Genomic DNA, 55,000 nt, shown 5'->3' with positions numbered 1-55,000 from the left:
GGCACAGCCACGTGGTGAGAATAGACGTGACGTGCAGTATGTGTGTAAGAAGAATGACTGAGATGGAGGTGGAGGGAACGAAAGGGACAGGAAGACCGAAATGAAGGTGAATGAACTACACGAGGAACGATTTAACAGAGAAAATAAACTGTCAGAAGACGACATGTATGACCGGGTTGGTTGACTGGAGGAAGGCTGTTTGAAATATCGGCTCAACAAAGTGAGAAAATGAGTATAAACTAAATATATGCATATACATATGTATATGCATATACATATACTGTATATATATATATATATACATATATATATATATATGTATGTATATGTATATATGTACTATATATACATATATAAGTATACGTTTATGTATATGTATATGTGTATGTACAGTATATGTATACGCATATGTATATGTATATGCGTATGTATTTGTACATTGTTGTAGTTATGAGTTGTAGTTTGCTAGCGTTTCTATCCTTGAGGACAATCTCACGCCCTTGTCGTGCATTTTCTAATATATGATACGTTGGCTTAGTCCTGCTTTCTGTAGAAAGATGTGGGGAGATGATAGGTTGAAGTGCTTTGACGCCCAGGAATTGGTGTACTCTTTGAGAGGGTAGATGACAGGGTAAGTACAGTAGTTGTTGCAGGGCGTTGCGTAAATTGGGCACTCTACCAGTATGTGGTGTGTTAATGTGAGGGGAACGTTGCTTTGGCAAATGGGAAGACCGTTTCCTGTCATGAGGTAGCCAAGTGTGAGACAAGAATGTACTCTCTCTCTCTCTCTCTCTCTCTCTCTCTCTCTCTCTCTCTCTCTCTCTCTCTCTCTCTCTCTCTCTCTCTCTCTCTCTCTCTCTCTTTCTCTCTCTCTCTCTCTCTCTCTCTCTCTCTGTGTGTGTGTGTGTGTGTGTGTGTGTGTGTGTGTGTGTGTGTGTGTGTGTGTGTGTGTGTGTGTGTGTGTGTGTGTGTGTGTGATTCACCAGTCTTGGAATACGTGTTGGACTCGTGATCCACAGCTATTACCACTACCGGTTGAGATCTTAAAGTTCATATATGATCCCACCTATGGGCAATGTTGTGTGTGTGTGTGTGTGTGTGTGTGTGTGTGTGTGTGTGTGTGTGTGTGTGTGTGTGTGTGTGTGTGTGTGTGTGTGTGTGTGTGTGTGTGTGTGTGTGTGATTCACCACCATGGTCTTGGATCACGTGTTGGACTCGTCATCGAAAGCTATTTCCCTCTCGGAAGAGAGCTCAGAGTTCATATATGACCGATCTATGGGTAATACTGTGACCTTACACGCACACACACACCCGTTCCCCCGTCCACGAGAGTTGGAGTAACGACTCGCAGCGCAGCGATACTGAAACTATTATAGGCCTGGGTGGGATTCGAACCCGGACCTCTATAGTGGCAGCCGGAAACTCTAACCACCACATCGAGTCGTGTGTGTGTGTGTGTGTGTGTGTGTGTGTGTGTGTGTGTGTGTGTGTGTGTGTGTGTGTGTGTGTGTGTGTGTGTGTGTGTGTGTGTGTGTGAACACAGATCACTCCCTAAACACTTTTCCCTCCCTACATTTTGATTTCAAAGAATAACAAAAAATACCCAAAAAGAAGTGCAGCAAGAGAGCTGCTCGACCCTGAATGGGAAATCCAAAGACCGATGCAGATCGACGTCAAGTGTCGATGTTTTGGAGGAAGACATGCTGAAGGTCTTGTTTACCTCATAACTAAGTTTGGCAGTGTATATCAGTCACCAACCTCCCCTCCCTCCGCACCCTTACACACACGTCCATCTTCCCCATCACACACTTGTAGTTATATATTCATATGTATGCAGGTTTGTACACTTGTGTGCATGCGTGTGTTTGTTTGTTTGTGTGTGTGTGTGTGATTCACCATGGTCTTTGGATCACGTGTTGGACTCGTGATCGACAGCTATTTCTCTCCTGGAAGAGAGCTCCGAGCTCGTATGACCGATCTGTGGGTAATGATATGACCTTACACGCACACACACACCCAACTCCCCGCCCACGAGAGTTGGAGTAACGACTTGAAGCGCAGCGATACTGAAATAATTTCAGCCCTGGGCAGGATTCGAACCAGGTACCGCCGGCACCGCCGAACTGACAGTCTGGGACTCTACCAACCGCGCCACCGAGTGTGTGTGTGTGTGTGTGTGTGTGTGTGTGTGTGTGTGTGTGTGTGTGTGTGTGTGTGTGTGTGTGAGCATTTTCTTATTTACTGTAGTTGACTGGTGCTTCTATTCTTATGGACTGCCTCACGCCGTTGTTTGTTGCACGGTGTCTTATATTTAATCTATTGGTCTAGTTAGTCAACTGTGCTTATAGTCTACCTAAGAATTCTGTTTTTGTTTTTTGCGACGCATATATGTATGGATAGATGGATCTGTGTATTCAATGTCTGAATACACTGTGGTTTCCCCCCCCCCATGGTCTCACAACACCCTCCTGTATAACATGTGTGAACAAATGTATTTGTGTATGTATGCAGGTCGAGCGAGAGGGTACGGGAAGTGAGCGGCGGAGGAAAGGGGGAGAAGCGAGGACGCGGAGGAGGATGAAGAGGAGGAGGAGGAAGAGGAGGAGGAGGAAGTGAAGGAGGAGGAGGAGGAAGAGAAGGAGGAGGAGGAAGAGGAAATGAAGGAAGTGAAGGAATAGAAGGGGAGGAGGAGGAGGAAGTGAAGGAGGAGGAGGAAGAGAAGGAGGAGGAGGAGGAGGAAGAGGAAGTGAAGGAAATGAAGGAAGAGGAGAAGGGGGAGGAGGAGGAGGAGGAGGAGGAGGAGGAGGATAAGAAGGAGGATGGGGAGGGAGAAGAGAACCACAGGTGTTGTCGTCTAGACTCAAGGCCTCAAGAACGACCGTGGTACTTGAGCACATCGCGGCAAACGGCGGAGCTAAGTTTAGACACATGAACACGCTTTGGCTTGTCAACGTGCAGCAGCAGCAGCAGCAGCAGCAGCCAGAAGCCGCCCGCCGCCGACCGCCACGCCCCTCAGCGGCGGCTAATAAAAGTTACTTCTCAGTCTCTCCCCGCCATCTCTTCGACGCGCGCGCGCACACACACACACACACACACACACACACACACACACACACACACACACACACACACACACACACACACACACACGACTCGATGGCGCAGTGGTTTGATTTCCCGGCAGCCACTATGGCGGTCCAGGTTCATAATACCGCACAGGGCTGAAACAATTTCAGTATCGCTGCGCTGCGAGTCGTTACTCCAACTCTCGTGGGCAGGGAGTTGGGTGTGTGTGTGCGTGTAAAGGTCACAACATTACCCATAGGTCGGTCATATATGAGCTATGAGCTTTCATTCGGGAGGGGAATAGCTGTCGATCACGCGTCCAACACGTGATCCAAGACCATGGTGAATCACACACACACACACACACACACACACACACACACACACACACACACACACACACATACACACACACACACACACATTCAAGTTGAGGTGTACGTGTGTTGTGTAAGGTCACAGCATTATCCATGTATCGGGCAATATATCAGCTCTGAGCTCTCATCCGAGAGGGTAATAGCTGTCTATCACGCGTCCAACACGTTATCCAATATTATGGTGAATCACACACACACACATACATACAACAATTTTCTTCATACATTCTTGTCTTTTGTGTTCTCCCTTCTTTTGCCAAAAAAAAAAAAAAAAAAAAAAAAAAATTGCGTCCAAAACTCCTTTCACTATCCATCTCATTCTCGGTTTAATCGTAATATACAGAGGTGCAACGCTCGTGGGGACCCGTCTATTTTCCTCCATAGATTGTAGTTATCCTCAAGTTTGTATATATGTGTGTTGACACATCTACATGGAAATGTGTTCCATAATATCCTTCATCTTCTACACGTATTTCATCTTTATCATTACTATTATTATTCTATTAGTTTATATATTCATCCATGTAATTATTTATTCATTTATTATTTTACTTCTTCGTTTATTTCTTCCCATGATCGCACAACATCCTCCTGCCATTTTTGTAATTATTGTTTGATTCTTTATTTATCTGAATACAGCGATCGTGTCCTTGCTTGCTCTCTCTTTTTCTCTTTATTTCTCTCTATTTATTTAATTGTAGTATACAGGAAAGGAGCAATGCTCGTGAGGCCCCGTCTCCTACTCTCACGTTGATCACACGCAGCTTCAAATTCATGCAGGGTTCCCACTCGGGTTATATACTTATTTTCCAATTGCCACACTTACATTTAAACTTTTGTATTGTTCCAGTTTTTACTGTATCACCTTCTAAACCATTCACGGTGTGTGTGTGTGTGTGTGTGTGTGTGTGTGTGTGTGTGTGTGTGTGTGTGTGTGTGTGTGTGTGTGTGTGTGTATGTGTGTGTGTATTTAACTAGTTGTATGTACCTAGTTGTATTTTACGGGACGGAAGCTATGCTCGTTGTGACCCGTTTTCGTATCTCTCCACGTCCAGTTTAGTTTCAAACTCGTGTATAGTTCTGGTATTTACACGAGTTTAAAACTAAACTGGACGTAGATGCACACACACACACGCACACACACACACACACACACACACACACACACACACACACACACACACACACACACACACACACACACACACACACACACACACACATGCACACACATACACACACGTTTTGTCATTATGTTCACGTGTTCATTCATTCTACCCAAGTCTGAGTTCTTTTCATAGCTCCCACGTTGTGGGCGTAGAGCACCACAAATGTTTAAGTTCGTTAGGTACAGCGTTGTATTAGTGCCTCTGATAAGTGTGTATCTATACAAGGAAGGGATCTTTTAAATGTCGTAATCTGTCTTGTATTATGTGTTTGAAGTATGGGAGTGAGACTGGGAGACTGGTGAAGTAAATACGGAAAAAGAAGAAATGCTGAAAAGGACGAAACATTACGGAACAGAAGCTCAAATTGAAACTCTTATAAGATATATACTCGTTTATGATAAATACCCTTTCACTCATATCAGGTAAATGGTTGGTTTAATATCACACATAGTATTATCAATATGTAAATAAATGTAAAAAGACATGTCTTCAGCCAGGTACAGTTGTGAGAAGTGTAGTACAACAACATTGTTCTAGTAATGCTACTTTAGGAGTCTTTCTGTTTTAATTTTAGATTGCGAGTCGACTGTCTCCATTCAACGACATTCCGTTCCTTGTCGTGTCGTACTACAATATAAACAAAAGAAATCTCATACTTACGGCGACGAAGTACTTCGTATTTACAAAAAGGAGATTAGATGTCTTAGGTCTAAGTGAGGACAGTTGCGAGTTTATCTGAGAGGAAAGAAGCCCTGGTATACACAAGAACCAACCAACCAACCTAAAGATGACGGCACACTAGGAATTTCTCGTTAGCATTCTACTTGCTTTTCTTATTTCGTCTGAGTAAAAACTAATTCGGTAACGGGTTTTTTTTTGTTCTTCAAATTTACAAATGTTAAATTATTCTTGCGTCGTGTAGTGAGAAACTGAATGACGAATCAAGATAATTTAAACCCATACGAATGCTACACTCATTATTGAGGTATTCTTACGGAACTCTAGAATACTGTAACCGAGGTCGTTTCTACTCAAACGAGGTAACAAAAGCAAATAGCATGTGTGCCGCCACCGCAAGGGCCACATCTGTTGCACCGCGTCACTTGCAAGGAATGTGCAGCGCGTTCAGTCACAAAACAAGGTCACTGTCCTATTTGCAATCCCACTAACCACACCCAACAATATAATTAATATAAGTTGATGAAATAATAGCATGGAGCTTATATGTATATGTACATACACATATAACCACGGTGTATAGATCAACACATTCACGTAAGCACACACACAAACTCACACATACACATATTAGTTACTTAAGCACACACACGTACTCACACATACACGTATTAGTTACTTTCCTGTTTTTCTTAATTAGGTAAATGAAAGTAGGTAACTAAACACACATATACACACGCGCGCGCGCACACACACACACACAATATCATCCGGGAGGACAATGAATGTTGAAGACGAGTCCAGCACGTGATCCAAGACCATGATAAATCACATATGTACACACACACACACACACACACACACACACACACACACACACACACACAGAGCTCTCATCTGGGAGGACAATGAATATTGAAGACGAAGTCTAGTACATGATCCAAGACCATGGTAGACCACACATATGCGTGCGCGTGCACACGCACACACACACACACACACACACACACACACACACACACACACACACACACACACACACACATAAATACTGTTCTTCTCCAATTACTCTGTTCCCGTCCTTATCCTCAAAATTAACACCCTACCATATACCTTTATAACTACACTTAACAAGCATCCCTCTAAAGCTGTTGTTTTAATTTTTGTCCGCTTTTCCTTTGCAGAGTAGAACTATACATGCACTCCTCCGTTCCTCTGGCACATTCCCCTCTCTTAGGTACACATTAAACAACCTCACTAGCTAATCCACTGTCACTGCTCCTCGTTTTCGATTATTTTTTTTATCTTATATTTTCCTATAAATATTATTTTCATCTCTCATCGAGGTCATTTTCCTGGCATCTTCCATTGCCACAATCAAACCCTCTCTAACCTCTCCACATTTAATAAATTCTTGAAATACTCTGCCCATCTTCCCTTTACTGCCTCCACTTCCAAAAGCACCTGTCCGTCTGCACCGCTTACCTTTTTCCTCTTTTCTAGACTCAACCCCTTTACTCTTTTCGTTTCCTTCCAAAACATAATTATATTCTCTTTACAATTATCTGTGTATGTGTGTGTGTGCATAGTTGGGGCACATGTAAGAGTAAAAGGGAATATATAGACAGTATATTTGTAAGAAGGAAGATGTGTGTTCGCGTTAAATGAAACTAAGTTGAAAGGGAGAGGTGATTTTGAGTTTAGGGGTGTGGTGGGGAGATAGCCGGGAGTGAAGAGGGGTGAGGAAGTGAAGGAGTAGATATGTTGCTAAGTGATGGGATAGAAAAGCGCATGGTGGAGTGGAGGGAGATGTCTCCAAGCTCAATGCGATCGAAGGTGAAACTGGGATGAGAAATGTGTGTTTTTGTAAGCGCATATGGACCTGGTAATGAGAGGAGCGACTTTTTTTTTTTATAAATATAAATGAGTGTTTAGAAAGTTTTGAAAGGAATATCAATGTAGTTGTGTTGGGAGATTTCAATGCTAGAGTAAGGGGTGAAACAATAGATGGAGTAGTAAGGTTTGGAATGTCGGGTAAAACTTTAAAAGGAGAGTTGTTGGAAATGTGTTTCGAGAGTTGATGATGGCAAACACAATGTTGAAGAGAGTTAAACATAAGTATATATGGGAAAGGATGGTGGATGGAAATGTGATTCATAAGGCATTAATGGACTATGTGTTTTAATCCAAAGGAAGGACAGGAAGAGTTCTGGATGTCCATGTTCTTAAGTGAAAGAGTGGGGGAGTGCCAGATACTTTTTAGTAGAAGGGAACTTGAGAGTGGAGGATACGTGGAAAAAGAAGAAAAGGGTGGGAGGTAGAGAGGTGCTTAGAGTAAATAATTTGAATGAGAAGGAAAAGGAAAATGAATACCAGGAGAAGCCGAGGAAAGTGTGGGAGGTGGTGAGGGATATAGCAGAGGTAGAAGTAGAAGAAGAATGGGGTTGTTTCAAGGAGGAAGTAACAAGGAATGGAACGATGGTGTGTGGAACAAGGGGGATGGGAGGGATTATAGGGAAGGGTAGTGAGTGGTGGGATGATGAAGTGAAGATGGTTAAAGAAGAACGGAAGCGACCATGGTTGCAAAGCAGGACTTGGGAAACATATGAGAAGTACAAGAAAAAGGAGAGATGCAAAACGTAAGATAAAGGAGGCAACGAGGAGAGCAGATATAAAATGTGGTAGGAGTATGACAATTTTTTGAAAATAATAAAAAATATGTTTTTGGAAGGAAGCGAAGAGAGTGAGGGGGTGAGTAAGGTAGAGAGGCTGAATGGGTTGACTGAAAAAGGGAGGTACAGCTATGATAGATTGGCTACTGAGGTTGTTTAATGTGTGTCTAAGGGAGGGGGTACCGGAGGACTGGAAGAGTGTTTGTATAGTTCCAGTTTACAAAGGAAAATGGGGGCAAATGCGAATGTAGTAGTTTTAGAGGAATCGGTTTGTTGAGTGTAGTTAGAAAGGCATATGAGGGGGTTTTCACTGAGAGGATTAGGAGAGGAACGTAGATGATAAATGGTGAGGAGCAGTGTGGATTTAGGAAAGGAAGTGGGTGCGTGTTTTTTTTTTTTTTTTTTTTTTTAGAGGCATATTTGGAAGAATTATATGCATATTGTAAGGATGTCCTTTGGGTTTTTATGTATTTAAAGAAGGTTTATGACAGGGTAGACAGGAAGACACTGTGGGAGGTGTCGCAGATATATGAGATTGAGGGAAAACTGTGGCAGTCTAAGAGTTTTTGCGAGAGTAGTGGAACTTATTCTAGGATTGGAAATTGAGAGAGCGAGTGGTTTGAGTTGAAGGTGGAGCTGTCACGTTACCATGGTTGTTCAATATCTACGCAGACGGAGTGGTGCAGGAAGCAAATGTGAGGGTGATAGGCAGGGTATTGGAGATGGTTACAGATAGCGGAGGGAAGTACGAGGTGAGCCAGTTGTTGTTTGCAGATAGCACTACATTTGTGGCAAGGTCAGAAGAGCGTCCAAGGCAATTAGTGATGGAGTCTGGGAAGGTATGCGATAAGAGAAATTGAAGGTAAATGTAGGTAAAACTAAGGTGATGAGATGTACAAGGGGAGAGGATGACAGTGAGTTGGAAGTAAGTTTTTGGGAGAAAGAGGCTGGGGGAAGTGGATAGTTTTAAGTATTTAGGGTCACACGTAGCAGGAAATGGAGGCGTTGGGGTGGAGGTAGGCTGTAGAGTGAGAGAAGCAAGTAAATGTCTTGGAGGATTGAAAAGTGTCCTAGGCATTTGAGAATGGATATAAAGAAAATATTATATAAAGGGAAGCTTGTGTGTACGGCAGTGTATGGGGCGGAGACTTGAAATGTAAGAGGGGAAGAAAGCAGTTTAAATGTGTCTGAGATGAAGTGTTTGAGAAATACGGCGAGAAATGGGGAAATGAGGAGGACAGCGGGAGTAGAAAGGGACTTGGCAAATAGGGCTGGTGAAAAATTGTTGGAGTGGTTTGGGCACATGAAAAGAATGAGTGAAGAAAAATTAAGAAAAAAAATAGTGTGGAAAGCAGAGGCAGATAATGAACTTGAGAGGAAGACCAAAAATGAGATAGATGGATAGAATGAAGGGGGGTTTGAGCAAGAGGGTGTCTGTTGATCAAAGAAGGGAGAGGGCAGGGGGTAGGGGTGAGTAGAGAATGGTTGTGTATGATAATTTGACCAGCCTTCAGTCCTATTATAATTATTTTTATATATTAATTTCATTTGAAAAAAGTAAGTCATACTATCGAAATATTAATTACTTTGGGAGTCACTGACTCGCATAATCTAGTTATCACAATCTTTTACATCTTATGAGATTACGGAAGGAAGCGCTGAGCTATACCCTAACTTTAACCTTTGCCCTATGTGGACGGCTAGGGCTAGTAACGGTAACCTTTGAGAACTAACCGGTACCTACAGTACAGAATTCAAAATTCTCCACATTACATTCAAATTTCCCGCGCTGTGTACGGCAACGATCCCCCCCCCCCCAGATATCACACTTATCTTGATTTTTTCGTTTGCTACCTATGTGTCAGTTCATTCAATCGTGGAGATTGTAAACATGCGGAGAGAAAGCAGGAGGAGGGGTGAGGGGAGGGGGAGAAGAATCAATGGTCGCCAACATAGTTGCGTCGTGCTCAGGTCCCGCGCAAACGCACTACACCAAATATAAACATGTTGGGGTTGGGGTTTTAGTAGGCATGAGAGAATGGAGGTAAAAGGACAAAATATTGTGTAAATCGGACATTCATAGGCTAGAAAAGACGAACCTAATGGATTTATGCGTAATTTATTCGTAATTGTGCCAGTTTAATTTCTATTTCTATTTGATATTGATTTTTTCATATTAATATTTGAGACATTTCATACAAAACATCCTATGGTTCGACTGTTGAGTGTTGACAGATAAACAGACGCGGTTGTCTAGATCGATCTGACTGATGACATACATGTATTTACCTAGTTGTATTTTACGGGAAGGGGAGCTATGCTCGTGATGTCCCGTGTAGGTGTTATATGCCCTTGTGAGCATGTTAGATTTGCACTGCATTCTCTTTCGTGCGACGGTAAGAGTTGTCAAGAATTAGCTACCAGCTATGGTTTTTTAATCTGTATTTATTCATTTATTGTCTTTCTTATCCAGTTAGTACTCAGCCGTGGGTGGCTTTACTCAGGAGCATTCCTGCAGGCACGGGGAATAATTTTTAACTTTTCATAGGGGCAAATTAATTGTAAATCTCCATCTGGAATCGAATGTACTAGACTCGTAAACGGAACGACACAATTTCCTACTTGCGGCCACCGTTGCCACGCTTCCTGTTTGAGCTAAAAAGTTTAGGACATACGACTGTATTCACAGTAATTTGATTCCCGTATGTGTGTGTGTATTCACCTCGGATCTGCTGCAGTCTCTGTCGAGACAGCCAGACACCACCCTACGGCAGTGAGCTCAGAGCTCATTATTTGCCGATCTCTGGGTAGGTCTGAGACCACTCACACACCACACACCGGGACAGCAAGGTCACAACTCCTTGACTAACGTCCCGTACCTACTCACTGCTAGGTGAACAGGGGTTACACGTGAAAGGAGACAAACCCAACTTATCTCCGCCCGGCCGGGGAATCGAACCCCGGTTCTCTGGCTTGTGAGGCCAGTGCTGTGTGTGTGTGTATATATATATATATATATATATATATATATATATATGTGTGTGTATATAATATATATATATATATATATATATAGTTTTGAGGAAGGAGGAAGAGAAAGACACGGGTCTAGGGCTGAGTTTATTCCTGACCGGTTTCACTTACAGTTTCATCAATCCTCTGAAGAAGCTGTAAGCGAAACCGGTCAGGAATGAACTCGGCCCTAGACCCGTGTCTCTCTCTTCCTCCTTCCTCAAACCTGTCACAATGTCTCAATATATATATATATATATATATATATATATATATATATGTATATATATATATATATATATATATATATATATATATATATATATATATATATATATATATAGCTGTATCTATACCAGTGGCGGATCCAGGTTCAAAATTGGGTGAGGGGCTAATCTGAAATTTGTAAATGTAGATGACACTTGTGAGGGGAACCTGAATTTTGTAAATATAGATGACGCTTTGAGAGATATACTCTGTAGCACGAATGTGATGATTTTGAATATAAATTGAAGTATATATTCTCATTTTATTTTCAGAATATTGGGCGAAAGTAATACGTAATCTTACATTTTAAATTTCTACTCTCAATGTGTTGACTATATACTTCTGCCACTGTAATGCTGGTTTCCTCCATGTACCGGTGTACACAGGGCAGGTGTCCCGACCTCTACAATGAGGTAATGAAAGAACAAGTTTGGGGGAGGGGGGCTTCAGCCCTTCTGAATCCGCCAATGTGTGTGTATATACATATATATATATATATATATATATAATATATATATATATATATATATTACACACAAGTATAATATATATGATATATATATATATATATATATATATATGTATGTATATATTATACACATAAGTAAACACCCATTTGCTTATGTTGATGCTGTTGATGTCGCCGTTAGGGAAAAGGAGATCCTGCGCAATGTAGAGACCAAAGCGCAGACGGAGTTGCGCACTCCACCATCACCATTCACCTCACCCCTTGACACAGAATCCAACGGCACGGGGAGGATGAACCCGCATCTTCACATGTTGCAGCATCATGCCAGACCCATCCCATCGGATTCCGCCAACCCACGCGGTGATGCAACGCGGGATTATTTGGTTAAGACCGCCCACACTCGCCTGACAACTTCTTTTTATGAGATTATAGGGGGTATTTATCAACATTTGTCTAAATGTTGTCGGCACCGAGGCCTCCCCAACTCTGTTACAGAGATGTTTGTCCACGACTACGTAGGTCTCGTTCACACTAGCGGTTTGAGCCGCGCGGAAACTGTAGCGGTACCGCATAGTCAAGGATAAACCGCTCGGTTGTGTGTGAACCCCTCCATTGACTTATATTGCACCTGAATCGCGGTGGTTGAAACCGCTACTGTGAACAGAGCCTTATTCACTACTAGAGCTTATTTGCAGCTAGACTATTGGTATGTCCACCCAATATCCACAGCCCCGAAACGGGCAGGATGCCCAAAAGGCTTATAAAGGAGGTAGTCAACTAAATTGTGTACACACTTTTTTTTCCCCTATTACCTCAACCCCGTCTACTCTTTTTCTGCATGAGGGGACCGAGCGTGGGGGGGTTGCCGATTAAATGAAGCGGCCTTGCTGTGTATGTGCTATGTCTTGCTACATTGCATCTGACCCAGGGCAGTGGGCGAGATGCAGGGATGTCCCGTTATCCAGAAGGAGCCAAGACAAGAGGGAGGGAAGGGGTGAATGGGAGTGGAGTATGTGGGGATGGAATGGGTGGGAGTGGATCATAAGACTGATCTTTGGCTACCTCCCTTGTAAGGGGGGAAAATGTCATTGGTTAGGTATGTAACTGAACTCCTTTTGGATGAAGGGTCTTCCCTGTATCCCGCCAACTGCCCTGGGTCAAAGGCAAAGCAGTAAGGCACAGTACACCCACATCAGGGCACCACAACTTCGTTTCCATGGCAACCCTCCTCCCTCTTCCCTTTATATGAAAATAAAGACAAGGAGAAGTCAACTTATAGTCCATTCATATTTATCCAGTCCGATCTCTTGTTCCTTCTTTTCTGGTCAACAAATATCTCCCCCTTTTGGTTAGGGGTCAGAAGCAACGCAGTCAGAGCCCTTAGATGCCTAAGTCCTGCCCCGGAGCAAAGTTCTCAGTATTGCCCCCCTTCCCCCCCCCCCCCCCCCATCTCCACCATTCCTTACTGCTTATTATAGCTACTGGCTTGCAAAATAAACTTATTTCAATGATGTTATTTAATGTCCCTATTGCAGAAAGGATAAAGGAAAAAATATTTCATATTCTGTTGATTCTAATGCAAAATTCGTACATTACGGTAATTCAGGGCTCCTTTGACCTTTTTCTTGTTGGAATTATTTTGTCGGCCTTCTGGGTGGCATGTCCAGACTAGAATTGCTGCCTCAGGGCATATGCACCCTCCCCCCATGTGAGAGCCATGAATGCAGTAAGGCACAGCAGGGTCCCACTGCTATATTTATATGTCAACCCTCCCTCTGTCACCTTTTGTGAAAATATATGGTTTAACGTCACAAACTCCCCCCTATTGGAAGGCTAGGACGGTGCCCCTCACAGAGGGCTTTGTAGCGTGGAATTTAATGAACCACACCCATGGTTCAACTTCGCTGGTGGCAGGATCTGAACCGCCATCCCCTCGACCTTCGCCGCAAGTAAAGGTGCCCTAACCCTCTCAGCCAGTGAAAATATAGATGGAGAAAAAATTTTGAGCAGTGCAAATTTATAATCCATTCACAGCTACCTCTTGCCTTCTCCCTTCCCTGCTCAACAGACATACCCCTTTACCCCATCTCATTCTGTCTTCCCATCAATTTCACTCCATCCAGCTGTGTATTTACTTAATTGTAGTAAACAAGCAAAGGGGCAACACTTGTGGGGTCCTATCTGTGTGCCAGTGTGTAACTTATGGTTTCAATGTTTTAATGGATTAATGAATTGTGAGAGATGATTGCCCAGGAAATAAGACTGTACACTGTCCATCCAGGAAATCTAGTTTTAAATTAATTTATATCTCTATGGTTACGAGTTTAGGTTACATCATCTGGGGTCTTTCATTTCATGAGTCGATGCATCTGTCCTGAAAAGTTTTTTTGACAAACTTTTAGGTATGTGGTCTTTTTCAATTTGTTCCCAACTGTCTGGGGAGAAGTCATCTTTCAAAAATCACCATCTCGTTCCCCCCTTTCGTTGCCTGAGGATTTATCTTTGTTGGAAAATAAAAGTCACTTATTTTCATGGGCAACACTGACTAAACATACGGTCCGTTTCCACTGCTTCCTCATTCTTGGCATTACCCATAGGCACCACTTTGAGGTGATGCAATAGCAGTTTGTTTTCCTTCCATTTTTTAATCTTACCCGAGATCTCTCCTCCCTCTATGGTAGGAGATTGGATGGAGAAGGCTATAAGACTTTTAAATGAAATTCATGGCAGGTAAGGAAAAACTATTCCCCGGCCAATGATGGGTAACTGCTAGTGGTAGTCATCAGCGGTGGTGCCAGGAATTTTTAGTTGGGGAGGCTAATAGTACATACATACATATACCAAGGCTTTTTCCCCTTCCAAGGGAGGTAGCCATAAAGGGAAAGGCATAAAAACACTCCCACCCATTTCATCCCTAAATACACTCCACACCCCTCCCACCCTTCCTCTCATCTGAGCACCTCCTGGATGACGGGTCAACCCAGCACCCCGCCCACCGCTAATAGTAATATGATAATACACATATATTATCCTCATTTCAGAAGGGAAGGGGGTTAATGGTAGGGCTAGCACTGATGGCTGACAAATCTTTAGCCCTGGCAATTAAAAATTCCACTTAATAAAATGATTTCAATGAGTGTTTTAAATTTTCAATTTGCTCATTTCAGTTGGGGGGGCTAATGGGGGGGCTGGCCCCCCACTGGCGCCGCCACTGGTAGTCATACAAGATGTACACCAAAGAGAACCATTCCCCTTCTACAGTGAGACCTCTCATCAACGGACGTTAATTAGCTGTGTTTGCGGTGTTTTTGCTGTGTTTTCGAGTGGTTTTTGTGTGGCATAGTGATTGTGCACACTAAACAACTGCACCAAAAACACCGCAAACACAGCTAGTTAACGTCCGTTAATGAGAGGTCTCACTGTATTTCCAAAACCCATCAATAATCCCTCACCTTCACTTGGAGGCAGTCCCAAGGGACTGGCACTTTGAAGACTGGAACCAAAATAGTTAATTTCAATTGTATTTCCTCTCCATCTTACCCAAGGACAGCTAACAACTGGTCCCCTCGTACTACCACCACCACTTGGTGACAAAGAAACAATTCCACACTAATGCAACACAGACAAGAGTCTAAAGTTGCTTTCGAGAGAGATCTATGTAGGGGCCCAAGGATTGTCACTGTGTGACTATCTCCTTTTAGTGGAACCTGAAGCAGCAATTATTACTACTGAGCACACAAAAAGAAACAAACTTCCTACTTAGGAATTGTCATGTGTAAAATAAGATGATTGTCATAAAAATCAAAGTTTATTGATCAGCAGATAAATGACTGGTTTTCATAAAACAAGCGAGAACTCGAGTACCTGATATACATGGAATCAAATGAACCCTCCTTTCCTGCCTTACACACATTATTTTGGACAGTAATGTCCACTATGAAAATGGATGTGATGTTTATATTGACAGAAAAACTGAATGCACAAAAGCTCCATTACAAAAATGCACAAGCCAACAACAAAATTTGGGAAAATATTTCGTTAAATCAAAATAAAGGATGAAATACAACACATTAGCTATGGATCATGTAATCTAGCTTTTTAAGCTCTTATAGACAAACAAAAAAACCATACAAGAATATATAGTTATGCATTTTTATACAAGGTGGTGCTAAATCAAATACACCTTTTAGCTGAATAAACTTTTAATATCCGTAGTAGTTCATTACGATTAAATACCTTGTTAGAATAAATACATTATCTGGAATATTTGAGAATTAACACCAAAACGTTGCCATTTCTGCCCTTTTCTGTGTCCAAACTCCTATTGCTTCTTCCATGCAATATGCCCTTTTCGTTCCAATTATATATATGAAGACTTCTATGAATCATGCCTTAAAAGCATCATAGTTTCTTGTTTGAGGAAGACGTTGTCCTCTAAAGATGGATCTTGAATGGACGGGTCCCAAGAAAAGTTGAGCAGCACTGCAGGTACCAATCGTAATTCCACCAAAGATTGCTCCTCCTCATCAATCTGTTGACATTCAGTGATTGGAAGGTTTAATCTTCTGGATTAATCTAAATGAAAATATATTACTGCCAATGAATGCAGAGAAAGATAGAAGTAAATCAATTGTCTTAATAATCAATTCTAAATCCATCAAAGCTGATATAAATTTCAAATTTACAACTGCATGAGGAGCCAGCTTAAATGAAAAGTGGCGACTGTGTCTCCATACCACCTCGTGCGAAAATGGTGGAGAAATCTCTTTACGCAGTGTCAATTTTTAGTCCATTCACAACCTCCACTTACCCCCTCCCTTCTCTGGTCAATAGATATTCCCCTTTTACACAAGGCCTCCCCTCCACCCCATCCATCCATCTCAGGCTTCCTTTTAAGTTGACTCCGTCCACCTCTGCCTTCCACACTATTTTTGTTAGTCTTTCCTCATTCTTTCCATATGCTCAAGCTATCCTAGAATAAACAAAAATACCTTACCTTTCCTCCACCACTGAGATTTAAAATAAAAGGCCGCCAATCTTGAACCAGGTTCTCTCTTATGAAAAGCAGCACATTTCCAAACTTTTCATACACATAAAAGGTTCCCTGAAGAATCAACCCATCAGGAAAGCGGATCCTACAAATGAAAATAAACATTTTAATTTAAACCTCTTAATCTTGCACTACAATATAAAACTAACATTTGAACATGACATATCCACAACAAACACCATTTTAAAATATTCACCTGATCAGGGCAAATCTATACTTTCTCATTTCCCGAAGCTCTTCCCGTTCCCTCATTGCTTTAGTCCTCAACATCATATTGCGCTCAACTGCATCAGTCCTACGAGCAAAAATTATACAACCATCATTACTTAGTTCTAATACTTTGAGATACATGCCCAAGTCGTAACATAATACATGCATACATACCAGTCTTTTCTCCCTAACATGGAGAAGCCAAATGCAGTACGACATGGAGCCTCCAAAGCAGGGCATGGCAGCCAAAACTGGTTTACATTCACTGTTTCATTATATCGTGACTCCCTTCACACTCTTCCACAAATATTTACTTAAAACTTTCCACTTCCTCCAACCTCTCACCCTCAAAATATCTCTATCACTTTTATGACAACACCTCTATGGTGTGATTTTATCCCTAAAGACAAAAGTGCAGACAAAATACAATCCTTCAAATTCACATCCAACCCATCTCCATTACTCCTTGTACATCTCGTCACCTTACCCTCTTTTCTCACACATACATACATACATACATATACCAAGGCTTTTTCCCCCTTACAAGGGAGGTAGCCAAAAGGGGAAAGGCATAAAATCATTTCCACCCATTCCATCCCTGAATACACTCCACACCCCTCCACACTCCCTCTTATTCTCACACACCCTTTCAAATTTCACCAACTCTGAATCAGTCAAGATCAGTCATTTACAAACCCAATAGTTTTGTTTTAGACCCACTATAAAGTAGAATCTATATACACATGTAGCTATGTCAGGAAGACGAACATTATGAAATGCAGACACCTGCAAGGATCAAAAGAAGGCAGGCCCTGCTCCACCTTCACCATCAAATCACCCACTTTCCCCATTCCTTACCCCAAGATATGCTCTATTATTCATGTAAAATGGAAGGATGAAGTGAAGGCAGTTGTTAAGATGATGAAAGCAGGTAAGGCACCTGGTCTGGATGGATGCCATGCAAAATGTCTAAAAAAAGGAGGTACAGTGATGGTGGACTGGCTGGTGAGGTTATTTAATGTTTGCTGGAGAGAAGGTAGAGTGCCGGAGGACTGGAGGAGTGCCTGTATAGTTCCATTTTACAAGGGAAAAGGGGACAAGTGTGAATGTAGTAGTTTCAGAGGGATTAGCTTGTTAAGCGTAGTTGGGAAGGCTTATGGGAGGATCTTGATTGAGAGGATTAGGAGAGGAACAGGGAGTAATTGGTGAGGAAGAGTGTGGATTTAGGATGGGTAGAGGTTGTGTAGATCAGATCTTTGTGGTAAGACAAATATGCGAGAAAGCTATAGGAAAGGGGAAGGATATTTTTTGGGCTTTTATGGATCTGGAAAAGGCTTATGACAGTGTAGACAGAAAGGCACTGTGGGAGGTTTTGTGGATATACTGGATAGGAGGAAAGCTTCTAGGAGCTGTCAAGAGTTTTTATGAGGGTAGTAGAGCTTGTGTCAGGATTAGAAATGGAGAGAGTGAGTGGTTCAAGTTAAAGGTGGGACTTCGTCAAGGATGCGTTATGTCGCCCTGGCTGTTCAACTTATACATGGATGGGGTAGTGCGAGAGGTAAATGCAAGGGTAGTGGGTCAGGGATTGGAGATGGTTAAAGAAAATGGAGAAAAGTGGGAGGTGAGCCAGCTGTTGTTTGCGGACGACACTGCGCTTGTGGCAGGATTGGAGGAGGGATTGAGGAAGTTGGTGACAGAGTTTGGGAGAGTGTGTGATAGAAGAAAGCTGAAGATAAATGTCTGTAAAAGTAAGGTGATGAGATGTACAAGGGGTGAAAGTGGTAGTAGAATGGAAGTGAGCATTAAGGGAGAGCGACTGGAGGAAGTGGATAGTTTTAGATACTTGGGTGCAAATGTGGCAGGAAAAGGTGGAGTGAAGGTGGAGTGAAGGTGGAGGTAGAATGTAGATTGAGAGAAGCGAGTAAATGCCTTGGTGGATTGAAGAGTGTAATGAGGAATAGACATTTGGGAATGGATGCTAAGAGGAGACTGTATGAAGGAGTGATTGTGCCAACAGCACTGTATGGGGCAGAAACATTACAAAGGATTACAAAGGTGGAGCATGCCGACAGGAGACCTTTTGATCCATATCTAGGTCGGATGCGAAAAAAAATCATATTAATAATGAAATAATAAATAAAAACTATGATAATGTAAATAACAAATAAAATACATAAATAAATGCATAGGTATAGTTAGATAATAAACAAACAGGTAAATAGTAAATAATAAATTGACATATAACTAATAATAAATAAAAATCAGACAGACAAATGATAACAAAACAAAAACAAATAATATAAGATAAATTATAATCATTACAGCATCTTACTTAGGTATTTATCTAAATGATTCTTAAAGCTTCGAACTGAACTACATTGCACTACCTGTGCAGGAAGTTTATTCCATTCATTAACTACACGGTTGGCAAAGTTGTTTCTACCTACTTCCAAATTGAATCTATTTCCGGAGAGTTTAAGACCATTGTTTCTTGATTCGATGTAAAAATTTGGTCACTTTTGATGTCAATTCCCTTTAGAATTTTAAAGACCTGTATCAAGTCACCTCCGAGTCAACGCTTTTTTTAGGGAAAACAGATTTATATGTTTTAGTCGATTTTCGTATGATTTATTTTTTATATTTGGAATCAGTTTTGTGGCTCGCCGTTGTACTCTTTCCAATCTGTCAATGTCTTTAATGAGATTCGGTGACCATACCGAAACAGCATATTCCAAATGTGGACGAACTAACGATTTATATAGCTTGTTAACGAGTGATGGACTTTTGAAATCAAAAGATCGCACAATCAGTCCTAGAATCTTATTTGCTTTCTCAGAGGCTGAAATACACTGCTTGGATGATTTGAGGTCGTTACTGATGATTACGCCGAGATCTTTTTCACTATCCACTTTTGTTAACGAATTTCCAAATAACTTGTAATCGTACTTACTGTTATTTTTACCTATGTGCATTACCTTGCATTTACTTGTGTTAAATTTCATTAGCCACTTTTCAGACCATTGCTGTAATTTATCTAAATCTTCTTGAATATCTAATTGGTTTGAGTGATCATTTGCCACTCCGCACAGTTTTGTATCATCAGCAAATTTGGAAACCGTAGATTTTAGTCCATGGTCTATATCATTTATATATACTATGAATAGAAGTGGCCCAAGAACGGAACCCTGAGGAACTCCACTTGCAACACTTTTCCATCCAGAAGTTTTTCCATTTAAAACAACTCTCTGTTTTCGATCATTCAACCAATTACTAGTCCAACCTAATAGGCTACCACTTATTCCATGCAAAGCTAATTTAGTAAGTAGTCTTTCGTGTGGGACGGTATCAAAAGCTTTTGCAAAGTCTAGATATATTAAATCTATATTGTTTCTTTTGTCATAATTCGAGATAACTGTGTTGTAGAATTCGAGTAAGTTAGTCACGCAAGAACGTTTCCGTCTGAAACCATGCTGGCTATCATTTATCAAACAGTTACTTTCTAAATGATGTTCGATAGCATCTCTGATGATAGTTTCCATTATTTTTCCTACGATTGAAGTCAAACTTATAGGCCTACAGTTATTTGGTTTCTTTTTGTCACCTTTTTTGAATATGGGAGTAACGTTAGCAAGCTTCCATTCTCTTGGGACATCTCCGGATATGATGGATTTCTTGAAAATAATTTCTAATGGAACAACAATCTCATTTTTCATTTCCTTTAAGATTCTTGGATGCCAACTGTCAGGCCCTGGTGTTTTATTAACTTTGAGTTTGTCTATACACCTTTTAATTTTTTCTTTTGTTATATTTACCGTACCGAGTAAGTTTACCCTAGACTTTTCACAGGTTTCAGTTTGGAATTCACCTTGAGGTGTTTCGTTTACAAATACCGAGCTAAAATAATTGTTTAAGATATTACACATTCCTTCATTTGAATATTCAAGTTGACCGTCAGCAGATAATAGTGGACTAATGTGATTCCTAACAACCTTTTTATCTCTAATATAACTATAGAATTCTTTGGGATTCTCTTTGGATTTCTCAGCGATGTTCATTTCGTATTGTTGTTTTCTTTTTCTTATTGTCTTTTTTAAATTTCTCTGTATTGATACATAACTTTCATAGTCATTAGATGCACCCGAGCACTTATATTTCTTATAAGCCTGTCTCTTTTTAGCAATACTTTTTTCAGTTTCTTTGTCGAGCCACTTTGGGCGAGCCTGATTTGGGGGACGTCTGTCCTTAAAAGGAATGTAAGTTTGGAACATAAGAGAGGAAGAGAGAAGGAGTTTGAATGTGTTTGAGATGAGGTGTCTGATAAGTATGATGGGGATTACTAGGCTAGATAGAGTGAGAAATGAGGAGGTGAGGAGAAGAACGGGGGTGGAAAGGGAGTTGTTGTTGTTGTTGTCATTCCCTAGACTGTCTGTCCGAGCAGTCCCGTGGAAAGGGAGTTGGGAGATAGGGTTGATGAAAGAGTATTTGGATGGTTTGGACACATGGAAAGAATGAGTGAAGAAAGACTAGTAAAAGAGGTATGGAAGGCAGATGTGGAGGAAGTGAACATGAGGGGACGTCCTGGGATGAGGTGGATGGATGGGGTGAAGGGGGCTTTGGGGAAGAGGGGAATGTCTGTTGAGGAAGGACAGAAGACAGGGGTGAATGGAAAATGGTTGTATATGGATGATGTTGTGATGCACGAGGTGAAATGGGCGGGGGGATGGGGGCTGAGGTAGTATGTGTGAGCAAAATTTGACGCAGCCTGAAGGGATTTCTCCCCGTCTTCTCCCTTTATGCATGGGAGGACGGAGAGGGGGGGGGGGGTCGCTGATTTAATGAAGCGGCCTTGTTGTGGATGCGCTGTGTCTTGCGACACTGCTTCTGACCCATCATCCAGGAGGTGCTAAGATAAGAGGGTGGGTGGAGGGGTGTGGAGTGTATTCAGGGATGGAATGGGTGGGAATGATTTTATGCCTTTTCCTTTTTGGCTACCTCCCTTGTAAGGGGGAAAAAGCCTTGGTATATGTATGTATGTATGTATGGGTGCAAATGTGGCAGGAAAAGGTGGAGTGAAGGTGGGAGGTAGAATGTAGATTGAGAGAAGCGAGTAAATGCCTTGGTGGATTAAAAAGTGTAATGAGGAATAGACATTTGGGAATGGATGCTAAGAGGAGACTGTATGAAGGAGTGATTGTGCCAACAGCACTGTATGGGGCTGAAACATGGAACATAAGAGAGGAAGAGAGAAGGAGTTTGAATGTGTTTGAGATGAGGTGTCTGAGAAGTATGATGGGGGTTACTAGGCTAGATAGATTGAGAAATGAGGAGGTGAGGAAAAGAACAGGGGTGGAAAGGGAGTTGGGAGATAGGGTTGATGAAAGAGTATTTGGATGGTTTGGACACATGGAAAGAATGAGTGAAGAAAGACTAGTAAAAGAGGTATGGAAGGCAGATGTGGAGGGAGTGAACATGAGGGGACGTCCTAGGATGAGGTGGATGGATGGGGTGAAGGGGAATTTGGGGAAGAGGGGAATGTCTGTTGAGGAAGGACGGGAGAGGACAGAAGACAGGGGTGAATGGAGAATGGTTGTATATGGATGTTGTGATTGCATGAGGTGGAATGGGCAGGGGGATGGGGGGTGAGGTAGTATGTGTGAGCAAAATCTGACGCAGCCTGAAGGGATTTCTGCCCGTCTTCTCCTTTTATGCAATGGGGGGACAGAGAGGGGGGGGGGTTGCCAATTTAATTAAGTGGCCTTGCTGTGTATGTGCTGTGTCTTGCGACACTGCTTCTGACCCAGGGCAGTGGACAAGGTGCAGGGATGACCAGTCATCCAGGAGGTGCTAAGATAAGAGGGAGGGTGGAGGGGTGTGGAGTGTATTCAGGGATGGAATGGGTGGGAATGATTTTATGCCTTTTCCTTTTTGGCTACCTCCCTTGTAAGGGGGAAAAAGTCTTGGTATATGTATGTATGTAGTCTTGTCAGGTCATCCCCCCCCCAAGGAAATCACTAAGAGTCATAAAAAAATATTGCACAAACAAGTATATAAACCAAACTATATCATTAAATAAATTCCATTGTCTTTCTCCAACCTGAACCTGGTCAGTCGTACACCCATCCAAGGTACCTCACCTCAGTTGCTGCTCCTTCTTCAGCTCCTCGACTGTCAAGTTGAAGAATTCTGGGGGAAGGTCTGTGTACTTGGCTGCCTCTGCTGGGAGCAGCACCTGGGTACTTCTGTCCAACTGTGGTTTTATAGGCTCTGCACTGACAAGGGCATCCCTAAGTTGCTCAAGGGCATTTAGTTGTTCTTCACTAGCATCAGAGAATACCTGGGAAGACAGATATACAATATCAGACTAACTAATGAGTAAAAGCTTCAATGGCTGCAACAGCACTGTAGGAGAGAGGCCAAACGCAGAGTATGGGATCCAATATATTTGATGTTTCAGCCAGCAGGGCTTCTTCAGTTTCTGAAGAAGCCCTGCTGGGCAAAACGTCAAATATATTGGATCCCATTCTCTGTGTTTAGCCTATCTCCTACATCAGACTAACTATATACCAACATGTTTCTTTCCCCTTATAAGGGAGATAGCCAGTCAAAGCATGCATTCATCCCCATCCATGCCACTCCCATACATCACCCATTTCCCTTTTATCTTAGCTTCTGCAGTGTAATTCCCAACAATCATGTAAATAAAGACACCTACGCACTATGTGAAATAAAGCAACGAGAATAATAACTGGAGGGACCAAAACTATCCCAATAAAACATCTGTATGCAAAAGCCAATATTAGGTACAGAAGATCACATGGTCATTCTAGGTAAAATCATACTCATCCATTACATCAAAGCACACCCAACTTACCACAACAGAATACCACACCAACAACACACTACTCAAACATCTACAACCTTCCATTTGCACCACAACACATCCACTCAAAAATACAGTGACAGATCACTAAAGAAGGACCAACTGCTCTACTCTCTATTCTATCAAATTCCTGCAGACATTAGCCTCCCCTCACAAAAATCCCTCCCAAGAGAAGCAATAATCACAAATATGTGATTACATTCACGATGTCTGTGTTCAGGCCACCATAGTACCACCACAATTAGCCTATCCAAAGAATCTAATTCCCCTAGATGCAATCATCACACATTGAATACTAAACACTTCATCCTACACTGCCCCATATCACCTCTCCAGATAGCAGCACAATATATTTTCTGTGACACATAGTCCAGACTGGACAATTGTGCCGGTTAACTGGAGGACTTGCATCTCCTACAAGTGACCTGGGGCAATGGAATGATAAATTACTTTCCCTTACTCTATAATTCACCAATTCTCCATTCACTTCGCCATGTGATCCTAAATACTTAAAGCTCTCCACTTCCTCTAGCCTTTCATCCTCCAACCGGCTGCCACCAACACACTTTGTACATCTCGTTACCTGGCTTGCCATTTCTCTCCACTCCTACTCTATTTATACTCCAAGGGTTTTTTCCTCTAATAAGGGAGGTAACCAAGTCAATAGGCACATACCCACTCCCACCTATTCCATTCTCATCCACCACCCTTTTTTCCCTCTCATCTTAGCCCCTCATGGATGAAAGGTCATCCCTGTCTCCCGCCCACTGCCCTGGGTCAGAACCAATGCAGCAAGATACAGCACAGCTCCACTAATGTAGAAACTTTTGGCAGCTTTCACCAAACTTCCTGCTATTCCATACATCAATAACATGGGAATGGGTGGGAATGATTTTATGCCTTTTCCTTTTTGGCTATCTCCCTAGTAAGGGGGAAAAAGCCTTGGTATATGAAAATGACATGAATGAAAATGAAATCAATAACATATTCCATAACACCTCTCTGTCAACCTTGTCATATGCCTTCTCTTAATCCATGATAGCCCAAATCATAAAATTTCATATCACCATACATTAATTTCTATAAAAAGTAAAGAACGATTCCACAAATCTGACATGCATACTTACCCAAAAACTTTCTGTCGTGTCATTAAAGGGAAGCTCATTGATGGTAAACCCTGCTGCTTGAAGGAATTGTTGGGTTCCCTCAATGGGTGCTACTCTCTCTTGAAAGGCCTTGTTGCTTAATCTTATCTTCTGGAATTTCTCCTCAGTAGGATTGGAGACTATATTTTCTATGTACTTACATAAAGTTTCTACACATACTTTAACCTGAAATACACAATTGCGTGTCAAATATACAACTTATTGGGAAAATGGTAAAATATTTCAGAGATTTGCTGAATGTGCAGGTTTAGAGAGTGTTTGAGGCAGTGGGATGTACTAGGATAATGGTGACTGATGGGAGAAGAAAACTACAGGGTAATAGGAAAAGATAAGATACAAGTAGCATTGAAACTGCTGAAAGTGGGTAAGGTGCCTGGGTTGGATGGATGCCATGTGGAATGTCTGACAAGGGCAGATAATGTTCCAGTAGACTGGCTAGTAAGGTTGTTAACTGTATATCTGAGGGAGGAGAATGTGCCAGGAAACTGAAGGAGCTTGTATAGTTCCACTTTACAAAGGATAATGAGACCAATACAAGTAGCATTTTTAGAGGGACAAATGTTCTCATTCTATCTTCATAACATCCACCATACTACTTAAAGAGTTACTTTTCAAATATTTAAATTCCTCTTCAGTTTTCATTAAATTCCAGGTCACTGCTCCATACAATGCTGTAGGATTAATCACCCCTTCACATAGAATTCTCTTAGTGTCCCCAGATCTCTCACGAATTTTAATTTTCACGACATTTACTAGTTTCCCCTCACTTTATAGTTTATTTCCATTTCATATTCCTCCATTCCAGGCTACATGTGGCTTCAAACACTCAACTCTTCACTTCCTTCAGCCTCTCTCCTTGCTTTCCAGAAATTCCTCTAGCATCCAATGACATCTTTACCCTATCCATTCATCTTTCTTTGTCTTCCTCTTAATTTTCACCCAAGTACCTTATCCAGATAATACATTACATAGCTTAAACACATCCCCAATTCTAAAAGTAACATGGTAGGAGAAAAGAAAATAATACCTTCTCCTTGTTTTTATTGCATGTATGTATCATTAGGCATGCTGATATTCCTAGGTCTTCGTCCATTTGATTGTATAGGAATTCTTGAATTCTCATCTTAGTTTCTTCATATGTACCTAGTTCTGGACCTGTTTGGATGGCAAAGAGACACATTGTATACTGCAGAATAAGTGTGAAATAGGTATAGATAAACAACTAGAAATATACCAAATAATTTTTGTACGAATCTCTTTACAGCCCAATTCTCCAACTCTCCTCCTCATTTACCATTATTTATCCTTATAACCTCCACCATTTTTCTAAGACTTCTCAAAAACATTTAGTATCCTACTTTCTGTCTCCCTTAAAATCAAAGTTTCTAATACATGCAGTATCATAGGAACCATCATCCCTTTGTAGTCTTCTTTTTGCATTCTTTCCCAGATACCCGTTTCTCATGATACTTAATCCCCCCCCAGCCATTTAGTTAAACATCCACACCTAGATCACCAGATTCTTCAAGAAAGATCATTGAACTCTATACTCCAACAACCCCTAGGAAAATCCATGTTCAGGACAAAGAGTGGGCCTAACAACAAAACTAAACTGCTTCTGATGCAACTCCCCCACAAAGAAGACAGATCACCTCCCTAAACTAGGATATTTTTTTTCTCCTGAGTGATAACATAAGAACATAAGAATGAAGGCGACTGCAAGAGACCATAAGGCCTACACTAGGCCTTATGGTCTTATGATATAATGATATACTGTATCTGCCCATCTGATGGCCAGAGCCAGCTGTCTAGGGGCTGTGGATCTCTTGACAGAGACCAGGGTTTCTCAACCTTTTACCCTTGCATAACCTTTAAAATAAATTGCACGTCTCAAGGAACCCCTGCACATACCTTTATTCTATTTTCATTGTAATAATAGGTTAGATAGGATGATGTTTATATGTCCTGCATCTCGTACACTGCCCTGGGTCAGAGGCAGTGTCACAAGACACAGTACATCCACAGCAAGGCCGCTTCATTAAATTGGCAACCCTCCCTCTCCATCCCCTCATGCAGAAAAGGAGAAGATGGGGGGAAATCCCTTCGGGCTACATCAAATTTTTCTCACACATACTACCTCACTTCCCCATCCCCCCCCACCCATTCAACCTCATGCATCACAACATCATCCATATACAACCATTCTCTATTCACCTGTCTTCTGTCCTCTCCCGTCCTTCCTCAACAGACATTCCCCTCTTCCCTAAAGCCCCTTTCACCCCATCCATCCACCTCATCCTAGGTCCTCTCATGTTCACTTCCTCCACATCTGCCTTCTATACCTCTTTTACTGGTCTTTCTTCACTCATTCTTTCCATGTGTCCAAACCATCCCAAAACTCTTTCATTCACTATCTCCCAACCCCCTTACCACCCCTGTTCTCTTCCTCACCTCCTCATTTCTCATTCTATCTAGCCTAGTAACCCCCATCATACGTCTCGGACACTTCATCTAAAACACATTCAAACTCCTCTCTTATGTTCCATGTTTCTGCCCCATACAGTGCTGTTGGCACAATCATTTCTTCATACAATCTCCTCTTAGCATCCATCCCCAAATATCTATTCCTCATTACACTTTTTAATCCACCAAGGCATTTACTCGCTTCTCTCAATCTACATTCTACCTCCACTCCACCCTTTCCTGACACATTCGCACCCAAGTATCTAAAACTATCCACTTCCTCCAGTCACTCTGCCTTAATGCTCACTTCCAGTCTGCTGCCACTTTCACCCCTTGTACACCTCATCACCTTACATTTACCTTCAACTTTCTTCTTTTACACACTCTCCCAAACTCTGTCACCAACTTCCTCAATCCCTCCTCTGATCCTGCTACAAACGCAATGTCGGCTTCAAACAACAGCCCACTTTTCTCCATTTTCTTTAACCATCTCTAATCCCTGACCCACCACACTTGCATTTACCTCTTGCACCACCCCACCCATGTCTAAGTTGAACAGCCAGGGTGACATCACACATCCCTGATGAAGTCCTACCTTTACCTCGAACCACTCACTCTCTCTATTTCTAATCCTGACACATGCTCTACTACTCTCGTAAAAACTCTTAACAGCTCCGAGAAGCTTTCTTCCTATCCTATATATCTGCAAAACCTCCCACAGTGCCTTCCTGTCTACCCTGTCATAAGTCTTTTCCAGATCCATAAAAGCCCAAAAAACATCCTTACCTTTTCCTATAGCTTTCTCACACATCTGTCTTACCACAAAAATTTGATCTACGCAACCTCTACCTGTCCTAAATCCACACTGTTCCTCACCAATTATTCCCTCTGTTCCTCTTCTAATCCTCTCAATCAAGATCCTCCCATAAGCCTTCCCAACTACACTTAACAAGCTAATCCCTCTGAAACTACTACACTCACGCTTGTCACCTTTTCCCTTGTAAAGTCTATACAGGCACCACTCCTGTTCTTCAGCACTATACCCTCTCTCCAACAAACAATAAATAACCTCACCAGCCAGTCCACCATCACTGTACCTTTTTTTTTTTTTTTTAGACATTCTGCATCCCATCTATCCAGACCAGGTGCCTTACCTGCTGTCATCATAACAACTGCCTTCACTTTATCCTTCCTTATTTCTCCTCCATTTTTCTCACTCATCACGGTCATTTTGTTATTTTCTTAGCACTTCCCATTGCATCTATCTTTTCCTCCCTATCCTCCTTCACATTTAGCAACTCCCTAAGATACTCAGCCCATCTTCCTCTTACTGCCTTCTCTTCCATTATCATCTCTCCATCTGCACCTTTTACCTTTCCTTCTCTACTTGTTTCACCTCTTCTTCCTCTCTTAATTCCTTTCCAAAACATCTTTTTATTACTTTCAAAATTTTCCATCATACTCTTACTCCATTTCACATCTGCTCTCCTCTTTGCCTCCTTTACCTTGTGCTTTACTTTTCTTCTCTTTTCTTTGTACCTCTCATATGACTCCCTTGTCCTATTTTGTAACCAATCTGTGAAAGCTCACTTCTTCTCTTCTACAACCTTCTTTGTTTCCTCATCCCACCATTCACTACCTTCCTTCTTGTTCCACACACCATCTTTGCATACTTTGTGACTCCCTCTTTGAAACATCCCCATTCCTCCTCCACTACTAGCTCTACTCTATCCTTCACTCCCTCCCACTCCTCTCTCAGCTTCTTTACTCCTTTTCCTTTCCATTTAAAGAGTTCACTCTAAGCATCTCCCTATCTTTTGTCCTTTTCCTCTTTCTCCATCTATCCTCCACTCTCAACTTCCCATCCACCAAAAAATTATCTGATATTCCCTACTCTCTCCCCTTAGATTATGTACATCCTTTACTCTTCCTATTCTATTCTTATCTACCACTACATAGTCCAATAACGCTCTACCACCCTTCCCCATGTGTACTTATGCTTGACTTTCTTCTGAAACACTGTATTGGCTATCATCAGCTCTCTTTCTAGACGCATCTCCACCAGCAACTCTCCACTACAATTCTTTCCTGGAACTCCACATTTCCCAACCACTCCATCAATTGGTTCGTTTTCTACCATAGCATTAAGGTCTCCCAATACTACTACATTGATGTTCCTCCCTAATCCCTCTATGCACTCATTCAAATCTATCCAAAAAGCCTCCCTTTCTTCTACACTCTTCTCACTACCAGGCCCATATGCACTTACAAAAACCCACATCTCCTTTCCCAGTTTCACCTTCATCCACATTAGCCTTGAAGAAACCTCCTTCCACTCCACTACCCGTTTACCTATCTCTTCACTTACTAGTATAGCCACCCCTACACTACATAGTCCATTAATTCCTGATCAACCATCCTCCCATCCACTACCCTTTCCCACACATACTTGTCTCTTCTTAACCCCTTCCATACGGTGCCGACACGTAGGCGTCATGGACTTAGATCTCGGTGGCAGCAGCCAATGCCAGCCGTACGACGTGTTGTAATAATACTCGCATCATAAAATATAGTCACCGCTCATATCGATCGTTCTCTCTTCACCCGTGAATTTTTATAACCATAGAAAATGCGATTACAAAAGAATTAGAAAGAATGTCATTATGGAGGGGCGACTACAATAAATATAATCAAGACGCCGATATGGCAGCCTCGCGAATACACTCGCTCCCCATGACGCCTACGTGTGCGGCACCGTATGGAAGGGGTTAAACACTGTTTACCATCAACTCCCTTCACCTCACTATTTGGCAAATAACATCTTTCCTGACCCCTACAAGTTCCATTACTTTAATATTTTTATAACCTCTACCAGACTTCCCCCTAACTCATACATCTGCAACATATTCCCTTACACTCGTCAACTTTGTTGTATGGCTTCTCCAAATCAACGTAATCCCATTCTTACCCTTTGCCAAAAACTTTTCATATTTCATACTATGCAATCTTTCCCTTTCCTAAACCCACACTGCTCTGTTACTCCTTTCTTTGTGTGATTACAGTTTCCGGTAATAAAAATCAGATGCAACAATGACAAAGACCTCATGACACCTTTAATAACTTTTGTTCTGGCATACATTTTCTAACAGAGTGGTTGTTCTCAGCCTACAAATGTTAAATATATACAACTGACCAATGAGAGGACAACTGAAGTACACTTCTCGGACAGCAAGCATTGGTGCAGCATCTTGAGTCACTGTCGTAGGTTGCCTTTCACCCGCTCCACCATCTTCGGGAGTGTCTCCAAGCTTTAACTGAGCCAAGGCTTTCTGTTCTGCTTCCAGTTGCCGCCTCGCCTTGGCTTTAATGGCCTGTAGAGACCTAAAGAACAAGGATGTCCATCAACATCTAGACATGTAGGGCTGAGGAAACAAATTTGACAGTTAACAATGAATGACTAACCCAACTCTGAGGAAACGCTGTAACTCAAAGTGATATTCTCATTTGCTTTCTTGATTTCTTGAGTGGATGAAGTAGGTAAGCAGTTAGGTGTGTTTGTGCATGTATCTACCTAATTGTAGTGTATAGGAAAGGAGCAATGTTCAATGGGTCCTGTCTCCTAATCTATTTTCTAACACAGACTCAAATTCATGTAGTTCCAATTATATTTAGATTTGAACTCTTGTATTGTTTGAGCTAGGGCTATATCAACTAAGCTATTTCCCATATTTATGCATCTATATGGAAAACTATTTCTTCACATCCTTTCGACATGTGGTCTTTCTTAATTCACTTCCATGACCTCTTAAATCCCTCCCATCATTAATCAGGAGATCTTTTCTGTCAATACAATCCACCCCCTTCAGTGACCTGAATACCGTAATCACATCACCTTTTTCTTTTCCATCTTTCAAAGTTGGCAGACCCAGTACTTTTAGTCTTTCCTCGTATGGTTTGTCAGGCTGGGGACCTGTTTGATTGCTGCCCTTTGTATTTTCTCAATCTTGCTTATATCCTCCACTCTGTGTGGTGACCATACTACTGACAAATATTCCTGTCTTGGATGTTTCAGGCTTTTGATGAATTTTTTCATTATCTCTGCAACCATAAAGTGTAATGCCATTTTAATCTTCTGCAATATTCTGTATATCTCTCCCATAATTCTACTGATACATCTGTCTGGTGACAACACTCCCAAGTCTTTCTCCTCTTTTGCCTTTGTAATGGAACTTCCCTAGGAACAGTTTAAGAATGGCCTTTTGCCGATATTGCCCATTTTCAGTACTTTGCATTTATAGCACTGAACTTTATTTTCCATTCTTGCCTCCATTGTGCATGTGTGAATCACCATACAATGAAGTGGTAACCAGCTACAGCTTTTGGAAACTGTTGTGCAAGTGCTGCCTCTTGGTGCATTGTCACCCTTCATCCATGAGGTACTAGAATAGGAAGGGCAACAAATGGGTTCTTGGATGGGTGTGGGGAGTGTATACTTCAACTTGTCCATCCTCTTTGGAAGCAGGAAAAGAAGGACTTTTAGTACAAGAATAATGATTTACTTCAGTTTCATCAGTGGAATGGTCCTCTAGGAAGAGACTTGGACTATTGTCTGTGTTGTATTCGTGTGGGACTATTTCCATGTCACCAGCTGGAAGTAGTATGGAGGGAACCACTTGCCGGTCATTAGCTCTCAATGTGTGAAAAAGTGCAAGAAATACAGTTGAAGTCTATAGACCTTATGGTCAGTCAGGAAATGTAGTGTCAACCCCTCAGATCTGCATCTCCTGATGGAGTTGAGAGGATTAACAGGTTTTGAAAATGGGCAGCTCCAAGCTCCATCTTTCAGGACAATCACAAGCAGGTACTGATAATTACTTCCTGTCTTGGTATGTGTAACATTACACCCATCCCAACCAATTTGTCGTCCCTTCTATCTTAACTGGGTCAGGCAATACAGCAAGACATTATTTCCACAGTAGGGCCAGACAATTGAAGGTGGTTTCCTCCCACCATAATTAAGCAATGGGGGTAAACAAGATTCAGTTGTTGGGTCTTTTTTTGTAAATGCTGTGCTTTGTTACACTACCTCTGACCTGAGCAGTGGGCTAAGACAGGGATACCCTTCATCCTCAAGGAGGTAAGACGAGACCACAAACGAGTCTTGAATGTGTGTTGGATGGGTGAAGGATAGGTGTATGCTCCGACTGACACCCCTCTTATAAGGGGTAATGGACTTTAGATAAATGTATGGGATTCACCACGGTCATCACACGATGGATTCGTGATTGCCAGCTATTACCTCCTGGGCAAGAGCTCAGAGCTCATATATGGCCATCTTTGGGTAATGCTATGTCCTCACACACACCTTCAATTCCTTGCCTACCAGTTGTAGTGCTGACTCAAAGTGCAGTGATGCTGAAATTTTCAGCCATGGGCAGGACTCAAACTCAGGTTGCTGGGTTAGCAGTTGAGAACAGTCCACTGCACCATTGTGCTCTGAGTGTATGAACAAATTAATGTACAGTGTGTATATATGTAATACCACTCATCAACTAAGCACACAAAGTACCATAGTAAAACTACTTGTTAGAATCTTCTGGCCATTTTGTTTATTCCACTCACCAATTGACTTCAGTTGGTTTACTGCTTTCAACTCTTGCCAAAGCTGCGGCTCCTGCCCTGCGTGCCTCATAGGAAGGATCCTGCCGATGGTGTCTATCTTGACTCGAGAAGCGCCGCTGTCCCGACTGCATAGCATGACTGGAACTTTCTAATCTGACATGTAAAACATACTTTTGTAATGTTGGCAGATCACCATAAATAAGAGTAATAACTCCAGGTCTTGTGATTATGTGTACTATACATATACATATGATATAGTACATATCATATATGAGGAGGTGAGGAGGAGAACAGGGGTGGAAAGGGAGTTGGGAGATAGGGTTGATGAAAGAGTATTTGGATGGTTTGGACACATGGAAAGAATGAGTGAAGAAAGACTAGTAAAATAGGTATGGAAGGCAGATGTGGAGGGAGTGAACATGAGGGGACGTCCTAGGATGAGGTGGATGGATGGGGTGAAGGGGGCTTTGGGGAAGAGGGGAATGTCTGTTGAGGAAGGACGGGAGAGGACAGAAGACGGGTGAATGGAGAATGGTTGTATATGGATGATGTTGTGATGCATGAGGTGGAATGGGCAGGGGGATGGGGGGTGAGGTAGTATGTGTGAGCAAAATTTGACACAGCCTGAAGGGATTTCTCCCCATCTTCTCCTTTTCTGCAATGGGGGGACGGAGAGGGGGGGTCGCCGATTTAATGAAGCGGCTTTGCTGTGGATGTGCTGTGTCTTGCGACACTGCTTCTGACCCAGGGCAGTGGACAAGGTGCAGGGATGACCTGTCATCCAGGAGGTGCTAAGATAAGAGGGAGGGTGGAGGGGTGTGGATTGTATTCAGGTATGGAATGGGTGGGAATGATTTTATGCTTTTTCCTTTTTGGCTACCTCCCTTGTAAGGGGGAAAAAGCCTTGGTATATGTATGTACATATACTCGTATATATATATATATATATATATATATATATATAAATATATATATATATCAAGGGTTCTTTCCCTTTACAAGAGAGGTAGCCAAGTCAAAAGGCTCCTAACCACCACCCTTTCCTATATGTGATCTGAGCTCCTCCTCCCGCCCACTGCCTTGGGTCAGAAGCAATGCAGCAAGACACAGATGAAAGCAGCAAGAAAGATTTTCTTTTTCTTTTTGGTGGGGTGGGTGGGTGGGAGAATGTTATCTACTGTATGTTTGTTGGACATAAATGCCCTTGTCACTATCTTAGCATTTAAGAAAACGTGTCCTTACTGCCATTACCTATTGACTAAACCTCAAAACTATCATTCATTGGGATTCTTGCCTCCAGTGCTCTACCTTATTTAGCTACCACACTCCCCATCACTATTCATACTTGAAGGGAAGACTGAGAATGATGTGAACAAATGGGTTGAAGGGAGTTCCTCATGGATGATGGGTCATCTCTGCATCCCACCCACTGCCCTGGGTCAGAAGCAATGCAGCAGGATGCACCACATCCACAGTAAGGCCACCCCACTCAATCAACAACCCCAACTCTCCATCCCATCATGCATAAAAAGAGAAGACAGGGATAAATCTCTTTGGGCTGCATCAAAATATTACACACACGTAACCTTCCCAACCCCAACCCTCCTTTTCCTGCATCAAAGCACCATCTATACACAGCCACCCTCCACCCCCATCACACCCACATGCTTGATGGTCCCCTAACCCATCCATCCATCTCATCCTCAGTCATCCCCCATATCCCCCCCCCCCTCACCTCGGTCTTCCACATCTCCCCCACCAATCTCTCATCACTAATTCCCTCCAGCGTCCAAATCACCTCAGCACTTCCCCCCTTGCCAAGTGTGCGTGGATAAACTAACTTCGACTGTTGAGATCAGCTGTGGTGAGATGCATCTTGCTGGATTGCTTTGGACTTGAGCAGTGGGTGGAGTATAGGGATGAACATTCATCCACAAAAAGCTAATATCAAAGGGGAAAACAAATGGGATTTGTATGGGTGGTATGCCCTGGCTATATCAACCCTCCTTATAAGAGGGAGAGGACTTTTTGGTACATACAGTATCTTTATGTATTAAAATCACACCTATAAAATATCCATTCACAGAAGCCATAAATCATTCTTATAAAGCAGCAGATGGAAATCATAGGCAAACAGTACCAATGTCACTGAATCAAACTGCCACAGGTGCGACCACCATACAGCAAACACCAAACCAACAATCCCTACAAAATAATACAATTTCTTTTTCCCGAGTGACCTATGGGCCCACCCGGCAGCTACTGCTGGTTACCTGGGAATCATGGGTCTCCTGCAAGAGAGACCTGGGGCAACAGACTGAATGACCGATTTGTGACTGAACTTAACTTCTAGCACAGAACATCCGTGTACATTACAAAACAAATGTCTTTACCTTCGACCTTCCCCAGCAACCTTAAACTTGGTATCAGCTTTCTTCTTCTCAAAGAACTTCTTGATAGCATCCATTTCACCAGTTCTTTACAAATTGAAGTTCCTGTAATGCATTTATATAGTTACAATTTGTAACACGTTTATAGAAAAAAAAAAAAAAAAATACAATCATGGTTAATATTCTAAATTCTTACCAAGATAATTCATTACTGTCTGTATATTTAACTTATTGCATCAGAGGACTGTACATTGACAGTCTTATTGATAAACTAATTGCTGTCTTTCTGAGGTTACCCCCATGTGTAACAGTGTCTTTTCACCATAGAAGCTACTCATTGTGGATTGGCCATCTTTAATCCTTACTACTTTTACTTACTATGCCCAAGTGGGTGATGAACAAGGATGACCTTTCATCTCACAAGGAGCAGAGATAGAAGGACCAACTTGGGTGTGCTGGAGGGGTATGGGATGGGTGAAGGGTGGGTGTATAGCTTGACTATGCCACCTCCCCTTTTAAATGGGAGAGAGATGTTTTGAAATGATTAGAAATGTAAAGTTACCAAGAATGCCTTAGGGATCTATATGCGAGGTGTCGTCTCCTTAGTAAGTTTAAGCGAGGTGCTTTTCTTCAGAACTTCTTCTACACGCAACAAACTATCTGTAAATCAGAATAAAAGATAATTCATTTCTAAAGGTTAATGAACAATAAATAAAAAATCAACAAATGCAAGATATCATATTCCACAAACCACTTCTCTCTGTGATACAAACACACCTACAATGATAATCTGTCTACTGAACAATTCTGATTTTGGTTACCAATGACCGTTTACATTTTTACTTATCATGATATACACTACCATAGGTGTTCTCTAAATCATTCTACAATGACATACAACAAACGACTTCAAATGGAGAAGATAAATAAGAAACAATAACATTGGTGACACTAAAAGTAACTAAGGTGGCTATGTGACTTATAAAACTTAAAAAATAAAGGAGAAAGTAAAGAACTAAAATAAAAGGATCATGGCTCACTTGACGAAAGTGTTGTAGTAATACGGCAGGAGTACACAGACCATGAGATTCGGATTAGGGTTAAGTTGACAATAAGGATGAAGATAAACGCTTGGAGGACTTGAGTTTGAATAGTAGTCGCACCCAACCACCACAATATACCTTGCCACTTTGTCACCAAAAATTCTGCAACAGGCAGTCACATTTGATAAATTCATAAAATGTACATCTTTACAAATGTACATACACACAAATTGTTGGTGCACTAGGACACAAACATATTTCTTCTACAATCAGAACTACAATAAGGATGAGAATCTCGTGCTTTTGCAAGACATGGACAATCTTTGAGTCTGGTCATAACCATCCACATTTATTACATTCCCAGTTGACAAAAGTAATCAACAGTCACATTGAGCTAACAAGAATTTTCAATTATACAATGTTAGCCTTTAAGAAGCACAAGAAATCAACAGGTACTCCTGCATTTATTCTCATTTATTCACATTAACATTTTGTATATACATATACATTTGAAATCTTGTCATAAAAGCAATTTCATTCTCATATATCTACTATGGGGAATAAACCAATAGTCTACCATCCCCAAAGCAGAACTACAGGAAAATATGACACAAGAACCCTGATAAGAAGGAATACCTCAGACATAAGAGCTTACCACCCTTCTGCTACCTGGTTTCTTCCAACTTTAGTGCACCATCTTATACAAGATTCAAATCTACATCTCCCACTGGACACCCTTGTAAACAATCCCCCTTGCCTATGAATAGAATCATTACTGTTTTATTTCCTAAGCTTGAATCACTGGTTAACTTCATTATGTGTGTATATACAGTTCATTTGAAATTCAGAAATACAAAATATATACAACAGGTTTGTGATATAAAGATTCTCCTTTTCATTTTATTTACTCCAGGGACCAAAGACAGGTACATGTACCTGCGAGATGGAGGTCCGAGAGAATAGTCTCTTTGCTTTCAAAACCCATGAACACCCTCACTAGGAGAGCCGAGAGCTGGTGACTAATTCCCTCCTCCTCCTACTACAAGTCAGTAATGTAAGAATGGTTCCGCATTAACAACACAGAATCTTCCAACATTTCTTTCCAGGGAATATGGGAGGGCATGAGGATCAATGACATTTGTCATGGGGCTGTGGTTTTCCTGTGAAACTTCAGCAACTGGGTTTTGGATGGAAGTAGGATAGGTCAAGGCAGGGCCACACTCGTAAGATGTAAGGGGCCTTTTGGTACATGTATTATTCATTATTTATATGATCAACCAATTTTTGCCCACCTTCATCAAAATCATATATAATGCAAAAGGGACCAACAATGAGTATCAGCGAGCACTGGTCCTTCAAAACAGATCAATCAATTAATCTGTTGCCCCAGGTCCCTATTGTACGAGACTCACAGCTCCCAGGTAACTGGCAATGGCCACCAGGCAGGCCCACAGGTCACTCAGGTAAGAAATATTGTGTTATTTTCTTGGGATTATTAGTATGGGGCAGTACATAATGAGGTACCGAGTGTCTTCTGTACAGTGGTTGTATCTAGGCAGTTTGATCTTGTGGCTAGAACTATGTGTTGATATTCTCTTGGAGCTGGATGATGTCCTGAATGAAATCAGGCCAATGTGGTTTTTACTTTTCTTGAGGCGTTTTTTCCTCTGGGACTTTGGGGGGGGGGGAGGTTAAATATAGTTTGGTAGCTTGTCTTGAAGAGCTTGTTTAGTAATATGGGTGTGAATACGTTTTTGTGAAGATGTACTGTGTGGTATGGGTAGTAGGTCATGTTCGAGTTTGATTGTCCAGTTTGTAAGATGGGGATTATGTGTGCTTTTTCTAGACTGTTATGATTTTTTGTTTTCAGAAGTGGATAATAATATACGTGAAAGCCTTTATTGCTTTTGGGCTAAGGTGTTAAATAAAGTACAAGGAATTATTGAGAACACAATTTCAGAAAACTGATCAACACTAATGCTTATTACTCAAAACTAAAAATACTATAAATATCCCATACAAATTCCCATCCAATGTCCTTCAAGGTGACCCTTAGCTGAACAAAATTAACTTGTGTTATGCAGAACAATTTCTACACACTATTCCATTAAGCTTTTGAGGTTAGAACAGTTTAACCCTCCCTTTGGGAGTTGGCCACTTCACTATGGTGGTCACATCCTCTGCCGAACACCAAAGAATTTTGTTCAGCCGAGACTTGGGTGGGGCGGTGGATTCCCATCATGGAAGGGTTATGACAGTCACAAGTAACACCTTCAATGACACATTTCACAAGTTTCACTCAGCCTAACATGAACCAAGTCTTGTAGGGTGGGGGTTGGGGGAGGGGGGTTATACAACACAAGCTTATTATATGATTACATTTAAGGTTTTATATACTTAACCATTAGGTTTATATCATTCACCATAAAGAACCAGATTAATTTGTGAGCCATAAAAAATATATATACAAATAAATAAACAAATAAAAATATATATACAAAATGAGAAAAATAATTCTAATACGAATAATGTTACAAGAGAAAATGGGGGCATAAAAAAAAATATGAAAAATAAAAACAAAGTGATAATGACCAAATTCTTTGATATAGACAGTGCTGATGAAATTAGGTTTGCATTAATTTTCTAACATCAATTTAGGGCAACACCTGTATAACATTTTCTGTACAACAATGGGATTAATAGTAATGCTAGCAAGTTTGCCAAGGACACTAAAATAGGACACCATATTAGGTCAGGGATACTGCTGGAGGATCTTAATAAATTGTTCCCATGGTCAGAGAAATTGCAAATGGATTTCAATGTCTCAAAGTGCAGTGTGTTAAATGTAGGGTTACACACCCCAACAGGTATAGCTTAATGCCATATTAAAGAATGTGAAAAGGCCTTAGGAGTGTTAGGAAGTCTTGACCTTAAATCCAGGAAACTGTGCATCAGTATCACAAGTAGAGCTAACTGGGCAGTTAGATTTATTGTTAGGACAGTTATAAAATGCAGAGGCAATAATTAAAATATATCTGGTAATAGACCCAGTCTTGACTATGTAGTAGTTTTAGTCTGTCCTATATAATGGATATTAATTCACTAGAAACAGTAGAGGAGAATGATCAAAATGATATAAGGACTTACAAGACTGGCTTATGCAACTTAACTTACACTCTTTGGAAAGACAAGTACAAGGTGATCTAACAGAGGTATTAAAGTAGTCCAATCTCTTAAAATAACCAATCGTTTATGTACTCACTACAAGGTTACCAAGTCTATTTCATTCATTCCCCACTGTTAGTAAACCAATTCATGCCTACTTCCTTCTTAAACCTAACCTTGTCCAATTTAAATCCATTACTACAAGTCCTGCACTGTTGTCTTAATATGATGACTTTGCCTGTATCACCATTGTTAAAGCCCTTGACCATTTGAGCACCTCTATTATATCACCCCACACTTGTAGTCTTTCCAGAGGGTGCAAGTTAAGGTGCCTAAGCTCGTCTTTGTATGGTAAATTTCTAAGCCCTTGTATATTTTTGGTTATTCTCCTCTGTACCAATTCTAGTGAATCAATATCCATACTATCAGATGGAGACCAAACCTGTACTGCATAGTCAAGGATGGGTCTATCACCAGATAGTTTAATAATTACTGATGCACTTTTGCTTGTAGGCATCCTAGTATAGGAAGAACTGATGCATGAGGACTACTACTTGGGTAAGTATATATTAAAAAAAAATCCACAGAAAAAGATACTGGCATGGTGATAGATGAAAATTCGAATTTCTTTGGGGGGGGGAGGGATCCAACAGGACTGCGGGGCTGATTTGGAGGGCATGTATTACAATGGATGAGAATTTTTTTAAATCCTTGTACACTGCCCTGGTCAGACATTTTGGATATGCAAACCAAGTACAGAACCTACTCCTTATGAAAGATATTGAAGCCATTGAAAACACAGCAAAGAGCCACAAAAATTACACCTGGCATGGAAGAACTTGCATATGAGGAAAGACTAAAGAAACCAGACCTAATGACACTTGCACAGAGAGAATGAAGATGAGAAATGATCCAAATATTCATGGTCTTAAGTGGGATGCATAATGGTGAATGTTGCAATGGAGTATTTGAAACGAGAAGATTGTGCAAGAAGGGGACACAAGAAAAATCTTCAAGCCCAAGTTAAAATTAAATCTGCAGTAGTATTGATTCCTATGCCAAGTGGTAGGCAGGTGGAACAGATTCCCTGAATCAGTTACGATCTCAGTGAATACCGACAGGTTTGAAAGAAAACTGGATGTGTTTTGGAAAGAACAGTAATCCAGTAAATTTGGAGCCACAGGCTTTGTAACCCTCTTCTAGAAGAACTGCTGTGAGTATCTGTATCTGTGAATCACACTTTAGAATATGAATTTTTGACATCCCTTATGGGAGGAGGACCGCTGCTGAAATTTACATACATCAATACCAGATTCAAACGAACCACATTACAAAACTAATTTTACATTATTTTTAGAAGTGCACTCCTTTGCCATAAATAATAATAAAAAAAATATATATATATATATACAGGGTTCCCTTGCCACTTCGCGCTTCAAGTTTCCCGGCTTCAGTGCTTCGCGGGTTTTTCTAGGTGGATGGATGGGGTGAAGGGGGCTTTGGGGAAGAGGGGAATGTCTGTTGAGGAAGGACAGGAGAGGACAGAAGAAAGGGGTGAATGGAGAATGGTTGTATATGGATGATGTTGTGATTGCATGAGGTGGAATGGGCAGGGGGAATGGGGGGTGAGGTAGTATGTGAGAGCAAAATTTGACGCAGCCCGAAGGGATTTCTCCCCGTCCTCTCATTTTATGCAATGGGGGGACAGAGAGGGGGGGTCGCCGATTTAATAAAGCGGCCTTGCTGTGGATGTGCTGTGTCTTGCGACACTGCTTCTGACCCAGGGCAGTGGACAAGGTGCAGGGATGACCCGTCATTCAGGAGGTGCTAAGATGAGAGGGAGGGTGGAGGGGTGTGGAGTGTATTCAGGGATGGAATGGGTGGGAATGATTTTATGCCTTTCTTTTTGGCTACCCCCCTTGTAAGGGGGAAAAAGCCTTGGTATATGTATGTATAAAAAAATAATCAAATTTTCTTAAAACTTACCATGCTAACACACAAGTGTTGTGCCTTTCTCATTTAATTTTTGATAAATTATTAAAATGATAAATAATACTGCTAGAGGGAATTTAAAAAAACACTATCGGTGCGATGTCACAAGTCATGCATTTTATGACCTATGTATATCTTGATCTATTACGATTTTAGGAAAAAACGAAATTACATGCTATTTGTATGGTATTTCAGATGTTACATGCAAAAGCATGTTAGTCTAGGTAAAGTATTAAGATCGGAAAAAATTTGTGATGTCATCAATGACATACGGACTGATGGATGAAGAGATGGACATACGTCATTCAAATGCTCATGGAAAATAATAATTTGATTATACTGTAAAAATATCAAGTAGATATATATAAAAAAAAACTTTTTTTTTTAATTGATATTTTTTTATCAGTGTGTCTGATCCCCTTAATTACTGTATAATAAATGTTAATTACTGTATAAGGTTTTATAATCAATAATTCAAGTAAATACATGTAGTGTACTGTTGTAATCTTTGTCTCAAATATGTTTACATATTTTAAACATTCTGGTACCCACATACACAAAAATTCCTACTTCGCGGTTTTTCACCTTTTGCGGGGTTCTGGTCCCCATTAACCGTGAAAAACAAGGGATCACTATATATGAATTTTGTAAATCAAAATACATCTTATTTTTTTTTTACAGAAATTAATAACAAAAAACTTCACTAAATGCAAATATACTACAGTTTCAATCCCTTCATCATCGGGTCCACTTGAATTATCTGCAAACCTGACTCCACCATTAAAAAGGTCACTATCAGACTCCTCCACAGGCGCTACTTCTGCTAAATCATTTTCATCTAAAAGAAAGTCATCAACATCTCTGGACAGATTTATCATAAAAACTTCAGCCTCTCAAAAGGAAAATCTCAACAAAGAAGTTGCAAGAATTATATTTGCTACAAATTCACCATTTCGTCTTGTTCAGCATCCTCGGTTTTTCAAGATGGTTCAGAACCTGAGGCCAGGTTATATTCCTCCATCCAGAAAAGATGTTGCTGATAAGTACTTGGATCTTGTGTATGAAAAGGAATATAAAAAGTGTGCCAATGACCTGAATAATGAAACTGTATGTCTTTCAATTGATGGGTGGTCTAACATCCATAATGAGCCCATAATATGTGTCACTCTGACAACATCCACTGGTCAGATTTATTAAGTTGACACAATAGACACATCAGGGAACCATCACACTGCTGAATATCTTCTACAACTTGTACAAAATTCAATCAAGAAAGCTGAACAAGATTTTGGAAGTGTTGTGACAGACAATGCAGCAAATGTCACCAAGATAAGAAAACTCTTGGAGGAATCGAGTGAACCATACCGTCCTCACATACAGCTTATACCGTTCCTTGTATACTTGTGGCAAGTCTATGTAACACTGCTCCTTATATTGATATGCTAAAAATGTCCTTTAGCAATCAGATCACATATCAGATAGCAATCCCACAATATTTAAAATCTATAAAAAAATCTATTTAAATCAAATAAATCTGATTTAAATAAAAAAAATAGATTAATAGAAAAAAAGAAAATCGCCAACCCTGGTGTCCACTAACCTCATACAATAATACCTGTTAAGTCTGGCTAAAATTGGCATTTCAAAGCATAAGTGCCTTAAAAATAGTTTCTTATTTCACTATAAAAGTTTATATTAACTTATACTGCATTGAATAAGTCAATAGTTGATGTATTTGTCCTATTTACAATGTTAGGTTTCTAGTTTTGATATATTTGTCCAATATAAAATGTTAGGTAACAAAGAAAGCAATGGCCTCCGCTGGCAGACCCAGGGATCTGGGTGTGCACGTCCTGTGTAATAGTAGTCCTTGTATGTGGCTGATGTGTTTTTGGTGAGATGTGATATGAACGATGGTGTACATCATTTCCGTCGCAAATGAGTACTTTTGAAGTAATTAAGTATTGAAGTTATGCACTTATGCGTACATCTCCTGAACGTTGTGAGGGCACGTGTGGGAAATCGGGGTTTTTGGCTGGGGAAGACTAATAAATGGAGTAATGCGTGTTGCAAAACAGGTATAAAATGAAGAAGACTAAAGAAACACAAAAAAACAAAAATATCCCATTTTGGCGGGTACTGCACGCGGCACCATGTTTGTTTACTAACGATTGTAAGTATTTGTGACTATAACAGCTAGATTTAGGGAAGCCGCTCGCGCAAGAGTTGGTAACCGTAAATTAACCTAACCTAACAGAGGTAACGTTAGTTTATGGTTAGGAAGTCTTGCGCGGCTCGAGTGGACTTCGCCAAATGTAGTTGATCTGGCGAGACATTTTTCGAATCGTTGGGAAAAACAAACATGGCCGCTCGTGTTAGGTGGGACTCCGGCCCTAAAATGTGATTTTTATGTTTTTATATTTTTTAAGTGTTTTTGTTCATTTTATACCTGTTTTGCAATGCGCATTAATCCATTTATTAGTCTTCCCCACCCAAAAACCCCGATTTCCCACACTTATGCGTTTGGGGGATATACGCATAAGTGCATAATTTCAATACTTAATTACTTCAAAAGTACACATTTGCGACAGAAATGATGTACATCATCACTCATACCACAACATTTCTCACCAGAAACACATAAGCCACATATCAAATTCTATGGTTGGGTGAAACTATAAATTGTCCGTTCAGACAAATAGTGACCTGGACAGAGGATTACTATATATAATTAGTATCCATGATTATCCTACAACCTTGTATATATCACAAGTTTCACTAATTTGTGTATTTATAATCTAAAATAGTTGCACGCCTTGTATACAATAATACAAGCTTACCCTTTTATGAGCATAAACAAGATTGATTACTATCCACAAGCCTCTAATATTTCAGACTGGTAGCACCACTGACAGTCTACAACAGTGCAGAATATCAGATAGTGATCCCTCATGTCCTTCTAAAAATTTCAATCACATCTCGTTAAATTACACATCACAACTCATGGAGTGAGGCTATGAATGAACAAGTTGAACTTCAAGTAGATAGCTCCACAGTATATCATTTCAAGAAATTTTCTAATTACAGTATTAGAATTAAGTTATATTCCAGTATCATGCAAACACATTTTCCATTTCAAAGATCTATTTATTTCATCTATGGAGTGGTTACATTAGATTAGGTTAAGTTATATTAAGTTATGAGCTATTGAGCTATGTAAGGTTCATGTTAAACACCTGTGCTTGTGTGATTCTGGAATTTTACCAAATATTATGGTCACTTTTCTAAGTGACCTTTCAAATTTGTGTTCCTTTACCTGTCCTTATGCTATTAATAATTAAATACATTTTTTCTATTTCGGGAGCTGTATTACCAGGGTCTTTAAGGTGCGAAAATATCATAAAATACAGTTTAAAATTTTTACTTACTCATCACAGGAAAAAAACGAAGTAAAGTGAAATACGTAAGTATACACAAATCAAGGCCAACTTGAAATAACTTCCTTACATGTAACAATGTCAATGAAGTCCTTACGATGCATTGCTTCATCACGTATTATTTTGAAAAACAAAATATCAGTCACATCTCATGTATCACTCACGAAAATCATGTCTTCTTTCATTTTAACGTCATTCATATACTCGAGTTCAATGTCAATCAAGTGAAAATAAACATGACTTTCTTACCCCAAAGGTTGGGAATTGCTACGTCTTTTGCTTCACCAAACGCTTCGGTGACAATGCCCAATGCAAACGTGAACAATGCACTAAGCTTGGCCACCGTAGAGTTGGCTATACCCACGTCTTCATCTCCACTCATCCCATCAAGCAGGAAACAGAAAGTAATATCGAAACAGCTTTTCACCAGTCTGACAGCCAACTTCTGTCGATGACAATAATTCCCCGTGATTTTTGCGCCAAACGGTCCGTGCTGAGAGAAGGCATGCACCGGACTCTATATTCTAACTTCAATGGCCCCCTAAAAATCTTCAAATGTATTTTTCTAACCCCCTTTCAAGGATCAATACATCATTCTCTGTTGGGTATAATTATTAACTTTATTTTCATGTAAATTATACATTTTCTATCGTATATACTAATATTTACCATTGCAGGTTCATCTTGCTCGGGAATGTTCAAGTCAATTTCGATTTGATTATTGGGTTTCATCTCTGTTGCCTATTAGTTAGTTAAAGTGGGATCATATTACTTCACCAGTCTGTTTTTAAATGATCTCTCTTCTTTCATATCAAAACCATGCCTAATTTGTCCAACTTAAGTACGATTTAAAGAATTAACTCTTTTCTTGTAGTTTCACAAATAGTTCGACTGCACTTGCTTCATTGTAGTGTAGGATTGTAAGGATAAGTACTGTGCTCGTTGGATTCCATTTCCGTGCCTCTGTATTTAACTACTTCCTTAAATTCACTATGTTGTCTGCCTAATATGTTTATTTCTATTTATTCCACAAATTAACACATCCACTGGAGGCGGAAGAGGGTACGCAATATAGTCCTCATCAAGATCTAAGAATATGTATATTTAGACCTTGGTCCTCATAGCAACAATTGCTATTATTACGTATTTTGTCACAAAGTAGCGATACAACAATTTTTCGTGGACATCACAGTAAATGGGTATAGGACGTGCAAGCAAATAGTTGAAATATTGTTTATTATTAACGACGAGATGCATAAAAGTTGCAAATATTGTTGGGGAATTTCGGTAATAGGACCTGTTTGTCGATGACAATAAATGGCCCTCTAATTATTACTTTAATATGTCAATTACACGTCAATACAAGGAATTCTTTTGTTTAAAATTCCAGATTATCAGATGGAAGAACTGAAATATTTCAAATATATACAAGAATTATGGAAACAAAGAATAAGAAAACCTAGTATAAACCAGAAAACAAATGGGTAGCTGCCATTGCAAAGACGTTATCACAAACAAATCATCATCATTAGTGCATTTTGTAATAGATGTAAAACAAAATTACAACAATTCACGGACATAATTATTATTTTACTACCATGTCCTGTGGCGTACACGCCAGTAGCTTCGTTAATTATAATGATATGTGGAACTAACAAATAACCCCACCCCCCAAATGAACAAGAGTAATACCAAACGTGTTTACCCTAGCTGCTAGGGGGCCTATTTGTTGCGTTCAAAGGATTTACAAAGTAGGAGTGTGCCGACAGAAAGCCTTTTGGTTCATAACTAGATAGGACGGAAAAAAATTATAATAATGATATATAAACAAATGAAAATAACAATATAAATAATAATAAATAGAATAAATAGGTAAAGTTGAATATTAAACAAACAGGTAAACAGTAAATAATAAATGGACATATAAACAATAATAGGTAGCCTAATAATCAAATGATAATAAACAGACAAATAATAACAATCAAATAAACAAATAACACAGAAAATAAAATAAATTACAGCCGTTACAGCACCTTGCTTAGGTGTTTATCTAAACGAATCTTAAAGCTTCGAACTGAACTACATGCACTGCCTCTGCAGGAAGTTTATTCCATTCATTTTAACTACACGGTTAGCGAAATTGATTCTACCCACTTCCAAATTATGTTTATTTTCTGACAGATTGAGACCTTTATATCTTGTCTGATTCTCATTCAGTATGAAAATTTTGCACTTTTGATGTTGTCAATTCCCTTTAGAATCTTAAAGACCTGTATCAAGTCACCTCTTTTTTTTAGGGAAATAGATTCACATGTTTTAGTCAATTTTCGTATGATTTATTTTTGATATTTGGAATCAGTTTTGAGGCTCGACGTTGTACCTTTTCCAATCTGCCAATGTCTTTGCTGATATTTGGTGACCATACGGAAACCGCATATTCCAAATGTGGACGAACTAACGATTTATATAGCTTGTTAATGAGAGATGGACTTTTGAAGTGAAAAGATCGCGTAATCAGTCTTAGAATCTTATTTGGTTTCTCAGAGGCTGAAATACACTGCTTAGATTGTTTGAAATCGTTACTGTTAATTACGCCAAGATCTTTTTCACTATCCACTTTTGTTAACGAATTTCCAAATAACTTACTGTTATTTTCACCTATGTGCATTTACTTGTGTTAAATTTCATTAGCCACTTTTCAGACCATTGCTGTAGTTTATCTAAATATTCTTGAGTATCTAATTGGTTTAAGTGATCACTTGCCATTCCGCACAGTTTTGTATCATACGCAAATCTGGAGACAATAGATTTCAGTCCGTGTTCTATATCATTTATATATACTATGAATAGAAGTGGCCCAAGAACGGAACCCTGAAGAACTCCACTCGTAACATTTTTCCATCCAGAAGTTTTGCCATTTAGAACAATTCTGTTTTCAGCCGTTTAATCAATTACTAGTCCAACTTAATAGGCTACCACTTATTCCGTGTGAAGCTAATATAGTAAGTAGTCTTTCATGGGGAACATTATCAAAAGCTTTTATAAAGTCTAGATATATTAAATCTATATTGTTTCTTTTGTCATAATTCGAGATGACTGTGTTGTAGAATTCGAGTAAGTCACGCAAGAACGCTTCCGTCTGAATCCATGCTGGCTATCATTAATCAAACAGTTACTTTTTAAATGGTGTTTGATAGCATCTCTGATGACAGTTTCCATAATTTTTCCTACGATTGAAGTCAAGCTTATAGGCCTGTAGTTATGGTTTCTTTTTGTCACCTTTTTTGAATGTGGGAGTAACGTTAGTTAATTTCCATTCTCTTGGGACATCTCCGGATATGATGGATTTCTTGAAAATAATTTCTAATGGAACAAGAATCTCATTTTCCATTTCCTCTAAGATTCTTGGATGCCAACCGTCAGGCCCTGGTGTTTTATTAACTTTGAGTTTGTCTATACACTTTTTTTTTATATATATATATATATATATATCTATCGTAGTAAGTTCACCCTGGACATTTCACGTTGAGGTGTTTCGTTTACAAATACTGAGCTAAAATAGTTGTTTAAAATATCACATATTTCTTCATTTGAATATTCAAGTTGACCGTCAGCAGATAATAGTGGGCTAATGTGATTTCTAATAACCTTTTTATCTCTAATGCAACTATAGAATTCTTTGGGATTTTCTTTGGACTTATCAGCGATATTCATTTCGCATTGTCGTTTTCGTTTTTGTTGTTGTTGTTGTCCTTTTTAAATCTCTCTGTATTATTACATAATTTTGATAGTCATTAGGTGCACCCGAGCACTTGTATTTCTTATAAGCCTGTCTCTTTTTAGCAATACTTTTTCAGTTTTATTGTCAAGCCTTTTTGGGCGATCCTGATTTGGGGGGCTTCTGTCCTTAAACGGGATGTAAGTATGAATCTTTTTAGTAAGCGTATTTTGAAACATTTCCCACATCTGATCTACAGGTCTTTCGCTTAATTTTGTCTCCCAAGCTGTAAGCTGAAGCTCCTAACGTAGTCCTATGAACTATGCGTTACTGAAATCGGGTATTTTAGGTCTATTCTATTTTTTTTTTTTTTTTTTTTTAGCATTTCTAGCCTTGAATCAATCTATTTTCGCTGTGGACTAAGTCCTCAGACAACTTGGTCTAGTCCGTAGAAGAGTTATTAAAAGAAATTGACAACCTTAGGTATAATGTGGGTGGAGTTATTCAATAGTTCTGTTTCCGGGTTACACACATAATAACATTCACAATCGCAAAGCACATTTAGTAAAGATACTGTGATCCTTTCATAAACGTTCGAAATGCCAGTTCGAAAAATGATAATTTTGCATGAAATTTTCTGAAACAAAACCTACACGTCGCACTTAATCAATTTGAAACCAAAATGGCACCCTTCCGATTTAGTTTTCACTCTGAAGGAAAGAGCTGTGATTGGCTGGAATCGGTCACGTGACTCAAAAGAATTATATTATTGGCTGACGCGATAATGTACTACTTGAAGTCTCCGAAAGATGTCGTGCGCGAACGCTCGCAAACAAGAGCCACTAGCGCCCTGAATCACCTATTTATTTATTCATTTATTTATCTGTTTATTTATTTACTTATTTAACATTGTTGTTATATATCTAATTTTCTATTTTATTTTTCATTTTTTTTATCATAGCTTTGGACGTTGCTAGACTCATAAGATCTATAATAGGAGATGAACAAATGAATGTCGATGTTGCCATGACTACCGTTGCTGAAGTCGTCGATACATCTAAAAAAAAAAGATAATTCGACAAAAGCTTTAATAAAACCTAAAATGGCCACATTGGTTTAGTCCCCGCTAACGAGCTACACACACACACACACACACACACACACACACACACACACACACACACACACACTCGGTGGCGCGGTTGGTAGAACACTGGACTGGGAAGTACGGTGGTGCTCGCAGTACCTGGTTCGAATCCTGCACAGGGCCGAAATTATTTCGGTATCGCTGTGCTTCGGGTCGTTACTCTGACTCTCGTGGGCGGGGAGTTGGGTGTGTGTGTGTGTGAAAGGTCATAGCATTACCCATACATCGGTCATACGAGCTCTGAGCTCTCTTCCGGGAGGGAAATAGCTGTCGATCACGAGTCCAACACGTGATCCAAAGACCAAGGTGAATACACGCACAGAGAATAGTAGAAACAATTAAGAAAAAATAATTTTCATTACTACAGATATTTTAGACACATATTCCCTCCATTTTAGAATATGGTGCTCAGATGTGGTACCCATATTTAGTAAAGGACGTAAAATTAATTGCCCAAGACCAGCACCGCACGACGAAGTTAGTACATGAGCTTGGCAACTTACCACACGAAGAGAAATACGAGAGACTGGAATTTATCTCATATTTGTGTGTGTGTGTGGGGGGGGGGAGTTGAGGACTCGAACCAAGTTACCGTATAACTCAATGGTTCTCAACCTGGGGTACGAAACCTTAAACCTCGGGGTACGAGATATTATAGCAAGTACAATGGTACTGTATATTTACCATGTGAAAGCATAATGCACATTCATTGTATCCTACTAACTGACATTTGTAATCTGAAATAAAAAAGTTATTTGTTCAGTAATTGTATATATATATATATATATATATATATATATATATATATATATATATATATATATATATATATATATATATAATTATTTCTCAGCAAGGTTCGTATCACTGATCCTTTTCATATGTTTGCATTGTATTTATATTGGATGGGGGTACGGGAACTTTTTGTGAGATAATCAAGGGCTACGGGCACTGAAAAGGTTAAGAACCACTGACGAAGAAGGGATACAATACAGGACTAAGAGGATATTTAAAGAAGTTGAGGAAACCAGAATACTGGAGAATCACATTAAAAAGGAATTCGCCTGAGATAAGGGTCATAGATGTGTCGGCGTCTAACATAACTAGAGTTAAGGCAAGATATGATAGGCACAATAATCTATCGCAGACGTCTTGCACTAATCTTGGTGGTGGTGGTAGTAGTAGTAGTGGTAGTAGTAGTAGTAGTAGTAGTAGTAGTAGTAGTAGTAGTAGTAGTAGTAGTAGTAGTAGTAGTAGTAGTAGTAGTAGTAGTAGTAACAGTAATAATAATAGTAATAGTAATAATAATAATAATAATGATAATAATAATTAACGATAATAATAATAATAATATAATAATAATAATAATGATAATAATAATAATGTTTATTTGGCAATGAATCAATATACATAAAGTGCAGATAATGAAAAGAACACATAGTTCGAAATAACAATAACAATTGCCGAGGATAAAACAGAAAAGCATGTAAGCTTATTTTTAATGTGGTCCTCAGTGTGATAACAAGATAAGAAATTTAGTTTTTTCCCCCCACTTGATAGGCGTTATGCGTATCATCACAGAAAACGAAACTGTTGCAGGGGTGACTAAACCATAACATTCTTAGTCAAACTCGCCCTTCTCGTCCGGTTATTTTTATGTTATTCAGGCTGCCCCCAGCCAATTTAATTTGCCCAAGTAGTGCATAATTAACAGTGAAGATAGTTGATTCTTGTTTCCACCGGTTGACTAAGCTGAATCAACAGTCTATAGCCAGGCAAAATTAGATTTGTAAAATACATCTCACTTCAGTATTTGGTTATTTTCCGCCCATCCACAAGTATTTAAATATCCTTCTCTGGAAGGATTTTTTTATTTTTCACTTCTTATTTTTGTAGTCTTGATTTCATACTTTCTGTTATTTATATAATCACAAAGTTAAGTTTCTTTAATACCGGCACCTCTCCAACGGAAATCCTTTGAATATTTTTTTTGGTGTGCTTCACTTCCAACTGCCTGATACACACACACACACACACACACACACACACACACACACACACACACATGTATATATATATATATATATATATACATACATACATATACATATATATACACACATATATATACTTATAAAACTCTTATAATCTTGTTTGTTATCTTGCTTGCTTGAAACTGTCACCCAGCCAATCAGAAGAAGAGATATGACGTCACGACTGAGAGGACCAGCCAATCAGAAGAAGAGATATGACGTCTCGACTGAAGACCAGCCAAGCAGAAGAAGAGTTCTGAAGAAGAGATATGACGTCACGACTGAGGACCAGCCAATCAGAAGAAGAGACATGGCGTCACGACATCATATGATGCGTAGTGTTCCAAACAACGACGGCATGACGTCAAAATCTTCTGCATTTCACTTCTTATAACAACGTATCATTTAAAATTTTATTTGACCCAACATACATACATACAGTATATATACATATATCTATATATACTTATAAAATTTTCATATTCAGTATTTAAAGGTATAGCCAACTCCTGAGTTAGCATCTATGAGGCATAATGAGTTTATTAAAATATTATGAACCCTATAAATCATATGATACGTAGTGTTCCAAGCAACGACGACATGACGTCACAATCTTCTGCATTTCACTTCTTATAAGCAATCAAGTCACTGCCTTCGTCTACTGGATAGAACATTGTCTTAATAAAGATTTTATTGACCATCTTATTAACAACGTATGATTTAAATTTTTATTGGACCCAAAGGGTCACGGGTGGTCTAGTATATTATAATAAGGAGAGTGAGAGAGAGAGAGAGAGAGAGAGAGAGAGAGAGAGAGAGAGAGAGAGAGAGAGAGAGAGACTATTGTCTGTACTATTCCTGATCTTTTTTATATATAATATACGCTATTTTCAGTATTTCTATTTTCTGTATATTACGCATTTTTGTCATGCTTCCCAGTACAGTTCCTGAAAATGTAGTCAAAACCCAGGCATTTAAAACATTGACAGTCATCATAAGTGTAAATAATTTATTTCTATATGAATTTACCTCTTTCATAAGAATAATTTCTTTCTTTCACACACACACACACACACACACACACACACACACACACACACACACACACACACACACACACACACACATATATATATATATATATATTTAATTTCTTCAATAAAAAGCGCATACTGTGTTATATTCGTCAAGTAATTCTTTTCATATGTTGGGATTGCCTTTTATGACGTCATGTCGTTTGTCATCATCAATAGCTTTGATATTTTTCTCTGTCCTCAATTAAATTCCCTAACTAATTATCTTCTTTATATAAAGATACTGTTTATAATCTCATTATCATTTTTGTATATTTTGATCTTGGGAATAAATTTATTTCTTATTGGACTGGTATTTTTTTTGTATCTCATCGTTGCGTATTATTTTTTCTAGACTGTTTTTACGACTAAAGAACATCGTTATGTAACCCTGTTTCATACTTTCCACTTGAATTTCCGCTTTGTTTACGAGTTTCTTATTAGTTCCGGCTTTCTCTTCTTTGTTAGTCGTATTTATGATATCTAATGACACTGTACTCTTTATTTTTCTTTTCAGTTCGCTCAATTTTTCCTTTTCCTATCTTTTCATTTAGTCCATCATGCATCAATTACCCAAGGATGTTGAATTCCAAATTATAATTTGGATCTTGCTGCCATTCATTATGTCGCAGAAAAAATAACTGTGCAATATTTTTTTTGTAATTTATTTACTGCCTATTCAATCTGATTGAATAGCTTTTTCCATGGTGACTTTAGTCTGTTGAAGAAAATTTTGTGTTTGAGTTTTGAGATAAATGGACTGATATTACCCTAGACCAGTGGTTCCCAAATTTTTCAGTTTGTTACCCATGTTACCCCTATCACAAAATGCTGTCAACATTGATATACGTATATGGCTAAATCAAAACTCTAGAGATCTTTCTATTTATCTATTGTATTTCAACGTTGTGCATCTCTAATGACTATTGCCAAAGACGTCGAGAGCATCAGTGGGATGGACGGAGTTGATTGAAGCAAGTTGAGGAATTCTTGGCTTCGCGGTTGAAAGCGGCAGCCTGGCAACGTTTGCACACTTAGATACGTATTTCTTCCTTTTCTAATACTGTATATTAGTTTTTGATGTTTACTGGTATTCGGTTTAACTTTACTACTTAATTATAATAGGTTTGCTATACAAATTTACATTATAATACTAAGTTAACATTAATCCCAATGCCAGGTAGCCTTTCGCAATGTTCTCTTGGTTTTCAGAATCCTTATTTTTTTTTCTGTCATCTCCCCATTACTCCCGAATTTTCTTTAAATTACCCCTAAGGGGGTCATTTAACCCTAGTTTGGAAACCACTGCCCTAGACTAATAAAAACATTAGTACATACATACAACCAAGGCTTTTTCCCCCTTACAAGGGAGGTAGCCAAAAAGGAAAAGGCATAAAATCATTCCCACCCATTCCATCCCTGAAAACACTCCACACCCCTCCATTAGTGAGAAAAAGTAATGAAATAATAGATCAAATAATGAACTAAGCACACAAATAGACAATCAAATCAACAGATAACTAAATATATGAATGAATTGATATACAAATACGTAGATAAATAAATGAACAAATTAATATATAGATCAGTTAATAAACGATCGAATAAATAAATAAATAAATACATAGATGAACAGATAAATGAAATAAACGAAGAATCATTTAGAGGAGATAAACAAATAAATAAATAGCTAAACAAATAAATAAATAAATAAATAAATAAATAAACAACATTAATATATGCATTATATGATGCACTGGGTAATAGTCGGGATAGGAAAAGGGAACAGGTGGAATGGGAATATGTGGAAGAGGGAACAGGTGGAATGGGAATATGTGGAAGAGGGAACAGGTGGAATGGGAATATGTGGAAGAGGGAACAGGTGGAATGGGAATATGTGG

General features: G+C 39.7%; 1 protein-coding gene across 4 annotated transcripts; it reads right to left on the bottom strand.

Annotated features, from left to right (window-relative positions):
• Window positions 1-15,505: 15,505 nt before the first annotated feature.
• Window positions 15,506-45,622, bottom strand: LOC143036849 (UBX domain-containing protein 6-like). Of its 4 annotated transcripts, none has more exons than XM_076204696.1 (12): window positions 45,378-45,622; window positions 36,532-36,696; window positions 36,054-36,151; window positions 35,495-35,596; window positions 33,102-33,254; window positions 30,673-30,860; window positions 26,044-26,171; window positions 24,978-25,181; window positions 23,105-23,304; window positions 16,957-17,055; window positions 16,707-16,845; window positions 15,506-16,241 (listed from the first exon to the last, which is right to left on the bottom strand). In XM_076204696.1, exons 4-12 carry the CDS (start codon window positions 35,566-35,568, stop codon window positions 16,089-16,091), a joined length of 1,338 nt encoding a protein of 445 aa, XP_076060811.1. In that variant the 5' UTR covers window positions 35,569-35,596; window positions 36,054-36,151; window positions 36,532-36,696; window positions 45,378-45,622; the 3' UTR covers window positions 15,506-16,088. The 4 variants fall into 4 exon arrangements, with proteins under 4 accessions (XP_076060811.1, XP_076060812.1, XP_076060813.1 ...); XM_076204697.1 differs by lacking the exon at window positions 45,378-45,622 and adding an exon at window positions 45,199-45,218; XM_076204698.1 differs by lacking the exon at window positions 36,532-36,696.
• Between the last annotated feature and the right edge of the window lie 9,378 nt (window positions 45,623-55,000).

Source organism: Oratosquilla oratoria, chromosome 21 (assembly GCF_046742065.1).
Source record: "Oratosquilla oratoria isolate Oo_2021 chromosome 21, ASM4674206v1, whole genome shotgun sequence".
In the NCBI taxonomy this organism is placed as follows: domain Eukaryota; kingdom Metazoa; phylum Arthropoda; class Malacostraca; order Stomatopoda; family Squillidae; genus Oratosquilla; species Oratosquilla oratoria.
This window is presented reverse-complemented; position numbering and strand designations above follow the sequence as displayed.

Bases quoted from the DNA above. Each gene is read 5' to 3' on its own strand.
- LOC143036849 (XM_076204696.1), bottom strand. From the start codon at position 35,568: ATGGATGCTATCAAGAAGTTCTTTGAGAAGAAGAAAGCTGATACCAAG. The intron at 30,861-33,101 runs GTGAGTGGAATA...CTTGTTCTTTAG, and splicing joins AAACCAACTGAAGTCAATTG to GTCTCTACAGGCCATTAAAG. The intron at 25,182-26,043 runs GTATTATTTTCT...TGTGTATTTCAG, and splicing joins GCAATAAAAACAAGGAGAAG to GTTAAAGTATGTGTAGAAAC.